The 72,089-nt window shown below is 36.8% G+C and overlaps 3 protein-coding genes and 4 pseudogenes across 7 annotated transcripts in view; 2 read left to right on the top strand and 5 right to left on the bottom strand.

Moving 5' to 3' along the window:
- Positions 1 to 620, top strand: part of LOC143567115 (RNA polymerase I-specific transcription initiation factor rrn3-like) — a 3,726-nt pseudogene extending 3,106 nt beyond the window's left edge. The window contains exons 14-15 of the transcript XR_013141349.1: positions 1 to 108; positions 191 to 620. The exon at positions 1 to 108 is cut by the window's left edge and continues 80 nt beyond it. The product of XR_013141349.1 is annotated as an RNA polymerase I-specific transcription initiation factor rrn3-like (transcript). The remainder of the gene's footprint in view (positions 109 to 190) is intronic.
- Positions 621 to 4,615: 3,995 nt separating this feature from the next.
- On the bottom strand, positions 4,616 to 8,410 carry LOC143567116 (DEAD-box ATP-dependent RNA helicase 15-like; annotated as a pseudogene). The gene is made up of 12 exons (XR_013141350.1): positions 8,328 to 8,410; positions 8,124 to 8,251; positions 7,609 to 7,709; positions 7,239 to 7,410; positions 6,932 to 7,163; positions 6,718 to 6,836; positions 6,287 to 6,343; positions 5,482 to 5,666; positions 5,248 to 5,392; positions 5,083 to 5,166; positions 4,911 to 4,974; positions 4,616 to 4,829 (listed from the first exon to the last, which is right to left on the bottom strand). The product of XR_013141350.1 is annotated as a DEAD-box ATP-dependent RNA helicase 15-like (transcript).
- Positions 8,411 to 14,816: 6,406 nt separating this feature from the next.
- Positions 14,817 to 17,387, top strand: LOC143567114 (protein BUNDLE SHEATH DEFECTIVE 2, chloroplastic-like). 2 transcript variants are annotated; one of them, XM_077053612.1, is made up of 5 exons: positions 14,817 to 14,921; positions 14,999 to 15,060; positions 15,126 to 15,195; positions 15,468 to 15,564; positions 16,231 to 17,387. In XM_077053612.1, exons 1-5 carry the CDS (start codon positions 14,855 to 14,857, stop codon positions 16,307 to 16,309), a joined length of 375 nt encoding a protein of 124 aa, XP_076909727.1. In that variant the 5' UTR covers positions 14,817 to 14,854; the 3' UTR covers positions 16,310 to 17,387. The 2 variants fall into 2 exon arrangements, with proteins under 2 accessions (XP_076909727.1, XP_076909728.1); XM_077053613.1 differs by having other exon boundaries at positions 14,860 to 14,920; positions 15,010 to 15,060.
- LOC143567113 (putative carboxylesterase 6 pseudogene) lies at positions 16,453 to 18,148 on the bottom strand (annotated as a pseudogene).
- Positions 17,687 to 18,448, bottom strand: LOC143567110 (receptor-like protein EIX2). The gene has a single exon (XM_077053610.1). The coding sequence runs from the start codon at positions 18,446 to 18,448 to the stop codon at positions 17,687 to 17,689; it is 762 nt and encodes a 253-aa protein (XP_076909725.1).
- A 462-nt stretch (positions 18,449 to 18,910) lies between these two features.
- Positions 18,911 to 20,866, bottom strand: LOC143567111 (receptor-like protein EIX2). Its single transcript, XM_077053611.1, has one exon. It carries the CDS (start codon positions 20,864 to 20,866, stop codon positions 18,911 to 18,913), a length of 1,956 nt encoding a protein of 651 aa, XP_076909726.1.
- An 889-nt stretch (positions 20,867 to 21,755) lies between these two features.
- Positions 21,756 to 39,111, bottom strand: LOC143567117 (putative ABC transporter C family member 15; annotated as a pseudogene). Its single transcript, XR_013141351.1, has 11 exons — positions 38,870 to 39,111; positions 34,439 to 36,773; positions 34,143 to 34,229; positions 33,441 to 34,073; positions 33,102 to 33,266; positions 32,724 to 33,018; positions 32,340 to 32,553; positions 31,890 to 32,196; positions 22,601 to 22,664; positions 22,291 to 22,530; positions 21,756 to 22,027 (listed from the first exon to the last, which is right to left on the bottom strand). The product of XR_013141351.1 is annotated as a putative ABC transporter C family member 15 (transcript).
- Positions 39,112 to 72,089: the final 32,978 nt, after the last annotated feature.

Raw genomic sequence — 72,089 nt, forward strand, 5'->3', positions numbered from 1 at the left:
TGTGTTTGACCATTTGTTTGACTCAGACACGTCTCGTGCGTTTGGTGGGTTTCAAAGGCTCGATGTCTTCTTTCCCTTTGATCCTTATTTGTTAAAGAAGTCTGAAAGGTTGGTTAACAAGTTTTGTTATAAATATTAAATATTTTTCGTAAACATTGATGATGATAATCTTTTCTCATTTGATGTGTAGGTTTATTCGACCGAACTTTATATACTGGTCAATGGTGAGAACTACTTATGATGAGGAGGAGGAGGAGGAGGAGGATGAAGATGATGTGAGCGGCGACGATGAAGGTGAGGGTGACGATGAGTTTGACATGAACTTGAACAAAATGTCGATTACTCCCCGGGATTCTTTCATGTATGGAGGCCAACAAGATAGGAAAATGCAGATGCCTTCTAGAATCAGGCCCTCTACTAGTCCAGAGTCCTTGTGAGGAAATGACGTTATTACCCTTGGTGGATCTGGATGAGGAAGGTGGTGATGTCAGCAACAGAGGCGGTATTGTTGATAACTAAATTTTGTTTGTTTTTTAGGTGAAACAGGTTATAAAAATTGTTTTCTTGTGAAAGAGAACCGGTTGCTTGTAATGACATATTTCGTTGTTAACTTTTGATATCTAATATTGTTGTTTTAGTGGTTGTAAACGACGTCTGGTCATGTCCGGGGGTTGGTGGTCCAGTGGCTGTAGGGTCTCTTACATACTTAAAAGGTTTTGAATTCGAGGCTTGGGAAGTAAAATAAATTTGTCTATCAAAAAAGAAAAAATTACGTCTAATCTTCAGCATCACTTAATGGAATGGGTTAATCGGTTCGTACCCGGTTCCGGTTCGTACCTAGAATAACCGGTTTCATCGGGTTTTGGCAATAAATGACCTGCAGCTTGAAACATAGCCCGGTTCCAACAGTAATATAGCCGTTTTAAGACCGTTGGAACCGGTTTTTGAGGTCCAAATACTATACAACGTGAATTCTTAATTGTTTTACTACCATACTTTAAAACACCAAAAAAAAACTTCTCGGTTTAGACTCGTTTTTTAATCCAGACTTACCTACACCATATTTTTTCACTTCCACCACCTATTATGGCAAGCACCAACAAGGCCAACAAGAAGGGAGCTTCTACATCCTTTTTTATTGACCCAGTTCGTGTTAAAGATGACCCCGAAGTTGTACGGGCCGTCTCGCATAACCGCAACAAATACGTATGGCGGAATTGTGATTTGGTTGAGTTAATCAATGGTGATCTTAAGGCTCGTTGCAAATTTTGTGACACATATTTAAAGCAAAATTCGAACTCTAACTTTAAAAAAGCACATCGAAATATTTTTTTTGCAAGGTGTTGAAAGAAATTTCCGCATCGGACCAAGTTGAATTGGGTCGAGATGATACAATCTTTCGTTACAACATGAAGGCGGTTCATAATAGAATGATGAAGCTCGTGATTCAACAAGGTTTGTCGTTTAACCACTTTGACAACCCCGATTTGACGGTCATGATTTGAAAATCTCTTCAACCGAGCTACACCCATGTAAGCCATACTACCCTTAGATGTCATTGTCTAAAATTGTGGGAATGTGCAAAAAAAAAAGATTTAATTGAGTTTTTTCAAATTTTACAAACGGGTGTGAATTTAACTAGTAATGTTTGGTCGGCACCACATGGTTTACCAGAATCCTACCTTTGTGTCACCGCTCATTGGTTCGATCCGGTTTCTTGGCAAATGATTAAGCGCAACATCGGGTTTGAAAACTTTCCATATCCACATACCACCGAAAAATTGTTTGAAATTGTAGATGAGATAATAACGACTTTTAACTTGAGAAAAAAAATATTTTCTATGTCGTTTGATAACGCAGCAAACACTACAAAGGCGGTTGAAAAATTTATCATAAAATATACACCACCTTGTGACGGGAATTTTTTTGATGGTTGCACATATTATCAATTTGGTTGTTCAAGAAGGTCTCGCCAATGAAACCATGGAATCCGGTTCGAGATGCTTTAGATATATGTTACAAGATGTTTTCAAAAGTGAGAACAGAAGATATCTTGAATACAAAAACTATTCCAAATCGGTTAAAAGAAAATATTCGGGGCCGAATTGGGACGTTCCAAGCCGTTGGAACTCAACTTGTCATATGCTCTCGTGTGCTTTTGCCCAACAAGAAACATTACAAAGTTTTCATAAAACTCTTGTTGATCGGTGCAAAGCCGATATGTTTCCTGACGGTGCTTGGGTAAATATCGGTTATTTCTTGAAGTATCTTGATATTTTCAAAACCGTAACAACTAAATTATCGGGAGTTTATTATCTTATTAGTTGTTGGGTGTTGCAAGAATTATACATCTCCTTGAATTTTAAAGAATTTGAAGACAAAAATGATCTTTTCAATAATATTGTTAAACCAATGAAGGAGAAGTTCCAAAAATATTATGAAAACATACCACCGATGTTTACTTGTGCCACCGCTTTAAACTCATATTTGAATGTTGCCGGGTTGAGGCATTGATCGAGGAAATATTTGACAACATGGGAATGCATGAGATCGACTCGATGTTGTGAGAACAAGAAGTAGGCCATGTAAGAACAAGCTTATAAATATGATGAACGTTGTTAGTGAGTCAGCGGCTAAGTGGCAAAGGGGAAACACACCAACAAGTGAACTTGTGTGTATGTGTTATATAGTAAAAAAGTTGTTCCAACGGTCCAAAAACGACTATTTAGCCATTGGAACTGGTTTCCAACAGTCAAATTCATTTTAAAATAGAAAACCCGGTGTACCCGATTTTCGGGTATAACCTGGACCTGGTTCCTACCCTACACTGTTCCACTGGGTCCTCATATTATCCTACCGGGTCGAGTCTGGTTCCTACCCGATTCTTGACTAGAACCGGTTTCAGTTTGTACCCGGTTTAAAAATATCCGGTTTCGGGTTTTCAAAATACCCCATTTGTGCAGCTCTAGAGTCATATAATCGATACTATGAGGTGATTATGTACACTTATGTTTTTATATGGTGTTTTAAATTGGTTTCAACTATACAATTTGAATGTTTGGATTAATTATGTGATACAAAGGTGTAACATAAGTATTGTAAAGTGTGGGAAAGCTGATTAAAAACTTACTTTTTAGGTAAAAGATTTATTTATTAATAAAAGGATTCAATTGTAATATAACGGTGGGTAAACTAGCAACAAGCTGCACCGCCACAGTATGGATGGACCTAAACCTTATTGAAAGATTTTACTAAGGGGGTGTTTGGTAGAGGGATTTGATTGGGGAGAAATGGAATTAGAAATATTTCTTTTGTTTGTTTTCCACTTTTCATTTCTATTTCTCTTTCTATTTCTCTAAAACTAGAGAATTCCATTTCTCTTTAAAACAAAGAGAAATCCATTTCTCAGCAGCCTCCTCATAGCATGTCACCACCTCGTCTCCGGCCACCACCCCGTCTCCGGCCACCACCTCGTCTCCAAGTCTGCAACCGCCACCTCGTCTCCAAGTCTGCAACCACCACCCCGTCTCCACCGTTCGCAGTGGTGAACACAGAGATGGTAACCGGTTGATTGTGGTCGCAGGTGGGTGACAGTGGTGGTGGAAATCGGCGGTGGTTGCAGGTGGCTTCTGATTATCATCATCATCATCATCGCCACCACAACCACCACCACAAAATCTCCAAAGAGGCAGTGATGACAGATCTGAGCCTCCTTTTTCTATATCTTATGTTCCAAAAATTTGAATCTTTTTAATTTCTTGTGTACTGTGGTTGAAGAAGGGGGTTTGGTGGCGGCAGCCGGTGGTGGTGGGCTGTGGTTGAAGAAAGGGCTGTGGTGGTGGTGCTGGTGGTGTGGGGCTGGGGGTGGTGGGGCTGGTGGTGGTGGGGCTGTGGTGGTGGGGCTGCGGTGATGAGTGGTGTCAGGTTGGGTGGAGGTGGGGTTGGGTATGGTAGAGTTCTCTGTTTATTTTCTCGTGTACCAAACAAGAGAAATGATTCTCATTCTCCATACCAATTCTCTTTCTCTACAATTCCATTTCCATTTCTATTTTCTCTCCATTTCCATTCTCTGTACCAAACACCCCCTAAGAGAAATTGAGGGGAGAAATCTAACATGCAAAATGGCTGCGAACCTCACATAAGAAAAGGTTGTGAACTCAGTTACTGTGACTGAGAAAAAAGAATTAAGAATCTCAAATTGGTTTTAAAACAAGTTACGTCGATGAAACCTCAATCTGTCTTGTTTAAAATGGATAAACAGGACCTAAACAATTTTCTACCCACGTGTTTTAGAACAAAAAACAAGATAAATTTTCCACATACATACACATACTGACACGCATATGACTTTTTGTTTCGTTACACATGTATTATTCATCGTACATTTTATTCATTGTCTTTCAGCAGGTCCCGTGACGGGTCTTACCATGTTAATCTGTTAACAGTTTATATTCATGTTTGAGAAAAAAAAAACATTATGTGTCGTGTTTAGTACCATAGTCATCGTGTCTGACATACTTTGACAGCCCTAATTTTTGTAAAAGTTACTAGATTCTTGACTTGTTTCCTAAAACTTCGTATTGCATACTGACAAACCACAAAACAAATGAACTAGTGATAAACAGGTCTAGAGTGCATACTGCAGTTAATTAAACCTTAAAACTAGAAAAAGTCAACAAAACAAGTTTATAGATGTTACAAAACTCAACAAACCATAAGTTCAAGACTGTATCATCATGATCCGGACAGACATTCATATCGTTCATTCGTTTATATTCCAGATGCCCGTCACACTTGCTAAATAGTACTTCTGTCATCCTACGAAGGCACTGCACACAAATCCAAATTTCATTTTGTTAACTTCTAAAAAAAATATTAAACAAATAACGAGTGTTGGATAAAAAACTTACTATAAGTCGAAGTGTCGATCTGCTCAGGAAGCTCTTTAATATCCACTTCAAACCTCTCCTGAACCTACAACCAAGAAAATAAAAATAAAAACATCAACATTATAAAATAACCTTTATTTTATGTATTAAGCTATCTTTAATCATTTTTAAAATCTTAAAGCTTGTTATATACCTGATTAAGAACATCTGAGTCAGCAGCTGAAGACACAAATGTGATTGCAAGACCTTTGGTTCCGAACCTTCCAGCTCTACCAACCTGTGACATTACCAAAACACCCCTCAGGTACTATATCAAAAAAAACGTTTGTAATGAATTAATATGAAAAAGAAAAAGTACACGATGGAGATAAGTGTCTGCAGAATCCGGCATGTCATAGTTTATGACAATGTTCACACGTTCAATATCAATACCCCGACCAACTAAATCTGTTGCCACCAAGATTCTCTTGTGTCCTTCCTTAAATCCCTTGTAGCGTGTCAGCCTGCAAATTATCCAATTGAATTATTATAAACAAGAATAACATAAAAGTGTAAATCTAGAGATAACTAATATTGTTTTTATAAGACAAACCTTTCTTCCTGGGACATGCCAGAATGGATGCAGATTGAAGGGAAATTACACTCCACGAGCAATTTGTTGAGCTCAGCTGCTCTGCTTACACTTTTGACAAATATCACAACTTGATTAAAATCTAGCGCGTCGAGCAGATCATTCAGCTTACGGTTCTTCTCCAGCTCGCTCAATTTGATGTAGTGCTGTCATCAAAAGAAATATAAGCGTAAAAAATTATTCAAAAATATCATTATGATCACTGCTGAAAGTAGGCTTCTAAACCAACCAAACATTCAATGAGCTGTTCCAAAACTTTCTATAACTAATATAAAATTAAACGAGCAAGCATGAACATGTGTCTCATTTGTTCATTTATGTTCGCGAACATTCATTTACGTTCAGGTTCGTCCGTTTACATTCATTAATTGTGTATTGATCTAAACTGATAGACCCATTAAAACTCAGTCTAGTTTCAAAATAAATAATATTACAATTTAGTCTAGTTATACTAACCTCTTAGGCCCAACATATTATTAATATACATCTATGGTTTGTTATATTCGTTTCAAAATATCCGTGTCAGTTATATTCGTTCATTTATGGTTTGTTTACATTTATGAACAATTCATTTTAAAAACAAACATAAACTATCATTCACACGCTCATTTTCTTAAAAAAAAAACAAACACAAAACAAACAAAAAAAGACAATGTTTGTTTAACTGTTCATGTTTGATCATTTGTTCAGTAGAAGTTAATGAACGAACATGAACATGATCCATTCCTGTTTGTTTACAAGCCTAATTGTAAGTACAAGTGCTTACCTGTACAAGTCCATGTAGGGTCAACTTGGCTTCATCATCAACATAAATTTCCATTGGCTGAAATGAACAAATATCATAGTAAAAGCATATTAGGAGTCTTCAGAAGCTAACGGATCCATTATGAAATAACATCCGCTGATTCAAGATTCTGGTCCCATCTGATTGGTCCCCTTTTGCAGACGCTTTCAAATCAGACCAACCATGTTGGTAATCCATCACAGCTATCAACTATTAATTTTAATAAAACAAAAAAGAAACCCTTCTGGAACACTTTGTAAGCTAAGAAGAAATACAAAGGGAAAGAAAGTGAACCAATTGAACCCTCTATTAACTATTTTCACACCCTCGGAACCGTCGTTTAAAATATGCAATTCCGTTATGAAAATGTTGACTTCAAAATTCAAGTAGAAGAGCTGGCCATGAAATATTACATCTTGCATAAACTTTTTGCAGACGGGGCGGATCTCCTTGCTGAGTGTAGCTGAAAACATCATAACTTGTTTATCATGAGGTGTCATTTTGAAGATTTCTTGCACGTCTCTCCTCATATCTACAATACAAAATAAAAATTATATTTACAAATTAAGAATATGTATCAGCAAAAAAATATGATTATTGATCGATCAGTAACACATGAAAGCATACCAAGTGACTCGAGCATCTTGTCACACTCATCTAGTATAAAGTGCCTCACACTCTTCAATGCAAGATCTTTGTCTCTAGCAAGTGCGAGGACCCTTCCAGGCGTCCCGACAACGATATGAGGGCACTCGTTCTTCAGAAGCTCCTTGTGAATTTTGATGTTCACGCCACCATAAAAGACCGCAACCTTGATGTCAGTCAGATAAGTGCTGAATCTTTCGAACTCATGGCAGATCTGTAAGTGAGACAAAGCAGTTAAAAACCAGTACTTTAAACAACATAAATAAACAGTTGTGGATAAGGCACGTGCCTGATAAGCTAATTCTCTTGTGTGACATAAAACAAGGGCGGTACTTGACCAGCAACAGGCTCAATTTGCTGCAGAGTTGACAAGACAAAAACAGCAGTCTTGCCCATACCAGACTTTGCTTGACAGATAACATCCATTCCAAGAATAGCTTGTGGTATGCACTCGTGTTGCACTGATGAAGAAGCAAACAAATCCTCAGTTTTAAAAAAATTTACCAAATCTGAGGACATCTCCATATGACATGGGTACTGTTATTTACCTGCAATAAAACACTAAAAGCCATAAAAAGAACGTCCAAGCCTGCTTCTGGTAAGCATATCAATTATTAACAGTAGTACTTAGAAGGACTTATTAGAATAAAGCAGCTTGCCTTCAGAGGGATGTTCAAATCCTGAATCGACAATAGCACGCAGCAGCTCTGGCTTCAAAAGAAAATCTCTGAATCCGGAACTGTGAATTCCTACATAGCCCCTGAATTAAATATAAATCCAAAAAAGGATCATTAGCCAACTGAATTTTGAATAAAAGTTTTGTTCGTGTGCATACAATTGGACAATTTGTACGTAAAAATATACAACTTTTTAAATTCCCTCTTTTATGTTGTCTTTAAAGCCCTAGCTGCTTGTTTTATGCGCGTGTCCTTATTAACTTGGAGTTTTAAAACTAATGATTTTTTAGAGTTGTAAAATTTTAAAACTGAAAACTTTATATGAAAGAAAGCCTAACCAAGCTGCTGAATTTGAAGCATAAACATATCATCATCAGTAAAATAAAGTATGAGTTGGGTTAGTAAACAGCCCCAACATAAAATAATAAATTTCTACCAGAAATCAAAAGCATGTAACAATATAGAGATTAAGCGCATAATATATAGAAAGTGCATACTTCTTAACGGCTTCACCGTTGACTTTGACAGAAGCGGAATCAGCAGCAGCCTTGTCGTCCTCCTCCTCGTAATCGAGAAGCTCTTCCTCGTAGTCGTTATCCTTAATCTCTGCTTCCCCCATTTCGATCTGAAATTATTATTATTATTATTATTAGGGTTTCAAAATACAAGAAACAGATACAATTAGATGCGGTTGTTCTGACCTTGGATCTGTCACGTTGATGAAGCTAGGGTTTAGGGATTGAAGCAAGCAAGCGTCTGTCTGCAGATAAATATATTATTATGTTGATAGATCAAGGGCGGTCCTTTTAAGATTGAAAGATGGGGTTTGTGATTGAATCCACCTACCAAATTTTCATATTAGCCCCCTTCAATTTCATATTAGACAAACACCATTGATATTTATTGTTTGATATTTTTGTCTGACATTATTTGTTTATAATATTTATTTACTTTTTAATTGTAAGAAAGTTAATAATATATTTATGGTTTGATGATAAATTGTTTCATAAATTAATGAGATGTTATAACTCGGTTTAAAAGATATATGGGTTTTGATGAGACCCAGGACTCGTTTATTTTTTTACTATAAAATTGGTTTTTAATTATAAATAATATATATCTTTTTTTTAAATAAATCAGATATTAATTTTTAGTGTACCTTTAGAGGATTTTTATGTCAAATATTTAGTGAGATTAGTTTTAAATTTAATGAGATTATAACCTGTTTAAGAAATATCTGGGTTTGATGAGACCCATACCCGTGAATTCGGTGACTCCAAAATAAGTCTCCATTTAAAAATCAAACAAATCTGATGACTTCAAAAAAAGAGGAAGGAACCACATCGTGACACGTAAGATTTTAATGATTTCGTTTATATTTATTATAGATATATTTAAGATAGATAATATACTATTTCGAAACATAATAACATCAATTCGTTTTATATGTAAAAGTTAACTTTTTTCATCAAATAATCAAATGATTAAAGAGCATGGAATTAACGGATTGAGTAAATACCTTTTCGAGTTTTTCTGTTTAACATTTACTTTTTGTATAAAAAGTTTTTAAATATTTAATAATAGTTCCTATCTTTTAAAAAAATAAATATTAATTTTGAGTGGAAGCAGTACATTGTGTTACAAAGAGTTACTCAATACATTATGTTACATATCACAACGAGTCGGGGGTCTCACCGAAAGCAGTTTCTCTATCCCTATGGGGTAGAAGTAAGGTTGTCTACATCTTACCCTCCTTAGACCCTACCATAGCTTTGCTATTGATGGGATATACTGAGTACGATGATGATGATGATGATGATGATGAGTGGGAGAAACCCACCAAAGGGGCCGCCCACTTTGGGCCTTGGGAAGTGGTCACCCATTAAATCCTTTTGCATGCAACTTTAAGATTACACTCTCTCGGATTGCTTTCTCTCTCTTCTCTCTCAAGGTGTAAGTAAACTCTTCTTCCTTCTTTAAATTTCGGCCAACATAGAGAAAACAAGAGGAGTTTTACAAGTGAAATCCTAGAATTATAAGGGTGTTTGTTGGAAGCTTGAAGGGCATACAAGCTTGAGGATCTTCTACTTTGAAGACTAGCCATTCAAGATCATTCTCTTCTTCAAGTTTCAAGATGAAAGGTAGTATCTTGAAAACTCCCTATGGTTGGTTTATATTGGTAAGTATGTATTTTCCTATATGGATCCGGGGCTTGGGTATTTGTATATAAAATCGGATTTATATTCATCTAAATAACAAGATTTAAAAATATTTTATATGTTGCGTTTTTCATATAAATATGGTTATATGACTTTGATAATCTTGTTAAAACCCAACACAAGTGCGGTACGTTTCATGACAGATTCTTTACGACCATAAGGCAAAGTCATAGTCAATTGAGGAAGATCCATAAAACCTTGCCAAGTTATTACAAAACACTGAAGAAAATCATACATCTGTAAATGAAATAAAAGAACAATATCGAATTAGGGTTTGGATATTGTAGAAAACAGGTGTTGGGTAGGAAAAAATCATGTATGTTTGTTAGTACATCCAACGATTGAGATTTTTCCATCCAATACAAAATGTTTTCTAATGTATAAACGCTTGAAAATGGGAAAAATAGTAAAAGTGTGTTGTTTTTAAAATTGGATACTGCTTAAAAAGGGGATTAACGTTCGTTGTCCACATAGTCTGACTAACCAAATTGTGTGCTTCCTGATTTTACTCCACCTAAGAATAACCCAGTTGAGGATAAAAATGAGGCAATACAAGATCATTGACGGGAATTCAACAAGTAAGTTTTTCGTGTTGCGTTCTTAATTAGGTTTAAAGAAACCCCATTTTTTTCTTAATTTGATGTTTAGTTTGGTTAATTGTTGTATTCCGGTGCCGCCAATAGCGCAATGACGGAATGATTTTGACTATTTTACAACAATATGAGAGTTTAATCGATTTTTTTATGTGAATGCTATTGGCATCCTAGTGTGTTGTCGGTGATGATTTCGTGGGTTTAATTGGCGAGGGGCTGGTGGTATTGTGTTGTCGTAGTTGTGTGATTGTGTTGAGTGTTGTGTATGGTGAGAATTGTTTAGGTGACAGAGAGTCGTTTTGGATGTGCCCTGTGTTGATTGGATAATCCGAGGGTTGGGTTGTGTTGGCTATTGGTAGGGGGTTACATGGGTGTTGACTGGGGTTGCTTGGGTGTAGGGGGCGCTGTTGTTAGGCTTCATGGGTGTTGTTTGTGGCTACTGAAGTCTCATTTGTGTAGGGGGTATGTAGTTTTTGATATTAAATAGTGTGGGTTTTAGGTGGTTGTGATTGTGTTGGTATTTACTATTTAATACAAGGTTATAACACACGTGACAAAGTTATAGTTGGAGCGAACATGTTTCTGATAATTGTTTTGGGTAGTGTTGGTGTAGTACCTGGTTAGTATTTGATATTTAGGTTGTGTGGTTTTTTGGTGGGTATGATTGTATTGGTTAGTAGAACTCCATGGGTTGGGAATGGAATCCGGTGATTGGAAGTTGGTGTGTTGTTGTGACCACGGAATATGTGGTGTCGTAACCCGTTTTGCTGTTATTTAGGTTCATGGCGGTGTTGGTAGCCTAGATTTGTGTATGGTGAGGCGTGCCGGTTTGTGAGTTGTTCGGCCTAGTTATTGGTTAGTTGTAACTAAGTAGTTTAGGTGTCGTAATAGTAATGTGCTTAGGTTGTGATGTGAAAGTGCGTTTGGTAGTCGTTGTGATGTTATTCATTGTAAGTTTATTGTTTTAATATGCTTGCTGGTAATTTAATGTTTTATGACCTATGCTTTAAAATTTATTCAGCAATCAGGAGGTAAAGTGATAAGATTGCGTTGATGACGTCTTTTAGCAACTTCAAAAACATAACTTCAAATCCAATTGACTTGACAAGGGAAGACGAAGGTACTTACTGTTTAATACAAAGTTATAACACGCGTGATAAAGTTATGGTTGGAGCAAACATGTTTCTGGGAATAGTTCTTGGCTTTGTATTTTTGTTGTTTTTTCTAGTTGCCTAGTGTCAGGAAAAAGTCAGCAACAAAAAGAGTGACGCGAGTCATAAATGTTGGATCGGAAAGCACGAGGAGGAAGCAAAGAACATGTGCATGTTTATTTTTGCATTAGTTAATACCGTTAATGTATTGTTTGGCTAACACAACCTCATAAGTTGGTTTGTTGTGTGATGTTTGAATTTGTAGTAGTGCGATGTGTGGGTGATGTTGGATCAAAAACCACGAATAAGAAGCCAAGGACAGGTGCGTGTTTGTGTGCTTACTTGAAGCAGTCTGTTTATATAGATTGAGATGAACCCTAGAAGTTGGTATTTTGTATAATTTTGTCCATTGTAGGAGCTACGCGAACCACTAATACCACTTGATAGAGAAAATTAGAGAAAATCAAAGAAGAACGTAATGGGTCAGGCTAAACGTACCCTCCTGGTTGCTTGTCATACCCCCTCCCTGGAAAAACCAACTTTCATATTACCCATTGAAATTATATAATTAACAAATTAGCACAAAAATAAGAATTTTGAATTATTTTCTTACAATGTTACGTTTTCTTTTTATGATTTTGGATTTAGGGTTTAAAGTTTAGGTTTAGGGTTTTAAGAATTTTTTATATTAAATGATTCTAATCCCTTTTAAATTATAAATTGATTCATGTTGTTGCACATGAATCATGAATGGATAACGTGATATATTAATATTCGTATTATGTTATTTTGAATTACTTAATTTTTCTTATTCAAATTGAATTTTCTATTTTAAGATATATATATATATATATATATATATATATATAGTCATTTTAAGATTTTGGGTTTTGGGTTTCGGGTTTTAGGTTTTGGGTTTCGGGTTTAGGGTGTTGGGTTTAGATTTTATGGTTTCGGGTTAAGGATTTAAGGTTTATTTTGTAAAATAATTAAGATCAACAAATAATATGAGATACAAATTATAAAAAAGAAAACAAAAGGTTAGAATAGTATTTCTTAAATACCTGAAGGGAGGGAGCATGTTTAGTAAAACTACAACAAAGGAAGGGGTACGTTTATCAGCACCCAAGGTAATTCGGCCAATCAAACATATCGCCAGAGTTCATTTATTAGGTATTTAACTGTCACAGCCCCGACCCCTATACTCGGGAGGGGAGCCGTGAATATTGATTGGTGGTATCGGTGTTTATTACATTATTTTGCAGCGAAAATTTCATAAGAATCGTAGTTAGGAAAAATGATCAGAGTTATAAAAACACCATGATTATTATTATTATAAACCGGGAAATTAATCCTTTTTGATACAAACATAAGTTTTATAGGGTTAAACCCTAATTTACAAAACACGTTTCTTTTATTCTGGTGACAAGCCACTTATTTAAGCTGGAAGCCCGCAGGCATCATTCCTTTGTCTCTAACAAGTCACCTGAAACATGTTAAAAATATTTGATCAGCAAGAAATAATTGTGAGTACATTCATTTGTAAATGACACATTTTACAGTTACAGCATTAAGATGTTTTTACATCTGCCTGCTTACAAATTACCGAAAGGTACCTGTCACTCGACCGTATCTATGACTGTGGTCATATTACTTATTGGCTAACACTTGTCCAATAAGTAACGTGTAATAGCCCAGTAGGCAAGCCTTGTATACAAAACCCCACAATACCAGTAGTAACCATCCCATAAGTCTACAGAGACTTAATCACTGTAATGCATTTAAAATACTTTTAAAAGTATATTTGAAAATATTTAGACATCTGCCATGAGTTTTATAGGTTTTGAAATTATCATGACAGTGTCGAAAAAAACAGTTGTCTCACGCAAGTGTGAGTGGTACAAAAACTCGAATGTCTCACCTTGTAAGTTTATAATTAAAGAACGCCTCTTGGTATTATGCACCTAGGATAAACACAATGTAGTATGTCTAAGTTAGTATAAAACCAATAATCATAACGATAATCACGAGAGTAGAAACTTTACACGATGGCACAATGTCATACCTTGACGGCAGAGCTTTTGGATTCGTGTATATTTCTTTCGATCGGATAGGATATCGTTATGACACTCGGGTATTATACTATAATCTTAATATATATATATGTGTGTGAAAATTTAGAGAAGAAAGAAATTTTTTGTGCGAATTTTGAATGTCCCGTTCACTTCCTATTTATAGCTGATTTTGGACCCCATCGCGGTACGCGATGGCCATACACAACGGCCGTCGCGTATCGCGAAGAATCTCGTAGCTATGTCGAGTTAGCCCAGGCCTGCTATAATCTTGAGGACGAGATTCTCGTAGCGATGGCAGGCTACGTGTCTCGTCTGCGTAACCCCCGCGTCGTGGTACACGATGGCTAACCTAAACCTGTCGCGTATCGCGATAGATAGATTTTTTTAAAAAAAATCTTAATTCTCAACAAAAATACTAAGGAGGCCCTTAAGCGGCTCGCGGGGCGATGCGAGCGTGCGAAGTGCACCACATTGCGCCCGAGCCTGTGCGCGTTCGGGTGCCTCTGCTAGGACCACTGGGTGTGATATGTCTTATAAGGACATTAACATAGAAATTTTTTTTTCTTTTAAAGAGCTCACTAGTTTGTTAATCTAGCGATGTGGGATAAGAACTTAATCTCCTATTTATACTAAGGTGGAAGCCTCTCTTTTCTTTTCCTCCACCAATATGAAATGGAATTTTCTTCTTTTATTTCCTTACTTTTTCCTTTTATTTATTTTATGGTTTGTTATATTAACCACATTGATAACTAACAGTTTGTTAGTTGACAAGTATCTAACTATTACATAATTAGTCACTGCCATCCAATGATTGCATTGTTGAAGTCCCTCCTCTATGACAATTGTACATTTAAGTCCCAGAAGTGTTTTACGTTGTAACATGCTGACACCACCCGCTACTAGCCGACCAAAAGTATACTGAGCTACTATGAAACTGTTTTAAAAACGGCCCATTTCAATCAGAGTCAGTTTTGATTAAAAAAAAACTGTTTTTAACCCGCCGGTAAGTGATAGTTTTTGAAACCCGTCTATATGGACATGAACTAATTTCACCTCCGAAAGCCATCCAAGTATAATAATAATAATATCTCCTTGTGTTTGCAGCCATACACTCTCACACCTAAAATAAAGTCCAAAACCAAAACCAAAACCAAAACCAAAACCAAAACCATCGTCAACTGTCTCTCATAATGCGGATGGCTTTATCTCCTCCATGCCTATGTCTTATATCCATACCTGTGGACAGGTACAACCCAGGTAATTACTATTATTATTTTCTCTACATTCTTTCTTTTCTGTTTAATCTTCATCATGGGTTGGGTTTTCATTCATAGGTGTGTTTATTGGCATTCAACCCAATCGCAGAACACTCAAATTTGACATTTTGAAACCTAAGGTCAACTCTTTTTATCTGTCTTACTTTTTTAATTAAGTAGTCAAATGGTTATTTTCTTGATTTAGGCTACAGGAGATGACAAGGAATCAAAGCCTAAAAAAAGGAGTGTCATATGTACAGATTGTGATGGCAATGGTAAGTTTGTTGAAATGCGCGACTTTCATTCACTTTTACTTTTTGTTGTAAAATGTAACAATGAGTATTGATATACAAACTTTTTTTGGTTTAACGGGTATTGCTTTGCTTGTGACAATCCACAAAATTTGCCTTGTGTTTGTGGCATCCATGAAAATTGGTTGTGATGTTTGGGTTCATATGGATGACACAATTTTCAACTTCGTGTCGAATTTTGCAGGTTTGACCCACGAACACATTTCATTTAAGATTTGGTTTGGTTTGGTTTTCAGGTACGATTCAATGTTCACAATGCAAAGGCAGTGGTGTTAACTCTGAAGATTTCTTTAATGGAAAATTTAAGATTGGGGATTCGTGTTGGCTTTGCGGGTACTAATTCCATCCTCATTTCAGTTTCGTTCTAGTCTTCTTCTAAAGGATTCATTTCATATACCCTTACAAACTTGAAAATTTTCAATAGTTGTTTAAACCCTACTTTTACGTGTAATTTAATCGACATCGACATCGATGATAAGAAAGCGAACCAAACCTTCGCCTCTCCTCTTTTGTTCTCTCGACATATGACAATCGAACGATTCTGTATGTTCAAAGTAGATAATCGAACTCAAATCAAATTATTGAACCAAGTATAATCGTTTAATAATCGAACGATGAACAATCTAATATTTTTTGAGAAACGTACCATTGTTTATGGGTAAAAATAAAAATATAAACTTTAAATGTACTTTTAAGTATTTGCTCCACAGATCCTATATCTATCTATATGGAAGAAAAACCAAGTTTAAAAATGGGTAAACAAAGAAGTTTGAACTACTTTGAAAGTATACTTTTAGTTTTTGCTTGGGTACATATGATACTTTCCAACTTGTTTTTGCAGTATATATGAAATTGACCCTTTTTTAAAAAGTAAGTTATGGTCCAGTCTGGTCCACTTGATCATAGAACCAAACCATTTTTTCAGTTACAGATTATTTTTTTAAAACATGAAAAAAGTAGTTGTTTTAGGTCTGATCCTGTGCTATGTGTTTTTTGCAGGGGAAGGCAAGAAATGCTATGTGGAACTTGCAATGGAGCCGGCTTTGTAGGTGGTTTCTTGAGCGGTTTTGACAATTAGATTCATCATTAGGTATCTATGTAAAAAGTTCAATCATAAGTCATATAACTTGATTATGTAAATAAGTTACATCTTTCACTTTATATATTTATTCTTCGAACAGAAAAAGATTCGATCCATGTCCTTTTTTGTAATGAGTCAACTCAAACGCGGTGTATGAACTCTTTCATTTGCTTCTGTAACAACCGAGTCGACTCAGAATCAGGGTGAAACACATGAAAAACATGTTTTTCATTCTTTGTCTCGATAAGTTCCACTTCCTTTACACCTTTTTTCTTCAAAAACTCGGCATACGCCACTCCCCTTTCTTTCAAGAAATCCAACTCCGCCACGAAAACAAGCACATTTGGAAACCGGATCCATTCGGACTTAGACACATCCATCCGGTCGAGGTTGCAGCCATCATAGTCTCGGTTCGAGCCCTCGGGGATGCTCAGCCTCCAAAACATATCATTTGACTTCACCTCATCAGTTGACCCTTGACTCATCTCTAACTCAGTCCGCTTCTCGCTACCAAAGTAAGGGTGAATCGGTATTACTCCAATTATTCTAACCGGACATTCATTATCGCGAATTGCTCTAATGGCTACATGGTGAGCTATGTTACCTCCGGCACTATCCCCCGAGAGAAGAACCCGGGAAAGATCTGCATTTTGGAGCCATGAGTCTGTCAGTTTTTGTTGGCTTAACCAAATAAGAGAAGCGTAGCAGTCTTCGTATGCGATTGGGAGCCTATTTTCCGGGGCTAGGCGGTAATCAACAGATAGGACGATGGTTTCGGTAGTGGCAGAAAGGTCTCCCAGGAAATGGTGGTAGCCTAGCCATGTGGTAGAGCCAATGCAAAAACCGCCACCGTGGAAATACACCAAGACCGGTAACTTCGTGGCGGTGGCAGTAGCAGTGGACGGGATGAAAATTCGGGCAGTTATCGCCTTTAACGGGTCTATGGTCACATCTTTGCACATGTAACCGTTGTACATGTTGAGGGAGGCTGGGGCCGTTAAGGGTGTGAACCGCTCTACAGAACCATCGCGGAGAACTTTGATGAACTCCGGTGATTCGTTTACGGTCGTGTCCATGGTGGTGCTGGTGACTGGTGAGTGTGGAACGTTTGGTTTAAATATAGTGTAATTTCAATAGGTAGGTTGATCATGCTAATTGAGTTCTTTTGTAATTTAGTATATTTATTTATTGGAATAAAGAACTGATATAATTTAAAACTTAAAACATGAAAGATGTATCTTTTTTCTTCCTTAAATTAATTGCGGGTTTATTTCAGCTTCTTTAGTACAATAATTTCTTGTATATTTATACTTGGTGTACTGTACCACTATTTGTATGATACAAGTGCATCAAGACAAGAAAACATTCCAACAACTAAGTAGGTGTTCGCCTCCGGAGCCGAGACAAAGTTAACTCAACTTGCAGAAGAACCTGGTCTTTCACAATGTTAAAGAATTCAAAGTATGCATGTCTCCATGAATCTATGAGGATCAGCGAGCCACAAAAAACCCAAAACCCGAACACAAAACCAACCACAATGCTAAGATAGAATCCTATACTTATCAACTTTTCCTCATCATCTTCTTCTTCTGCAACATCTTCTTGTCTTCCTGCTCGTGGCTTGTCACCAGGGCATATGCTCGGTAACGGAACCCCACAAAGTGCAGGATTCCCTGTATATGATGACACGTTAAAGCTCTGTAACTGTGTGCTCTTCGGGATTCTTCCTGACAAGTTGTTGAAAGATAAATCTAACACCCCGAGATTGCTCAACTGTGAAAGGCTTGATGGGATTGCACCAACTAGATTGTTTCTCGATAGATCAAGAAAATCCAACCGTGTTAAGAGACCAATGTCTTCAGGAATCCGTCCGGTTAAGCTGTTTTCTGAAAGATTCAAGGCAACGAGAGCCAGCAGACTCGTGATTTGATCTGGGATTTCACCGGTTAGGCTATTGCTAGAAAGATCAAGGCTAATGACTAGACCCAATGTCTTTTGGTACTCTGATTGCCTTCCTTTCCATTGTAGTAATGCTTTAAACACATATTGGGCTCGAGAAGTTAGCCGGGTTCGTTCCAATCCTACTGCATTGAACTCAATACTCGCGTCCGGGGTCCCTTTCTCCCTCATCGTCATTTCCGAGAAGTTGTTGAAACACTTTAATATGTTTCCTGAGATACTATTAACCGAGAGGTCCAAAATTTGAATCTTGTTGAGTTTACATAAGCTTGTAGGAATGGTCCCATGAAAACGGTTCGATGGTACGCTTAGAACAAGCAACCTCGACAAGCTTTCACCAATCCATTCGGGTATCGTACCTAAAAAAATTCAAAGGAAATGAAAACCTGTATTGCAGGTGAATATTATTTTCTATGAACTGATAAATGAAATCTAGATCTTTTTCTATTAAGAGATTACAATGATAAAGTCAACAAACTGCTAATGGTAATGATAAAATAACAAGAACTTCTCAGAAAGATAAATGATAAATTAAATAATAATAATAACTGTAATGTACCAGAAAGTTGGTTTTCTCCAAGATCGAGTAGCTGCAACTCGATGCAGTTTCTTAAGGACATCGGAATCACTCCTGTCAAGTTATTGCCACGCTCTCATCATACGAACAAATTGTAGTGCTCCCATCAAATCAGGAAGTGTCCCAGTAAATTTGTTGTTTTCCAGATTAAGTATGAATAAACTATCAAAGTTATTCCAGCAGTTCGGAAGCTTCCCCGACAGTCTGTTATTGGAAAGATCGAGCCGGTTTAAAGTAGTCAGGTTACACAAGGAAGAAATCGGCCCAGAGAACATATTATCATTTAGAATTAATGCAATCATATCCAGAGGAAACATTGGTAAATTACCCGAGAACTTATTCGAGCTCATATCAATCAAAGTTTGTTCACCAGCCATCAAATCGAGAGCCGTGCCATGTATCTGGTTCGAGGAGAGATTTAAGTAACGAAGACCCGGACTCAGTGATTCCCAAAACCAACTCGGGACTGCATCATTGATTCCAGCATCAGAGATATCAAGCAGTGAGAAATTCGTTTGAGTTTTCAGCCATCCTGGGAACGAAGTCCCGAGTTTACAAGATGACAATGAGATTACATCAAGTTGAAAAGATGGAGACCAGCTGTGACCAAATTCTAAAGCTAGTGAGTTATATGACAGATCAAGGTATACTAAGCCAGAAAGATTGGTAACATGCTGTTCAGAGATTGTACCGTTAAAGAAGTTAGAAGACGCACCCAAAGACTCAAGGTTCGAAAGAGGCCCCAATCTTTCACCTAGACTTCCTTGTAAAAGGTTTCTTTCAAAATATAATTCCTGCAAAGAAACAAAAACCGAAAGATCAGGTACCTGTCCGTTAATACGGTTATCCGCCAAATCAAGAATCAAAAGATTGGAAACTTGCTTGAATTTTCCCGGGAAAGATCCATTTAACTGATTCAGTTTAAGGTATAATTCTCTCAAAGCTCTAAATGATGTAAAATCAGGTAAAGAACCAGTTAGTCGATTCGCGTATAGATCGAGAATTTGTAACGATTTCACGGGGAGGTTGTTAAAAAGACCGGGAAGATCTTGTTCCAGATTGTTTGCAGATAAATGAAGCACGCGCAAGCCAGCTAAGTTCCTAAACGAGCTAGGAACACCACCATCAAGGCCATTGTTGGTCAAGTCTAGGTCTTTGAGGTTTGTAATTGTACCAAAAGCTTCAGGGATTGTACCGAGTAACTCGTTGTCGAAGAGGTTGATGTCGGTAAGAGTCCCACTGAAGTTGAATAACCAAGGGTAGATCATAGATGATGGAAGATAGTTATTATTAATATCAAGAACCGAAAAAGATTTGGATAAGTTGGTCAGGGGATCAAGAAACGATTTGGCAGTATTGTTTGGAAGGAAACAGTTTACAAGATGCAGCTCTACAAGCGAAGGCAGTTTGATCGCGGTATTAAGTAAGCCGGGTGACTCGCTAAGATCTATATAACTAAGATCTAGGTACTTGAGTGATGAAAGCCGAGTGAGCCAGTCACTGTTCTTGATGACAAATGATGTGGATGCAAGATCAAGTGTTTGCAAATTTGAAAGATTTCCCAGTTGATATGGGAATTTGGGTGATGTTAATTCAATATTAGATAGTTTGAGGTGCTGCAAGTTTTTAAATAACCCGATGAATTCGGGAATCCGGGTGAAACTGTTTCCACTGAGGTCTAAAGATGTTAATGAGGTTAAAGAAATCAACGAAGAGTCGATTTTGCCATTGAAACCAAGTTTTTGGTCAAGTTCTACATACCAGATGCCAGAAAGATCGAGCGACACGACTCGGCCAGTGGCATTGTCGCAACCTACGCGTCTCCATTGGCAGCAATCGCGTGCATTAGAGGTATTCTTCCATGAGTTGAGAAGGGAGTAGTCATCAATGAGCCCGGTTTGGAATTGCAAGAGTGCAATTCGGTCATGCTCAACGCACCTTGCCGTTTCGCCGCACACAAGGGTCTTGATGCATATGAAAGTTACAAGTAAACAAAGAATCCTTGTAAAAAAATCCATTAGACTTGCATTTGGCTTATTATCAGATGTATATGTTAGAGCTCCCAAATGCTATTCAGTTACATATAGTTAGTTATTATTATTTGGAAATTTAGTCAACTCTAAAGGTATGGGCTATATTATCTTCTTATATATAAAATATGAAGTAATCAAAAATAATGACAAGATATGTTTGACCAGTTATATTCTGATTTCATATATATATATTGGTCAACTTTCGGATTTAATGACAGGAACAAATGCAGTTGTGGCTTTTATGATGTGGGAACGAAAACAGAAGGTGTTGGACAAATTTACAAACTTCAATTTGTGGGTTGAGGTTTCAAATGGGCTGGGTGTTAATGATTTGTTTGGGTATTCGAATACACTGAGAACCTTGCGGCGATTGTGATGTTATTGGACCCAATAGGCCGATATATATTGTCACTTTGGTTTTATTACTGGACTCTGGCATCTACTAGTAATGCCTATATATATACCTGTAACCGGTTAACATAACACCCTCAATTGGTGCATTGTTTGATTCACACTGCCTCACATTGTATATACAGGGTAGTCATAGGCATAAGCACTACTCTTGTTCTTATTCTCATTCAACATCAATTCATTTCGTGTGGATTACTTCTGAATTACCAACTTCTAGCTGACTAGCTATTCTAAATCACTCATTTTCAATGTGTGCTTGGTTTTCTATTTGTATAACACAAGTCATAATGTGACAAATGCAAACAAAAAAAGTAGGGCCTGGGCCTCTTCTTGTAAAACAAAAAAGTTGATGTAAAAAGTCAGACATTCGATCTGCATATATGCATGTGAGATGGTAAAATAAGGAGCTAGGATATATCATGATGAATGGTTGACATGATAAGCTTCTACGACTTTATATTATTTATTCATTAAATCAAGTTAACACAAATATGTTCTCATTTAAATACGTGATAAATGAAACGCAAATAGAAACATATGATCTTCATTCACAACACAACTAGATATGTTAGCTTCCGGCTCCAAATAATCCTCTTAGTTTGCTGTATAACTGCTTTTAGCTTGTTCACTGTTTGTTTAAATTTGATCTCATGGAGTACTCCTTTATGAGTCTTGAGAAGAACGAGTTTTCGCTTTCCAATAGCCTTCCGGGTGTGTCGTACTCCGCAATTTTTCCTGTTTAACGATCACATTTAGGTAGGTCGATCGGTGTATTTATTCATTTCCATACGTTAGAGATAAATCTAAGACCTTCCAAACTAAATAAAAGAGAGAAAAACAAAGAAATCCATATCTAAATGTTACCCTGTTTAGAAATATTTATTGGGGATTCGTACTTTTGAATTATTTGTTGAAAATCCAGATATGCTCATGCTACTTAAGTTTAAAATTCAAAACCTTACGACAAATGAAAAGTGTATGAGATCATATATACTTACCATCACTAAGCACCAAGACAAGATCACTATCTATAACTGTGTGGATTCTGTTCGCTATTGTAACGATAGTTCTTTCACTTAACTCTTGAGCTATAATCTTTTGTAAAATTCCGTCTGTTGCGGAATCAATTGACGCAGTTGCTTCATCAAGAACAAGAATGCTGCTTTTTTTAAGTAATGCTCTACCAAGACAAAACAATTGCCTCTGTCCAACACTCCAGTTTTCTCCCCCCTCGACCACTGCAGATAACGTCTTAATTAGTGTTTTCTCTAACTATCAATACATGATCCGAAAGCGTAAAAATCTCACCCAAATATTCTAGTTTCTCGTCCTTCTCACGAACTATATCTCCAAGTTGACACTTGTCCAGAGCCTGAAATAATATGTTTTTACTTGAAGTCATATGAATAACTCAATAAGATAAAAGTTTACCATTTTCATGGAAGGTATGTCAAAGGTACATGATATGTTTTGACCATCATACTCTTATGTACCATCATGTTAATGTAGGAGTGTGGCACTAAATTAATATAGTTTTACTCAAGCTAGATTATGGTGAGGTGGAGTTAGCAAGAAGCGCAAGAAGGTGAACAAAGTCATGGTAAAAGGGAATTGCTTTCAGAAATGCGACCAGTGTTTTCTAATTACCAACCTGTCTCCAGATATAACGAGGCCAACGCATAGTTTTTGCATAGGTTGTAGAGATATATAGTTGATGTGCACATGGCTCAAAAGGTGAATATAATGTGTTTTAAGTTTTGGGGTTGCACGCTTATTCAAAGTTATAAAACTGCATGTCTTTTAAAAGCGATTAAATCAGGTTATGACCGGGAGGCCGACACTTACTATGAACATATAGCTAAGTTCAAAAGATATTCTTCCAAGAGTTGGGAGTAAAATAATAACATGCAATGGTGTCATATGGTGGAAGATGAGTATTATTTTTTAATGATCTACTACTACTTATATAATTAGGTACAATTAAAAGAGAACAAAGCGAAAATACGACTAACAACATAGGCTTACAATGGAACTAATTCTTAAAGACTCATACTTATATCTTGATCCACTAATGACTCAACTTAACCTTCCAACCGTTCACTCCAACGACTAGTTATTTGAATTAATTGTTAACATCAAGTCTAAGCTAGGATGCAAGAATGTTGAACATGTGTTTGATGATCCTTCAAAACTAAATCAACTACCCTCACCTAAATTCACAAAACTGTTGGGTTTCAACGGTGGTTCGGAACGAAAACGGTCAAGTTATTTTAATCCGTTTTAGTTAATTATTTTCGTTTCAATAAATATTAATCAATGTTAATATATATGTTTAAACGAACTATAAAACGCAGCGGAATAAAAACGATTTAAACGAACCATAAACGGAAACCCGAACCCGGATCCGATTACAACAATACGAGCACGAATAAACAATAATAAACAACCATAGTTTATAGTTTGTCGATATACCTCGGTTATCGAAACCGGGAAGACACCGAAGGTAAACGAAACAAGCTAGACGATGACACAACAATAACCAATAACTCCGGCGGGGCGACAGCTAGTGACGGAGACGACGGAGATGGCTGTTCCGGTGATAATCTGCTGCGGCGGCTCAGATATTCCAGAAACACAGCGCCAACAGCTGCTGAGTATAAACAGGTGGCCGGAAAAGCGTTTGGACGGCTGAGATGGTTATCCAGTGGCCGGAAAACAACCGCCGGAAAAAACGGGTTTGTCGGAGAACTGCCGCAGATGGATAGACGGAGGCAGGGAGCAACACTAGAGATTAATAATGGACTGTAGTGGTGGTGTGCAACTTCTAATAGCTGGAGAAGATGAACAGGATGAAGTTCCGGTGGCCGGAAGTGGTCGCCGGAAAACCGACTGCCGGATTTCGGCGCCGGAATTAGAGGTGGCAACTAGGGTTTGTTGTTATTAAGGTGTTCCCATAAATAATATCAAGTTATACTATATATAGAAATATATTTAGGGTTTAATCAAGTTAAACCAATTGGGCTTGAGCCCAATTAACAAAACAAAGCCTTTAACCACTATCCGGTCCATCTAATTAATTGTGTCAGGCCCAATTAACATTTAAATGGGTTTATGCTTTCGCTATTCGGGTCGGTCCGCGTTGACTTGACCCGAACCGACCATTAAATCCAACAGTCTCCCACTTGGACGGATTTGGGTCAAGTATCACAATGCTAACAGCCAAAGGCGTTCTAGCTACACATAGCTATCCCAACCAAATATGACATTTTTAAATTCATAACCAAAGTATCTTGGAATACCTTACTGCAAGATAATGAATTTATAGTAATCGTTGTCATCTATCCTTTCTGTATAAGACATCAATTGAACAATGAGACATGGATCAAATCAATCTCATACAGTGTTCAATTATTGTAGTTCTCGATATAGAGTCAAAGTGGTCCAATCAAACACACAGTAAGTTTGGGTGAGGCCTCACACTTTACCAGTTTGAATCAACGAGGGCGCCAATATGTCTAACTGTTACATTTTAATGTAAGAGTACAGAATCCCATCTTGACTACATACAACTCCCACTGAACTCCAGAACATTCCCAAACAATGCCTTTATGGCTGGCAGTTACGCAACAGCGGTTGACATAATCAAAGAATATTCCTCGGTAAACGAAAGTTCTAATATGTATCTCAGGTCTAAGGATACTAAATGAGCATACTATTATCAAAACATCTTATGATCAAGATCCATGAAGATGATTTGATGCGTGTTACATCTAACGTCATTCATAATGAGGTCTGTGAGTTTGGAAGTCAACTGCTTGAGTCCAAAGTCAGAATAGTCTTAATTCAGAATCGTTCCCACGAGTCTGACCGACTATGGATAATTTATAATACAATATTCACGGATTAAACGTATTAAAATGAACACAGTTGTATTATTCAACGTTTGCATTTAACCATTAAATCAAAAGTGAACAGAGAAGTACAACTGGTTAAACGTTCATACATCCAAATACTAAATCAAAATAAATCACTAGCAAGTCTAAGCCCGATAGCATCTCTATGCTGATCATGCTTGTCCTGAGTCATCGGCTTAGTGAACGGGTCAGCTAGATTTTGATCTGTGTCTACTTTGCTTATCACGATGTCACCTCGTTCCAATATTTCCCGAATAAGATGGAACTTCCTTAGAATATGCTTGGTTCTGTGATGAGACCTTGGCTCTTTGGCTTGAGCAATAGCACCTGTGTTATCACAGAATATCTCGATTGGTTTGTAAATACTCGGAACCACATCGAGATCGGTGATGAACTTCTTCATCCAAGCAGCCTCTTTAGTAGCATCTGATGCAGCTATATATTCGGATTCGGTGGTAGAATCCGCCACTACACTCTGCTTGGAGCTCTTCCAATAAATAGCTCCTCCATTGAGAGTGAAAACGAAACCCGACTGTGAGCGAGAATCATCTTGGTCAGTCTGGAAGCTAGCATCAGTGTAACACTTTACAGTGAGCTCCTCTTCCACTCCCCCAAACACCAAGAACATGTCTTTGGTCCTATTCAAGTACCTTAGAATGTTCTTCACAGCAGTCCAATGGGCAATGCCAGGACTCTGTTGAAAACGACTGGTCATGCTCAAGGCATACGAGACGTCAGGTCTAGTACACAACATAGCATACATGATAGAGCCAACCGCAGAAGCATATGGAATTGCTTGCATACGTTTAGATTCAATGTCCGTTGCCGGAGATTGCGATTTGCTCAACACGGTTCCCTTAGTCATCAGAACTGCTCCTTTCTTGGAGTTTTCCATTGAGAAGCGTGCCATTACTTTGTCTATGTAAGTACTTTGACTTAGCCCTAGAATCCGCTTAGATCTATCTCTATAGATCTTTATTCCCAGAATATATGCGGCTTTTCCAAGATCTTTCATTGCAAAACAAGATTCCAACCATTGCTTAACTTCCTTAAGCATAGGAATGTTGTTTCCAATGATCAGTATGTCATCCACATACAAGATGAGGAATGATATAGTGCTCCCACTAGCCTTTCTGTAAACACAAGGTTCATCTTCATTTTTGACAAAACCAAACTCTTTGATTTTCTCGTCAAAGTGAAGATTCCAGCTTCGAGATGCCTGCTTAAGCCCATAAATGGACTTGTTCAATTTGCAAACCCTATTAGGATATTTTGGATCGACAAAACCTTCAGGCTGAACCATATAGACATCTTCAGAAAGATGTCCATTAAGGAAAGCGGTTTTGACATCCATTTGCCATATCTCATAGTCATAGTATGCAGCAATGGCAAGCAATATCCTAATAGATTTGGTCATAGCAACGGGCGAAAAAGTTTCATCATAATCAACACCTTGAGTTTGAGTGAAACCTTTCGCGACTAGCCGTGCCTTGTAGGTTTGCACATTTCCATGCATGTCGGTTTTCTTCTTGAAAATCCATTTGCTCCCTACTACCCGACTAGTTGGGGGTAGCTCAACCAAGTTCCAAACTTGGTTATCATGCATGGATTGCATCTCGGCGTTCATGGCATCTTGCCATTTCTTGGATTCCGGATCCAAGATAGCAGATTTGTAGTTAGTAGGCTCGTCGCCAGACTCGGCTACTAATAAGACTTCGGGACCATCTAGATGACATAAGTATCTAGAATTTGGTACGGGAGTCCTACTACTTCTGCGAACGCTTGTGTTCACATCTGATGTGTCAGCAACAATAACTTGTTGATCAGACGCTCCAACTTCTTCAGCGGTTGTTTGTGATTCTTGAATCTCTTCAAGATTGACAATGTTATCTCCAGTTCCTTGATTAAGAAATTCTTCTTCAATTAAGTGGCCTTTCCTCCTGACAGAAATCGTAATTGTATCAGGATGAAAGAAGTAATAACCGCTTTTGTAATAGTATCCGACGAAAATAACTTTTTCGCCGCGAGGATCAAGTTTGTTATCAGACTCACTTGTGATATAAGCATCACATCCCCATACTCTAAGATAAGACAATTTGGGCTTCTTTCCCTTATGCCATATCTTATATGGAGTTTTGTCTGTCTTCTTAGTTTGAGCTAGATTGACAATGCGGGTGGCGGTCATAAGGGCGTAACCCCAAAAGGAGTGAGGCAAGTTGGTTCTACACATCATCGATCGAACCATGTTTAGCAAAGTTTGATTTCTCCTCTCGCTCACGCCATTAAGTTGGGGTGTGCCAGGTGGAGTGAGCTGTGAAACAATTCCATGCTCTTTTAGATGAGTGATGAACTCTGTGCTGAGATACTCTCCACCTCGATCTGATCGAAGTATCTTAATGGTTTTATCAAGTTGTTTTTCCACTTAGCTTTGAAACTCTTTGAACTTTTCAAAAGTTTCGTGCTTGTGTTTCATAAGATACACATAAGCGTATCGACTATAATCTTCGATAAAAAAAACGAAGTATCTTTCATGGTTTCTAGTCATGGTTCTGAAAGGTCCACATACATCAGTATGTATGAGTCCTAACGGATCACTTGCTCGTTCACTTTTATTAGTGAAGGAGTCTTTGGCGAGTTTGCCAGCTAAGAAAGACTCACAATTGTCAAAAGAGTCCGGTTTTGTGGATTCAAGAATCCCTTTGGATTGGAGTCTTTTAACTCTTGCCTTGCTTATGTGGCCAAGTCGGCAATGCCATAGAAAAGTATCATTGATTCTAGTATTGATACGGTTTGAAAGATGATACACGTTATTATCAGGTTGAACATCAATCTCATAAATACCATTTCGAGGTTTAGCCTTAAAATAAAAGATATCATTTAAGTAAGCAGAAATAGCCATGCCATTAAGAACATACTTAAATCCTTGTTCAAACAACAACGAAACTGAAATGATGTTTCTGGTCAAGCCAGGAGCATACAAACAATTATTTAAAGGAAAAACTAGGCCAGATGGACAAGTAAAATGAAATACTCCAGTTGTCAGAACTGGTACTCTCTTCCCATCTCCAACGATGAGTTCCATGCTGCCTTTATTTAGTTTCCTCCACTTCTCAGGCTCCTGCAAGACATTAACGATGTGGTAACCACATCCGGTATCAAATACCCATGTGTTGCTAGAGACAGTGAAAAGTTCAATAACGTATATGGAAATACCTCGAGAAGAGCCTTCACTATTGGCTCTCTTCTTCTTGATCTCAGCTAGGTATTCAGGGCAGTTACGCATCTAGTGCCCCATCTGGTTGCATTTGTAGCACTGGCGCTCCTCAAAGGGTGGCGGTGGTGGCTTTGCAACCTTCTTGTTAGTGTTGGTGGCAACCTTGGTAGCAACAATAACTTTCTTCTTGCCTTTTCCCTTAAAACCCCGACTCTTTGGTTTTGGCTTCTTGACACCAGCAGATCGAATCATCAGAACTTGATTGGTCCTAGAAGGAATGTTCATCTCAGCCGTCTTGAGCATGTTATGAAGCTCCGACACTGTCTTCACCCAATCATTCATGTTGAAATTCATTACGAACTGGTCGTATGAGTTCGGGAGAGAGCTGAGAATGAAATCAGATGCCATCTCATCGGGCATGGGATAATCAAGTTTCTTGAGCTGATCGATGTGCCCCTTCATCTTAAGAACATGCGCACTGACGAGAGACCCTTCTGCCATCTTGCAACTGATGAGTTGTTTCATGGTGTCGAAACGTTCTTGACGGGCTTGTTTCTGGAACATGCCCTTGAGTTGCTCAAGCATCTCATAGGCACCAAAGTCTTCCAAGCCTTTAGCAAGCTTAGAAGTCATGGTGGCTAGCATAATACAGGAGACCTCAGCCGAGTCATCCTTATGCTTGTCAAGAACTTTTCGTGCAGCGGCTGTGTTGTTTTCAGGCTCGGTTGGAACAGGTCCATCGAGAACATACAGGCGCTTTGCCATGGTGAGAACAAGTCTCAAGTTGCGGTGCCATTCGATGAAGTTGGTACCGTTCAGTTTATCCTTCTCAAGGATAGTCTTAAGGGTGTAGGGTGAGATTTCGTTTGACATCTGATTAATTAAGCAAAAGTAAATTTAATTAGTATTTTCGACATTGTAGTCCCATTATTAATGACCCAATAACATTAATTAATTAGGAGTATGAGAATCTAGCTTCCAGTTATTAAAGGCAGCTGCACACAACATTAATAAGTGGTTAGGCAGACTGACAACGATTGCCAATTGTGAATAGAGCACAATTCTCGGTTATGAGACCTAGAGAGACAACGATTGTCTGTACAGATACGTTTAGCCTCATCTTTGCCCACTTTAAGTCTCCAGACAGCTTTAGCATGTAACAGGAGAGTAAAGTAATAGTTGAACTAGTACCGTGACGTGTGGAAGGGCCGGATGTGTCAACGAAGTGCTTTCACCTTGATGGGATAGGCTAGAAAACAAGTGCGGTGCTGTAGCTCCAAACACTCGAAATTTCGCAGTATGCCTCAAGTGTGACTTGTAGTAGGATTGGCATAAACTATTGGTTTTAAAATTTTGATTAATTTTAAAATTACCAAATAGAGTAAAAGTTAAATTTTACTGTATTTATTATCGGGACAAATAGATGAACCCTTTCATCTCTCAGGACACTTAGTTTTAGATAACTTATTAAAAACTAAGTTTGTCGCGATATGACTAACCAATTTTAAGTTAATAGAAATCTATTAAGTTATTAGTTTTGGAAATCAAAACGCTTTTAATTTGCAAACATAATCGGTTAATAAAATGTTTATTTTCAAATTTATGTGGTATTAGGTCGGTGATATTATAATCCTATTATAAACAATCCAAGCAACCACAATAGCAAATAATATGTAAATCCTTATGGCCAAAAGGTGATCGGTCTCGCTAAAGCCAATTAGGGAGACCGATCGGCTCAAGGGGTTCACAACACAAACAACCACAAGGATGGACTTCTTCTTGCATCCCGTCATCTTGTCCGAACTCCCACTAACTCCAAGAAGTCCATGAGCTCGTCCTCGGTTATCTTCGCGTCTTCTTAATTACAAATTTATAAACTAACAATAATTTGTCCTATTACAAATTTGAACCATCTTTATGGCCAAAAGAAAACCGAAAAATAAATAATAACCTTTTACAACTTTTGAACCAACCATATGGCCAAAACAAGCTCAAACATCAAACACAACCACACAAACATAGGTCGGGGCCGGATTTACATATTCAAAATAAATAAAATTTCGGGTCGTTTTGACTTGGTCAAATAAAATAAACAAAATTTTGACCAAATCAAAATCACCCGAAAATAAATCTAGATCAAAACTTTAAACGATTTAAAGTTTAAGATGTAGATCCGGTTTTAAATGAACCGGGATCGACTCGTACGTTGTAACCGCGACTCTGATACCACGTACTGTTGGGTTTCAACGGTGGTTCGGAACGAAAACGGTCAAGTTATTTTAACCCGTTTTAGTTAATTATTTTCGTTTCAATAAATATTAATCTATATTAATATATATGTTTAAACGAACTATAAAACGCAGCGGAATAAAAACGATTTAAACGAACCATAAACGGAAACCCGAACCCGGATCCGATTACAACAATACGAGCACGAATAAACAATAATAAACAACCATAGTTTATAGTTTGTCGATATACCTCGGTTATCGAAACCGGGAAGACACCAAAGGTAAACGAAACAAGCTAGACGATGACACAACAATAACCAATAACTCCGGCGGCGGCGACAGCTAGTGACGGCGATGGCGGAGATGGCTGTTCCGGTGATAATCTGTTGCGGCGGCTCAGATATTCTAGAAACACAGCTCCAACAGCTGCTGAGTATAAACAGGTGGCCGGAAAAGCGTTTGGACGGCTGAGATGGTTATCCGGTGGCCGGAAAACAACCGCCGGAAAAAACGGGTTCGTCGGAGAACAGCCGCAGATAGATAGACAGAGGCAGGGAGCAGCACTAGAGATTAATAATGGACTGTAGTGGTGGTGTGCAACTTCTAATAGCCGGAGAAGATGAACGGGATGAAGTTCCGGAGGCCGGAAGTGGTCGCCGGAAAACCGACTGCCGGATTTCGGCGCCGAAATTAGAGGTGGCAGCTAGGGTTTGTTGTTATTAAGGTGTTCCCATAAATAATATCAAGTTATACTATATATATGAACATATTTAGGGTTTAATCAAGTTAAACCAATTGGGCTTGAGCCCAATTAACAAAACAAAGCCTTTAACCACTATCCGGTCCATCTAATTGATTGTGTCGGGCCCAATTAACATTTAAATGGGTTTATGCTTTCATTACCTTCGGTGTAACTCATACCGGGTCGTATTCGGGTTGGTCCGCGTTGACTTGACCCGAACCGACCATTAAATCCAACAAAAACATTATAAGGAGCTCTTGTTATCATTCACGTTCAGACGAAAAATTTGAAGCACAACTAGGTACGCTAATTTTAACGTTTGCAGTCGAGTATGATTCTGATTCAGGTTAAGATATGGATGGACTAGAAAGGAGTTTAAGAGCACTTGCCTCTTTTCAAGTTCTTTTTTTTTTTTCGTCTTTACAAAGGGCTATTGGTTTTTATGTTCAAGTTATTAACAAATTGTAACTCAATCAATAAATAAAGAATATATTACCTCTCAGATTTCTGCATCGGGATATTGGTTTAGAGGGTCGAGATTTCCTCTAACCGTTCCTTCAAACATGGCTGGATCTTGAGGAATGATGCTGAGTCTTGATCTTAAATCATGCAGGCCTATTTTGCATATATCTACACCGTCTATTGTGATAAATCCTTGTGTAGGTTCTACAACTCTAAATATGGCTTGTATGAGTGTAGACTTTCCACTTCCGGTTCTACCAACAACTCCAACTTTCTTTTTTCCTGGAAATGTGCAGGTAATATTTTTCAGGACAGATGGTAGATGATCTGCATATCGAATCCGCAACCAAAAAACTTCATCAGAAAGAATGCGTGCAAGCGTGTTAACCCAACCCAATCTGACCAGAAGTGTCCCGTTCGACCCACCCTAGACCTCTAGATTTTATTTTTGCTTGTTTTATTTTTCTTGATTTTTAAGTTAACCTGCAAATTTGTAAAGGAAATGGTTCCATTTTCTTGCCATTCTTTAGGTGGCCGAGAGTTTTCAATCACCAAAGGCGCCTCACTAGTAAGTTTCGAGTACTGCAACACTCTTTCCACCGAAATCATTTTGCTTTCTGCATTGCATATATTCCATATAACTGAAGCTTGTTGGACATTCAAATTTATTCCATAAGTTACTGCCAGTCCTGCAATGCCTGAAAAAACAAATACGAAAACACATCACAATTAACGTTTATCATTATTAATCTAGAATAGATCATTCTTAATCCCATTCTGTGAAGTGTATTAATTCTTTCAAAAATATGTTATTACAAATATAATATAATACACATTCTTAATCTGGTTTTAGAATTTGTGAACTCACTTGGATCAATGATTCCGTCAGGAAGAGTTACAAGTAGAACCAATGAAAATGCAAACACAAAATTTGACAACTGATTCAGCCTAAAACAAAGCCACTCGATTGCTGCCACATTATGAAACCATGGTCTAGAGTGATTGTCAATCAGACAAAGATTTCTCTCAATAAACCGGTTTTGTTGTCTGAAAGCACGGATTGTTGCCGCACCCGTGAGCGATTCTGCAAAGTGGTGAAGAATAGGAGATCTTTCTACACCTGCTAACCGTGCCAATTCTCTTGCAGTTGGTAAGTAATATCTCTGAGAAAATGAGAAAAAAATGGTGGATAAAAAGGTCTTTATGATCATCAAACCAATGCTCAATCTTGAATAAAAGTTCTTACTTGGTACCATATGCAGACGCCTGTTACCGGAATAAGGATGGCAAATACTTCCCATGCTACCTGTGACATGACTGCCATTGTACCAAGAAGCTGAATCATTGAAAATGCACACCATCCTATTCGGTTTGCCATCTCTAAATCTATCACACTTTGATCTGTGGACGCCTGCGCATTTACATTTTATTTTGTTAAAAATACAATATGGTATTGACTTCTAAAGAAAATCAGATTTCTGTCTGGACTTGGTTTCTAATTAAAAGATGACCGTTTAAGTGTTGAATGAAATATGACTGTTCGAAAAGGTATAAAATTAATTTCTAGCTTGTAGTCAGTACTCACCCGGTTCAAGATTCTTCAGGTTGGGGTCGAGTCAAAGAAGGCCATGGGTGCACGGAAAACACTATTAAGCATGTTATTGAAGAGTTTCTCTGAAGTTAGAAGGCCCGCTATCGCAACAAGTGAGGCTCTAAGCAATATGCAAAATGCACTACCAACTGCCAAAAGTGTATAAACAAGTAAAATAAACCCCATTCCGTTCACCATTTCAGTTGAATCGGTTGGACAGGCCAATGCCATCCAGTAGTTACTAGCAATTTGTAAAAGTTGGAATGAAGATTGAGCCAGGAGTATGAAGGGGACCAGAACACCGCCTTTAGCTAAAGTCACGTATGCCCAGTAAACTTCTTTTCCTATGCTCCCTTTTTCTCTTTCTTCTTCATGAATCAATTTCCCTTCCTTTTTTGGCATGTCTACACATAGATTGTGATCTGAATCCTGCCTGGTTTGTGCGAGTTCTGTGATCAAAGTTGATTCTTCGTCTCCAGCTTGTTCGGCTTCCCTACTTAAACTCTCCACTGCTTGTACCGATTCTAGAGCTTGGTTATGAGCTCCAACCAAAACTTCAAATCCTATGTTTTGACTCAAAAGTTCTTTAAAAGTTCCGGATTGAGCAATACGTCCATTTTGCATTACCTATTTTGAGTTTATCGTTAGATAGTTCAGAAATCAGAACGATGTTTGAAAATTATCTTTTCAGCTTACCAGAATGAGATACGCAGCCGGAAGAAACTCAACCTGGTGTGTAACGTACAACACCGTCTTCTCCTTGAGCATCCCGAGCAGACATTTCTGCATAAGCCTTGTAACTTAGATGTAATTTTTAATTTTTGTTTAAACAAGATGAAAATATATAAAGGACAGGTTTTGAATCTAGAAGGTATGCTTCAGTATTAATTACTATAAGCCAAATCGACAGTTATGTGCATTAAATTTATGTCTAACAGTAGAACTTATCTGGTTCAAATTCAAAAATTAGAAGACTGAAGGAATATACAAACCTGAAAGAGTTCAGTTCCTGTGTGAGCATCCACAGCACTGAATGGATCATCAAGCAGATATATGTCAGCATCATCATACACTGCACGCGCGATCTGAATCCTCTGTTTTTGGCCTCCACTCATGTTTATCCCTCTTTCCCCAATTTCTGTCAAGTCTCCAGTGGAAAAAAGCTCAAAATCTTTACTCAACGCACATGCTTTGATTGTATTCTCATACCTTGTTTTATCATAAGCATTCCCAAACAATATATTCTCTCTAATGTTCCCCGTCAAGATCCACGCAGACTGGGGAACGTAAGCCTTCGAACCACTTATCTTCACCGTTCCAGCTAACTTAGGCATCTCACCAAGTATACACGACAGCAAACTAGATTTTCCAGACCCAACGGTTCCGCAAATGGCTACCTTCATTCCTCTTTTAACTTGAAGCTGAATTTGATCAAGATTTGGATTTCTTGAATCCGGGGTCCCAGCTGAATCTTCCGTTTTCAACCTTCACATCAAATTCTGTAAGATTTCTTGAAACATACTCGACGGTATCAGATTGAATCTCTTCTTCTTGGAGGTAAGAAGCCACACGATCTGCGGACACCTTCCCTTGTGCAATTACATTGAGTAAATCCGGGAGATTAAATATAGGGTCTTGTAACATTCTAAATGTAGCTAAAGCTGAAAGAACCCTTCCAGCTGTGAGTGGGATACCCATCAGAACACACCCTCCAAAAGTCAGCACCGATATGAAACTTGGTGCACCCCAGAAAATAAAAGCCCCAACCGCGTTGAGTTTAAGTGATTTCCATAGCCAATCGTACTCCACTTTCCTGAAACCTTGGAGTTTCTTGAGATAATGCGTGTCCCTTGCTTGAAGTTTCAGTGTCTTGATGTTCCTTAAAACTTCTGAAGTCGACTTCATTCGTGCATCCTTGGCCTCCATTATCTTCGATTGATACCATTTCTGAGCTCTTGTCAAAGGTATATTCCCGGACATTAGTATGATCATAGCTGCGAGCCCAACAAACGAACCCATTCCAAGATTTATGTAAAGAATAAACATTGCTGATGAGATTTGAATAGGTAACATAAAACATGTGTTAATGTACCACATGAAATCTGTTATCCGTTGGATGTCAACACTCATAATGTTGATTATCTCTCCACTCGTGTGTGCTTGGCATGAACGGCTAGATAACACGAGCCCTTTTTTGTATATGTGAGATATCAAAGCAGCCCAGAGTCTGAGCCCGAGTTGGCGAGCACCAAAGATCATTGTCGTTGCGTGTCTCGACAACTTTAGCACTCAAGAACCCGGCTGCAATAAGATACCCACCAGTTAAACTTCTGGTTTTCTTTTCGTTCAGAAAACTCACTAAATCATTTATAAGTAATGGCCCAACATATGCTGCTGCAGAACTTGTAATGGCGAAAAGGGCATTGATTGCTATTTTCTTTCTTGTGAAAATATAAATTGCTTTGTAGATAGAAAGGTGTTCTGTCCCAACTTGCTTCAAGCATTCATCAAAGAATTCTGATGTAAAAAGACCGGAATCAATTGTGGCAATGTCCGGTACCTCATCTTGGTCTAGTGGTTTTCTATTTCCAACAACGAACAACGGGTTAAGCCAAGAAAATGTCACGAGTTGAAAAAAGGACGCTTTTCCATAAGGGCACTCTCTTTTTGATTCCAAATGTTGTTTCGGGTTTGGGTCTCTATCTAGAAATGGTTCGGTGAGGGGAGTCGGATCACCCAAAGCAATGCCAGTTCTTCCTCTTAACGCAAGAAACAACAAGAAAGTTGAGGCTAGAATTTCGATAAAGTGTATATATTCCGGTTGTCCGGGTTGATAATGATGAGAAAACAGAAAATATACATCTAGAGTAAAAAGAGAAGCCGTTAACAAGAAAGTGCAGAGCCACCAGGTTCTTAGAATCCATGGGAAATCAACAATTTTGTGTTTTAGAATCATGTATAGTGCAATCAAGGTCATAACCCAAGATACAATTTGCATGATTTCTGAGGATAATATCGGAAACTCTAGTTTGCAATGGTCTTGGTTTCTAATTTTCAGTGTTAGAGGAATCATAATATGTGTGCCGAGTAAAAGAATGGAGCAAGCTAGGCTTAGTTTGTAAGAGAGGCCTATGTTCAAGTTGCTTGGGTAAGTTTCTCGGCTCTTGATCTTTGTTTCGTGATTGGACCATGACTTGATGAGCCTCACAATAAAACTGATTAACAAGACCGCAAAGAACCCAAGTTGGAGTATAATGCTGGCACTCTCCCACAAGCAGCGTGAGCTTGGCTGCAGCCATGGCTCCCAATAATCAAACAGCTTCAAACCTGTTATTCACCATTACAACATTTGACTATTTAGACCAAAAGCAATAATTTTATATTTCAACAAGGAAAACATTTTTTGGTAACTCTATCTTATTACATACAATACAAATAAATAATCTTGTTTTAATATCAGATTGCTAATATATATTACGTGCCAATGTTCTGACCTTTAGCCTTTCTCAAGTACATTTGACTGTTGTAGTAATGCACCAAATGTTGGATATTTGAGAACTTAGAGTAGAGGTACTTATTTATTTACCGAAACATCTAGTTGATTTACTCTTAAAATGGAACTCCAAATGAATGTTCAACAATATTTTACACGACCTAAAATCTGTATGATAATATCATGTTGGTGAACAAAACAGCTTTAGTTGATCGTGCACTCGATAATGTTTATGAATTATCTGTATGAAGTTTTTGAGCACAGTTGCAAATTTCACAAGAGGTACTACTTTGATTTCAAAATAAATAATTAAACGTTAAAAACTATGTTATAACATGTATGTCCCTCGGAACCGATAATCCAAATCACCACTGGACAAGTCACCAACCGTATTCGAACTCGTCGGAACCCATATCAACCGTCGACGCAATACCCGTGAACCTGCCTTTCAACTCTGTCTCCAGTCCATGCACAATGACCACTTTCCTTGATACCCGCAAGCGCTACCCAAAAAAGTGGTGGCAGTGTCACAGCTCTGCTCTGGTGTAGCTAGACAAGTGTACCTAAAGTTCCCCTGCCCATTCTTATCATAGTGCTCTTAAAAAATGATTAAAATAATATAAAATTAAATAAAAATAAATAAACTATAAACTATCTTCCACCATACAATATACAAGATCCACAACACCTAAGCAAATTAAAATGAAACACGCGTCCCCTATACTCTTGTCGAATCTTGTACTTAATATTTTCTTTTCTAAGAATATAGTATGTTCCATTCAACAATTGATTTCCTTTTGGTGTACATCTCGATATGGTCATTTAATATATACAATTATTTTATCAGATCAAGTGCAGTGGAATGTGGTGGGACACCACTCCCTGTCATATCACCACCAATTGGTGACTAAACCGTTACACGACTCAAAGTAGAAGATGCTAAAATTTGATGGTACCAACTACTAATAGAAACAATCAAAATACCTCACTTTCATTTTTATAGAAGAAGAATAGTTTTAATAATAATTGTAGTTTTAGGAAAACCATTATGCGGCGATTAGTGAACGCCCTTATACTTATGTGACAGCGACATGGCACTTAGTGAACGCTCTCCCCTACAATTACAATAACGGTACTTAGTCGTCTTAGATACCTTATTGCACCCTTCATAAGGCTTGAAGACTTGTGAGAAATTTAAGTTGTGAACGAGATAAGGATACGAAGAACCTAGAGTTCTACTCTAGATCAATGTTATACAAGTTCTATATCGTTTGTGCTTACAAGAAAACCAATCATTTCACTGTTGCAGTTTATGCTTTATATGATGCATAGCGAAAACAAGAGGAAAAAAACAAGGAGTTTAAAGTAAAATATTGATATAAAGCTAAATATTTCAATTATATGAGGTGTCGTTACATAACGGTTTTATATTTGGCAACGTTTTGTCAAATTTTGTTATTTACAAGCTTGAAACTAAATACTAAAATTAACCACATAAACAAACGTGTAAATTTTACACGTTTAAACAAAGAAAAGGAAAGAATCGAAAGAGGCTAAAATTCGAAAAAATCTTGAGTGACGAAATCGGAACTCAAATTGAGGGAGTTTATGTTCTAACATATGAGCTAAACCGTCTACGGACCTCATAATTAACTTCACTTGTAGCACCATTTATGCTCGTTTGAAGTTTGGGTCAGTTATGTCATCTTCCCTCGCTTCGGTTAATACAAGTAGTTTGATAACTTTTAGTGAAGTTCCTTACCATTATTCATTTCACGTGTCTTTGGGATGATACATATATACTTTATACAAAGTATTTATCATCCCACAACTTGTTAGATACAAGAATGAATATATGAGACGATGGTAAGGATCTAAAGCCTTTAGAAGAAAAAGAAACAAGAATCCTAGAAGATGAAAAGGAACCAACCTGTTATGATTCTGGAGATGAGCATGTTAATTGCCTGAAAGAATCTGAATCGTCGATTGGTTCTTCGCCAGCTCAACACTAATTTCCAATCATTATAGAGGTAATTCTGACTGCATAACGTTTGTTAGTGATCCTATATATACAAATAAGGATATACGTATCACTAGGCATTTTAAATATATTGTCTAAGTTACTACTTTTTAAGAGAAGTGAGGCCTGGAAAGAAAAAAAGAAAAACTTTATTAAAATCTTTTTAAACGAAAAGCAAAGCTTTTTTTCTTCATTTTTAAGTTTCATCAAAGTGCTTTGTAAAATACACGTACACTTTGTTTTGTCTTGAATAAAGTCATGACAAAATTTGAGTGCGGGTCATTTTCTCGAATAGACATTGCATGTCACGTCACGCTGGAGGAAATGTTTTTTTCTCATAAAATATCAGAAAGAGAATAAACTACGTTTGAGAATGAGATGGCCCCCTACATATATATAGGGAAAAATAGAACGACAAGTTTGTCTTTCTCATTGTTCCTGCCTGCAGGTTTTATTAATTACTTCATATTACATCTAATTTATTCTTAAGTCTTGCTTGATTAACTGAAGCTACATTTAGACTAAAGTATAGTTTCAATTCATTAGTATCAACATTGTAGACTTGTACGGAGTAATATATAAAAATATTTATTTCAGGTTATTATTAGAGAATGTGTTCCAAGTGTGAGCAGGATTGAGGACGCGAAACGTTTAATTTTTGGTAATAATTAAAAACGGTTTTTTACACCGTCATCCCTGTTGTAGTTGTTTTTACGAGAAGTTGTAAACATGATGCGTGTTATTTTACTAAAAATATGTTTATGAGGTAAATGCTAAGACCATGAGTGGTTATAACTCTTCACCCCAGGCGTTATGTGGCACGTCACGCCCAGTCAGAGTTATGGTTTTTTTACCAAAACAGGGTGTAGTATAACTCTCCACCCCCAGGCGTTATGCGTCACGTGGCGCCCAGTCATTTAAATAATAAATCATTTAAATAAATAAACTTAAAATTAAAAATTACATTAAACTTCCAAATAAAAAAAATACAAATAAAATAAAATAAAAAAATACATCAAATTAAAAAAAAATACAAAAATAATACAAATAAAACTACATGTTATATTTTTCTAAAATTTTCGTTTGTCGAGCGGCTTTTAGAGATTGGACTCTCGGGTCGGCTTCGGTTAGCTCACTTGATAAAATCTCGATGTCTTTGTCCATTTCATTTCTTCTAAGAAGTTCGACGACGTCCAAGTTTACTTTAAGTCGTTCGGTTCCAAGTTCGTGTAAATGTCGGAGTCGAGAGTTCATTTCTTTGAATTGACTATCCATTTCGGGATTCGACGACGAAGCGACCCCTTTCCCCTTTCCCTTGCCCTTGGTTCTTCTGCCCCCCGGCCGAGGCATCTCGGTAGTATTACGACATCATTATCGCTTAAGTTGAAGTTTCGAGCGTCGGAACGGAGCGTGTCTGGATAAGTCGAAGACGATGTTTTTGGCTTTTTTTACGCGGACCACCTTTGGCTTCGGCATCCAAAACCTGGCCCCATTTTGGGTGAAACCTCAACAGTTCTTTCCAAATGCCAAAGTAGTTGAAGCCCCCCCGACCTTATGTTGATACTCTGTCAACGCGTTTTTCATGACTTCCGCGTCCGAGACACTGCTACTCCTATTCGATTCATCCGAGAGAAAAACCGTATGGAAAGCCAAGCATTTGGTGTTTATGTCGCCCCATTTCGACAGTAACGAATCTATTTCTCGACGTGAGTCCCCGCCAAGGTCGTGGAACAACTCTTTAATTTTGTGCCAAAATACCCCCATTTTTTGATAGTTCGTTAAAAAAAAATAAAAACATTACAAGTTCAATGTTTGTTATAAGAAATTTAAAAAAATATATATGTATTTTAAAAACTTACCGCATTTGGCATCTTCCGATATCGCGCACCAAGGACGAGTACATAGTACGCACTCGTCAATACTCCACGCTATCACCGTCTTTTTAACCCGAGGTTCGCCGGCGGACTTCTTTGGGTGTTTTCTCGGACGTTCGCGTTGGCTCGAACCACCTATGGTCTCCGGAACGGGTTGTGTCTCCGGCACGAACTCAACCTCGGGTTGGGTCTCCGGGACGGGTTGGGAACCCGAACCGGCAAAAATGTTTGCCGTTGGGTTTTGGAAACCGGGGCACCGCATTTGGCATAGAGTTTTGTAAAAATGCAATGTACGCGACCATTTGCGGGTCAATCATATGCGGGACGGGTACGGTTGGCGTCAGGGCGGTAGATTGGTTTGGTGGTGGATTTTGGTTGCCTTGACGGACATATTGACCGAAACCGATAATATTTTGGTTGTTATTCGGAAACATGATGGTATAAATATTTGTGTAAAAATAATTGGTATAGAAGTGGAAGGAATAAAAGAATGTGTTAAAAGAAATGAGTTTAGTTTGTTTTTATAGTATAAATTTAATTAATATATATTTTTTTTAAAATCCCAACGGATACATGGCCAATGGATACATGTCCAACGGTTATTTTTTTTTTGATTTGTGTGCCATTAACCGCGTTTTAGTTATAACGTTCCAAAAAAAAAGACAAAACGCAGGGGGGGCGGTGTACCCCCGTGTTATACCATACAACGCTTGGATAACGTCCCAATTACGGACGATCTAATAATATTCATGTTCTTATTGTACAATGCTTTCTTTAGAAATTAATGACATGCATAAGAAAGTAATTTGCGTAAAACAATTAAATTAATGTAACTAACTTTAAACACAAAAAAGAATGGTTTAAGAAAATGAAGAATATGTTATGTTTCATTACCTGATTAATTTGTTACTTCACGTTACAGTTTTTAATCAAAATAGGGTGGAATGAATAAATATTTACCAAAATGAAGAGTTTGAAACTTATTTACTAAAATATGTGATTTTGTGTAGATTTATTTTTTTCACTCATAATTTTATTAGGTAAAAATCATGATATTAAAAAAAAAGTTATTTAAATAGAAAAAAGAATAAATTGAAATATAATTACTTTTTTTCTTTCCGATTTCATCAACAAAATTTTAAAATAGGTCTGTACAAAATGTAAAAAAAAAAAAATATGTTTACAACTAAAATACAATATATAAATTAATACTAGTAGAACCACTACATAGCCAAATAATGAAATTAGTATATATTATTTAAAAAACTCATTTAGTAGATTAAATTTATTTTTCTTGTTAACTTAAAATTTATGTAATCATTATATGTAAAAATTGCTTCCGTTTATAAAATTTTAAAAAAAGGTTGAATGCGCAGTTGTGTTTAATTTTTTTCTTCTTAACATTCCGGTATAATTTTTGTTAAGAACAAATTTGTATACAAGTGCCAGTCCCGTACTGGCATTGTTACAAAAACGATTACGACCGAACAACATCAGTATTGTTTTCAGTTTTATCGGGATAGGTACATGCATTCGTTCTTAAGGTTTTTGCAATCATGTATATTTTCTCTCTCGACATTCTAGCATAGAGTTTACTAAAACGAAATTGTTCAACAAAATTTGTTGGATATAGTAAGTTTTCCGAGTGTCGGTGTCGTACTAGTACATGTGGTAAACCGAACATATTCTGACTAAGCACGTCGATATTAAATCTAATTCTATTTTTGAACACCCTTATTATTAAAAATAAAAATTATTGCAAAATTATTATAAACCAATAAATAAAAAGAACAAAGAATAAAAAAAACTCTAAAAATAATTATATTATATATATATATACAATTAGCAACTCAAGGTTGCATAGATAGCTGTAACTTAGGCATAAATGATTGTACATACTTTTAGGTTTTTTTTAGAATTTAAGCTCAACACTTTTGAATCTTCAACTTTGGTCGTTATACTTTTTATTTTTTTAAAATTATTCGTTTCACATTTTTGACAAAATTGCGCGAGTTAAAACGCCACAACGTGGGTGTGTGGTTTAACGTTTTTACACATATGTTTCCCGTTTAACGGCTTTGCCGCAACCCGCGGGTCCTAGATTAGTTTAATTATTGTTTTAAGTATTTCGTGTGCTTGGTGAACCGTTTTTACGTCTACTTTTTGTTCGATTTTAATTTAACTTAGTTTTTGTTTTCTTTGTTTAGCTATTTATTTCTTTTTATACGAACCTTTCCAGTGGTGTTGGTGCTCAATGGTGGTGGTGTCACTGGTGATACTTGGCACGATTTACGCCCCAATCGCAACACAAGGGTTTTTATAATGGTTCACGAAAGTTACTCGCTGCGGAAGAGGAGATGTTGAGTGAAGGCGGTGGTGGTGAAGATGGTAATTTCATGTTTTCAAGTGAAATAAATGTGTAAATAACGGTTTTACATCTGTCGCCGCAACGCGCGGGTGTCAATTCTAGTATATATACAAATAGCAACTTATGTATGCATCATAAGTTGTATTTTGTGTATTTAAAGTTGTACTCACTTTTTGTTTTTGTTTTTCCTTTTTATTTTCTTTAACGTTTTTACTTTTTAACCCAAAACTTTTACACCTTTTACGATATAACCTCAACATTTTTGTTACTTTCAACTTTATTTCTCTATACTTTTTGCAAATTTTTTATTTTGTGTTTCGATCTATATTTTTCTAGTTAACACGTCGCAATGTGCGTGTGTGCTTCAACATTTCTACGCATTTTCACTGTTTAGCGGCCCCGTCACAACGCGTGGGTTCTTGATTGACTTAGTTATTGTTTTCTGTCTTTTATTTTTAACTTGCATTGTTCAACGTTTTACGTCTACTTTTCGTTCGGTTTTATATTTTCATCTTTTGTTTTTCTTTTATAAGAGTTTATATTTAGTGGTCGCTGGTGGTGGTGTTGCATTTTTATGCCCCCGCGGCAACGCTGGGAGCTTTATACTAGTTATAATATAAAACTGTAGTTTTAAATCAATTTTGTAAAATAAAAACGAAAGTTAGAAAACAGTTTAAAAATATTTTTTTTTTTATTTCGATTAATACAGGATGAAATATAAAAATATAAATTTATTATTTTTAGTTCTTTTCTTATTATCCTTATCAAAGAGAAATTTGTAATAGAAATCACTTTTATTCAATAAGATTATGAGTGGAAAAAGACAAATTCACATATAATCACCTATTTTAGGAAATAAGTTTCTAACTCCCCATTATGGTAAATACTTATTTCTTCCACCCCATTTTAGGAAAAAACCCTACGTTATTTACATTATTGTTATTGTAACATTTGTCATTTTTGGATTAACTTGTAATTGTATTTTATCAAAAACCCCACCCGTTTTGATCTTTCGGATCCGTCGTTATTAATGAAATATTGGGTTTTATGTTCGTTTATGTTTCACAAATGTCGGGTTAAGAAAACATCTTTTTCGGTACGTTAAAATGTAAAGCCCCGTTCCCGGTGCACTACTTTAGCGTTGGATTTACTTATTAACACAGTTCTAAATATCAGAGTTAAATTAAACTTTCGCGGAATAAATAAACTTCAAACATTCGTTACAATCATTCGATACTTGTCTTAAAACTTAACATAAATAGTTTATTTAAAACATCATGACAACAATACTTATTTGGATGGGAGTCCCTTCAATCCTGCCATATGTCCTTCTCAAGCCAACTGCTTCAATCTATTCACCTGCGTGCATACAAAAAGTCAGCTACGCTGAGTGAGTTCTAGTTAATACAGGTAACATGCAATACATCCACATACTTACATACATACGCATCCGAAGACACGTATACATATTTAGCTTTTTTACCTTTCTTCATACTTTCATACTTTCATATATACATACATTTCGTCATATAACCTTCGCAGATATTATTAGGGTCTGTTCCCTTCATTCGCAGATATTATTAGGGTCTGTTCCCTACATTCGCAGATATTATTAGGGTCTGTTCCCTTCATTCGCAGATATTATTAGGGTTTGTTCCCTACATTCGTAGATATTATTAGGGTTTATTCCCTGCCTTTGCTCAACCATAAGTTCATACTAACATTCATATTATTTCGTACATACCCTGCTTTATCATTCATTCATACATAATTATATATCCTGACACTTACCTCCTTTGGCGATACGTGCAATATTCGAATATCGTTCACGTACCGACAAGCTTTCATCCATATTCGCATTACAATATATACCACATATATCATTCATGCATACACTCGCCACTCAAGGTAAGTGTATTAACTAATCACATTGAGTATCCACATAGCCCCGAAAACATAACAAGGAAATGGGGCTAGAAACTCACCTGAACTCGGTTACGTTCACCGTTAATGATTATTCATTTCTTTAACTGTGCGCGACTAACTGTATAACAATTACACGTATCAATTAACTATCACTACCCTTATCACGTTTCTAGTCTAATTATAACCCTCAACGAACGGGGGTAGCGCCCCTAGCAGCGGGGTTCTAGGAGTGGCAACCCCTAGCAGGGTCCAAGGGGCAGAGCCCTTGGCTGGGGTCGAGCTGTCTTAACACATTTTTCATTAGAATTCTAATTTATTATTTGATTTGCTAACTCAAAAAGTTCGAGGGCTTCTTTGTAACTAATCCATTTTATTATAAGTCTAGGGACCATTCTGTCATTATTTCAAACTTTAGTTCGTTATCCAGTTCTTTAACGAATTAACTCCTTCGTTATCTCTTAGCGAACTGGCTTTTTATAACGAACTGGCTTCTGTAGCGAACTGGCTTTTTATAACGAACTGGGGGTTCATTCGTCAGTTCTCCGTTAATGAATTACTTAACGTATGGCTTAACGAACTACTTCTAATTCGTTATCTCTTCTTAACGAATGGGCATAACGAATTGCTTTTTAATTCGTTATGTTTCCGCTAACGAACTAGGGTTAGGTCAGAGAATGTCATAAAATTCTCTGACATTCGTTAACCTCGTACACCTTTTCCAGCACTGTCATCGCCAGAAAACCGGGACCTCGCCGGAAAAGTGAGATCTCAGTTATTTTCCATCGTTTTTCACCGTTTTTCGTCTCGTTCGATCCAGATCTGAGCTAGGGTGACCCCTAAGCTCATCTTTTGATCGGTTTATACCCGATTCAACCCGGATCTCGTGACTTTAATGGTTTAAGGGTGTCGGCTTGTCGTTTCGCGACTAAATATAGCGAGTTTGGTCCGTAAAACATCATACTATCATTACCTCGGGTTGGTATCGATTCTTCTTCTTGGTTTCGGTTTAGAGAAAAAGAGAAAGAGAGAAAGAGCTTAAGTGTGTGTTTTGGGTGGTGTATGGAATGGATGAGAATGAATTAATTAATGGTAATTATGGTATTTATATCATGGATCATGGGTTTAAGCCCATGGTCTTTTCCTCCTTTTCTTATTAACCAAAGTCCATTACCCATATTACTTAACCCAACACAAGCCCGACTCTTAATAACTCATCGTTTTATTTTATTAACTGAAACGAGAAAACGGGATGTTTCATAAAACACCTATTTATGAAAAAAAAACGACATAAAACGACTTTCAGTGACTAATATTGCCAAATAACCAAAGCTGTAACCAAACATCCCTCCCCCAAGGGGCGCCGCGCCGCGCCACCCCTTTCTCCATCTAGGCCGCGCGACACCTAGCCAGATCTGCAGACCAGCTCGTTTATTCTTGTTATTTTGTGCATTGTTTGACCTTTTAAACATACCCATTTGCGTGCAAACTTCAAAAGCAACCTTATTACCAACCCTTTACTCTTTCCCTATTTAAACAAGGCCAACACACTCATTTTTGGTTGCTCTTTCTTCTCCTAACTCTCTCTCAATCTAAGATCCAAGTGTTCATCTTCAACCTCTTGTTAGTTTGATTACTAAAGATCAAACTAATGCAAACATTGTTCTAACTAATTTTTGTTACTTCAAGCTTGATGTTGCAACATATATATAATGTTCACCCCTTGTTTCCTTCGGCTTTCACTTCTCCGGTCACGGTCGATTGAAGTGTTGTGCTACAAGGCAAGGCTACATGGAGGACTATTATAGTCCTTGATATATACTTTAACTTATGCTTTAAATTTATGCAAATTTACTATTGTTGTTTAGTTTATAATTACTTTTAGCTTCCAAATCATTTTTAATAGTTCAATGGTATTGGGTATGTGGCCACCATTTTCGGTTTCATCCTGAGTCAAGAGCCGAACCAAAACCGAACTATTGTTTAATACTTTATTTTAACATATTGTATGAAAGATTTGAGTATTATTATTTTTAAGTTTATTTTAATTAGTTCTATGGTATTGGATATGTGGCCACCATTTTCGGTTTCACTCCGAGTCAAGAGCCGAACCAAAACCGAACTCTTGTTTCGTACTTTATTGTTAATAAATTGTATGAAATATTTGAGTATTATTATTTTTAAGTTTATTTGAATGAGTTCTATGGTATTGGATATGTGGCCACCATTTTCGGTTTCACTACGAGTCAAGAGCCGAACCAAAACCGAACTCTTGTTTAAATACTTTATATTTAAATAATTTATTAATATGTTACACGTATGAATTGTGTATTATAATTTCTAAGTTCATTTTAATAAGTTCTATGGTATTGGGTATGTGGCAACCATCCTCGGTTTTATTCCGAGTCAAGGACCAAACCTTGACCGAACTAAACCGAGTTCACTCGCTTAAGACACACTAGTGTGTTTTGAGCCACCGAATATCATATTTTCTCTAAAACTATTTTATAAACTAATTTTACTTTGTTTTCTCAAAACACTTGGCATGTTGGATCTAACTTGATCTTATAATAAGTTTGGACCGACAAAACCAAACACTCGCTTAACGGACGTCGAGGTTCTTCTTAATAGAACTACACACTTGGTCAAGCTTCTTTTGATTTCATTCATTTATCTCATAACATTTTGGAATCTCGGCTTCGAGTTTGATCAATTTTCAAGACTCGAACCGACGAATCCGAACACTCGTAAAGTCTCGTTTTGGTATCTATTTAACTTTGCAATATTGCAATTATACCCAAATATTTACTTAACAAAGGTTAAGTAAAAAACTAATAAATAGAATACCAAGACCCGACTTCGAGTAAACGTACTTTTCAAAAATCATTACTTTAATACCTTATGTGTTTGCATTTTAACCTTCAAACTTTAATTATATATTTTACTTGTCAAGTTATTTTACTTTAAAGCTTTTGAAACCATCCACTAACTCAAGACCCTTTTTCATCTAGGTCTTGCCCGTTGAACTTACCTTTCCCCCGTTTTATTGCAAACTATCCTTCGAGTTACATATTTCACGTGAGTACATTTCATCCCCCGTTTTCACTTTTATACTTTGGGGTTAACATGCATACTTATCCAAAACAAGAACGATTTATAATACTCTATCTTCAAACCACAAACTCTACGGTGTATGATACTTAGAATACTTGCTCTATTGTGTTGTGACATTCCCCATTTTCGGGTCAAGTTGTATTTGTTTTTATTATGAAAACTGACCCGTTTTGTATCCTGAACCTTTCAGTAATATAAAAATGATGAGTTTTATGTTACATATTTGTTTTATGGTTGTCGGATCTCAAAAATATCTTTTACAACCCTTAAAATGCCCCTAAAACGCTAAAAACGAAATTCAGGGACTAAAACTGCCAAAGTTGATAATTAGATTTTTCCCTCCGCGACCTTAGCGCCGCACTAAGGTCAAGGGCAGAGACCTTAGCGCCACGCTAAGGGGCCCTGCAGTCACAAGTTCGTTTTTTGTTGTTTTGTTGCATTGTTTGACTTGTTTAACCAATTAGAATACATGCAAGCTTGGAAATAAAACATAGAAATAAACCTTGACCATTCCCCTATATAAACAAGCTTATCTTCTTCATTTCAACCTTGTTCATCCATTTCTTTTCTCTCCCAAACAAAGAACACAACTTCATTTCTTCAAGGTTTCTTAATCGTCAAACAAGAACCATTCTTTAATTTTGTTTTGTTACTTAGTAATTGAAGCTTGTGTTACAACATATATATAATATGCACCCCTTGTTTACCTTCGGCTTTCACCTTCCCCGGCCATGGTCGGTTGAGGTGATACGCTACAAGGCAAGGCTACATGAAGGACTAATTATAGTCCTTGATTATACTATATTTCATTTAATGCTTATTAGTCTTTTTTAAAGTATAAGTAGTTTAGTTTCTAATTCTTGTTAAATGAGTTCCATGGTATTGGGTATGAAGTCACTAGCCTCGGTTTTATCCCCAGTTGAGAACCGAACCAAAACCGAACTCTTGTTTACTAGTTTTGTTTTAAATAGTTAAATAAACATGTTTATGTAAGATTTGAATATCATAACTTCTAAAATCGTTTTTAGTTCTATGGTATTTGGGTATGTGGCAACCATCCTCGGTATCATTCCGAGTCATGGACCGAACCAAAACCAAACTAAACCGAGTTCACTCGCTTAAGACACACAAGTGTGTTTTGGGCCACCGAAACTCATATTTTCTTCAAGAAGTTATTTAAAACTAATTATAAATTATTTTCTCAATATACTTGGTGTGTCGGAATTCAACTTGATCTTATAACAAGTTTGGACCGGTGAAACCAAATATTCGCTTAACGACGTTAAGGTTCTTCACAATAGAACTATATACTTGGTTAAGTCTTTTGATTTTTATTGAGTTATCTCATAACATTTATCACTTTGAAAAGTTGACTTTGAGTTTGGTTAATTATCAAGACTCGAATCGATAAATCCGAACACTCGATTAAAACCTCATTTTGGTATTTATATAACAAAGGGTCTTGAAATAGTGCATTATAACCCACATAATTACTTGACATAGGTTGAGTAATATTTATGAGTGGAATACCAAGACCCGGTTTCGGGTAAACTTATTTTTCAAGAAACATGTCTTTAATTTCTCAAATATTTTACATTTTAAACCGTAAACTTCATTTATTTACTTTACTTGTCATATATTTTACCTTAAACCCTTTCAAGACTACCTACTAACTTAAGACCCGTTTTAATCTAGGTCTTTCTCGTTAAACCGATCTCCAATTATTCACGAATCAATCTTTCAAGTTACTTAGTTAACGTGAGTACATTTCATCCCCCGTTTTCCGTTTTATACTTTAGGGGTAACATGCATACTTATTCAAAACAAGAATGATTTAATATACTCGATCCTCAAACCACAAACTTTAGGGTGTATGATACTTAGAATACTTGCTCTATTGTGTGTTATATGTTTCATATGCTTTATGTGCACGAGTGTTTATTTTTATGTTGTTGTTGAGCCTTAATAAGTATGATCATACGCTCCCCTAACTACTTTAGCCTTGTGCTAGTAGAATAGGGCCTCATTATCCAAGTATGTCGGTTGTTACCGATTAGAAATGATCCTCATTTACATATGTTATATATACGACGATTGATGCTTTTATTTATAGTCTCATATACGTTTGTGGATTTCGCTCATATTAGATATATACTCAAAACTATGAAATTTCTCACCAACATACGTGTTGACAAATATTATGCATTGTTACAGGTTTGATTATTACTTGAATTGGAGTTTGAAGACGCCATTCTATTTGATACCGCTAGGTTATTAGAAGTGACAGAACCAAGCCCCGATGCGGAAGCGCGAATAATCGGTAATAAACGAGCTCGGTTCATGGATCAAATCATAACACGTATTCACTCTTGAAGGATAATAATGGATGGATGTGGAGAGTTCGATTTGATTAACAATCAATAATATGATGAACAATTGTAATCAAAACACAAAAGATAGATGTAGAAGTATGATTTCATTAACCGAATGATTCTCATCAAGAACACTCATACATACATTCATACATACATAATCATAATAGAACGGCCACCCGGGGAGAGCTCTTCTCGGGGGCAAACTCTCAACACAATGAAAAATCTCACAATACATACACGACAAAAACAAATGACCTAAATCATCTATTTATACTAGTTTTGTGCCTTGGTCTTCACTCCACCAGCACTTGGATTAGACCAAAGGAATAAAATAATATTTCACCCAACAAATGCTTCAATTACTCGTTATAATATCTTGTTGTCTTTCTTTAATTTCTCAGTATAAACGAGTAACGATTCGATGCGTCGGTCTAAAATATAATTCCCAACAATCTCCCCCTTAGAACGATGCCATCGAATCATTTTCACGATCACCTCATAACCCGATGCCTTTCATAGAAATTCTCCCCCTCACAATAAGCATCTCCCACTTTCCATTTCAAATCATCTTCTCTTTATCTCTTTCGGATGTAGTTGCATAGGCATAAGATCTAGGATTCACACTTCAATGATCAACAACGAGTTAATCCAAAACCGCAAAAGGAAATAAACTCAAAATCTTCCTTAAAATGAGTCTTTCACTTAATTCGACCAAAAATTGCAATGAAATTCCATATAATTTTTCTCCCCCAATTTCGTTTCAATGTCAAAAATGAATGTGTCTTTAAATCAATTGCGGGTGAACATCGTCAATTCAAACAATCTTGATCATCCCTATCAAGAATTATTGATAAATATTCAAAATAAACGCATTAAAAGATACCTTTTTTGGTTGAAAGTTGACATTTGACATGGTCAACTCTTGAAATGATCCGGATAAATCAACCATCTTGTTCTTGTAAGCACCTTGTTGAAGTTGTGAAATTTTCATGATTTTTGCCCAATTTTTGCTCAAAAATCTTCAAAAAATGACCAAAATACCCCTCGTTGACCCGACACAATCAACGGCTGAGTTGACCAGAAAATTCACATCCAAACGTTCACTCATACTTGGGCAAACATTTTTCATTAAGAACACATGGTCAAAAAGTCAACGGATAAGCGAGTATACATTCCTTTCTTCATTTTGGCCCGTTTGACTTTGAAAGTCAACTGCATCAATATCCAAAAATTTCTTCTAAAAATTTAAAATATTTCACAAACACAAACTTTCTGTTCACTAGCACACAGTGTGCTTGAGAGTAAAAAGATGCAGTGATTTCATGAAGGTTTTCATTACTAGCACAAAGCATGCTAGTGAGTAAAAGTGTGCTCGAGCCTCCATACTTAGAAGATTTTTCATCAAAACTCATGATATGCTCGTGCACACAAGATGTGCTCGAGATAATTTGTGCTCGAGATGAATATTGATATTCTCAATAAAATACGATGTGCTCGAGGCTTAAAACATCACATGCTCGACAAACACTTATGTACTCGAAACAAAAATTAAGTGCTTGTGGTCAAAGTTATGTGCTCGAAGCCTTAAGAACTTATCTTTTTGTGCTTGATCTTGAATCACTTAACATTTTGAGCATGTAATCCTTGTATCTTCGGTTTTAGAACATGTACCAGCAATAAAAAGACTGAAATACCCTTGAAAATAATCATCCCGTTAACAACACCTTTAACAACATTAAATCAGCAAATTTCAGTGCAATTTTTGGCCCTTTTCAGCAGTAAAAATAGCACGTTCAGCTCGTATATCAGCAAAAACAGCAACGAATTAGCACATTTCAGCAGCTAATAAGCAATTTCAATGTGTTTCAGCAACGAATCAGCAGTTTCAGCGTGTTTTTGGCCCGTTTCAGCACGTTTTAGCAGCAAAATCAGCATGTTTAATTAGATTTCAGTTCATTTCAGCAGTTTTTCAGCTAATTCAGCTCGTTTAAAAGCAGTTCAGCAACTTTCAGTTCGTTACAACAACTTTTAGCACATTTCAGTAACAAAACAGTGTATTTCAGCTCGTTTAAACACGTTTCAGCAATTTTCAGCACTTAAAGAGTGCGTTTCAGCATGTTTTGGCCATGTTTGGGATTCCTTATGTACACCTCCTTTTGACTTATATAAGGAGTTTTTTATAAGTTACTCCTCGTTAACTTATCAAAACTTCTTTTTCCTTCTTTAAAACCTTAAAAAAGTCATATTATTCAAACACCCTTTTAACTTGCAAAAGTTAATAAGTTATAAGGAGGTAAAAATAAGGAATCCCAAACACCCCCTTTGACAGCAGTTCAACGAAACAGCAAATCAACAACAAAAATCAGCAAATCAGCAACAAAAATCAGCATTTCGGCATTAAAATCAGCAATTTCGGCATTAAAATCAGCATTTCAGCACAAAAATCAGCAGCATCAGCAGCTCGTTAACAGCAGTTTTTAATCAGCAAACAGCCAACTCGTTAACATCACGCATATCAAGAACAAACAGGCCAAAATACCTATGATTTCAACTGAAAAATTACCAAACAACCCCTGTTGAATAGTGCAGCAGCAAACGCCATTTGCTATTCGTTGACGGCTGCAACATTCAGCCCCAATATGTCCATGAATTACATGCCGCAACTACTCGAGACTTCCAAATAAACATCAGAATAAGCAACAACATACACCATATGTTCGGAACCAGCTGCAACCTACTGTAATAACATCAAAATCATCTTATGAACCAGAATCAGTCACCAATTTACCCTAAACACGTGATTTCATTTTTCCCCCAATTTTGACCTAAAATCTAAGATCCGAAATTGAACACTTGATACATGAAATTAATCATAGAAATCAGTCCATATCATCACGAAATCATCATTCTAACACCAACCTATCATCAATTTCATCAAACAATCGGATCTAGAATATCAAATATAAGTGGGTTCGACCTAAAACGAACTGAAAACTGTAGATCTGGACGAAACCGAATACATAAACATGAAATTGATGTTGAATCTCTGAACTAATCATCGACCCAAACATCAATCCATATCTATAATCTTTCAATCATTAAAGTTCATCCAAATCCATGCAAAATCCCACAAAAACTTCAACAAACTTCAAGTTTAAAGTCCATGGCAGAATCAAGAGCGAATTGAATCAAATTCAGCGGTTAGTCTAAACGATTCGGTAACCCGCTCTGATACCAATTGACATAACCGAGCCCCGGTGCGGTAGCGTAATCGAAACACAAAAGATAGATGTAGAAGTATGATTTCATTAACCGAATGATTCTCATCAAGAACACTCATACATACATTCATACATACATAAAAATAATAGAACGGCCACCTGGGGAGAGCTCTTCCCCGGGGGAAAATGTTAGTACACGGTTTTGCGTCTCGATTCTTTGTAATAATCGTTTTGTATGTATCGTTTATTTTAATGTAAGAATTATTATTATATAAGCTAGTTCGTTAAGAAGTCTCTAGTTCGTTAAGGATGTTTAACGAACTAGAAGTTAAGCTAAGGCCCCTCGTAGTTCGTTAAGGATGTTTAACGAATCAGGGGGCAGTTCGTTAAGGTTTATTCATTACTGTAATGTAATGAAGCAGATGTTTAGTTCGTTAAGGAATGTGTAACGAACTAGATCCGTCTTCTATATATAGTGGTGTTTCTCCACTATTTAATTGAAGTTTTGATTTAAGATATCGAACCTCTTCCAGTTTATCTTCTCGATCAATTCTTCACTTAATTAATCTATATCACAACTAATATATACACTTATTACACCTAATATATAATATATAATCTATAAGAGTAATCATGAACTCGATCCGTGTTCATCGTGTTTTGGATCTTAGATCTGAGATCGATATACGTGTTTACAAGTGGTATCAGAGATTTCAGGGATTCGATTGCTCTTGATTTATGTGTTAATTCGTTAATTAAGAACTGATAAGTATAAGTTTGGTATTATTTAGTTTTAGATTTGAATTTGATCAAATTCAGTGTGAATTTGGTGGAATATGGATTGAGTTTTGTTGGATTGTGATTTGATAAGGTAATGAGAAGGTTTTGGTGGACTGGAATTGTGATTTGGTTTGGATTTGAATCTGGTTGTGACCGAGACAGGGTAGAAGTTTTTGGTTAAATTGGATTTGGATTTGTGTGAATTGATGTGTGCTATGTTGCGATTTGAGTTCGCAATAAGTTTCCGAGCAATTTGATAGGCTATACGTATGATTTGGTGTAGTATCGAGTTTGTACTACGGATTTGAGTTTGGTATATGTGTTCTTCGTTTTTCCAGAAATCTGGAAATTATGGATGAAGATTTGAAGATCTTCATCTATTGTTGAAGATTCGTTAAATCTTCACCTAAGTCGTTATAGTATTTCATTAACTTTAATCCAATTCATTACTCAGTTCGTTAGTAATCTGATTCGTGTTTTTTAATTCGTCAGACACGTGGTCTTATTCGTTAACTTCATTTCTAACAAAATTTTGCCACGTGGCAAAAGTTGTTAAGAGTTTGTTATAAACCGTTATAACAACCTGATTCGTTATAGTTGATTCGCTATCAACTGTAGCTAATTCGTTAATTTTAATAAGAGAATTCGTTAACTGATTCGTTAAGTTGATTTTGTGATTCGTTAAAATTGACTTAGTGATTCGTTAACTTGGTTCGCTACTTTGAACTTGGATTCGTTAACCTAATTCGTCAAACTGATTCATCAATTTGAACTGATTCGTTGAATCAGTTCATGTGACACTGTTCCAGATTCGTTATTCAAACAATCTTCAATTCATGATTATTAATTCGTTAAACACTGTTCATAATTCGTTAACAATACTGTTCACAGTTCGTTTAAGATATTTTCAAATTCAACCCTTGAAGTTTGATTGTCTTGTTAATTATCAAGATGGCTGGTTTTTACGTGTTAGCTTCTCAAAATGTACTCATGCAGCAAATGTTACAATTGGATATTGAAATTGGATCCCATTCGAAGTGTCCTCAATTGATGAAATTTAGTGACTTAACTAAATGGGAACCTCGATTCCGTGCTCATCTGGGTTCTGTTCACCCTGATTGTTCTAATTTTTTGGGTGAAGTGTATACAGTTCCCATGATTGGAGATGAAACAATTGGATTCACACCTAAAGCCATCTCACAATACTCTCAAGAAAAAAAGAAGGTTTTGGAAATTGAAACGAAAGCATACTCAACCCTTACAATGGCTTTACCGGAAAATATATTTCATCAATTCGGTAGTATAAAGATTTGTGCTTCGTTGTTTCAACATATTCGTATGCGGAGTATGGGTAACACTGCAGAAAGAAAGAAAGAAGGTGATGTTAAAGTTTCAATTTAGAAATTTTAACTTACTTAAAGGTGAGACTGTAGAAGAGATGACAACACGGTTTAACCATCTGATAGCTGAAATGGAAAAAATGAAGATGGAACCTTCTGAAAGTGATAAGATAGATACCATCAAGAGTGCTTTACCGATTTCTTACTCAACTTTCTTAATGGTGTTGAAAGAAAATAATTATTTTAGTAACGAAGATTTGACTGCGACTTAGTTCATGCAAAAGATCGAAGCTCGTGAATATGATCTTAGGTGTCAAAAGTCTTCCAAGTATAACTAAGATCCAGCCTTTTATGGTGGGAGTATGCCTTTGAGTTTAACAATTTCTCCAATCACCGCATTTCTTACACAAAATGCAAGTGATAATGCTACAACTGTCTATAGTGATCCACGTGCATGTTTCTACACTGCTGGAACTTCTGGGTCACCTGGTGCCTGGTTCTTCTGGAGGGTCTGGAAATTCAACTACTGCAAATCAATTCTCATCACAACCGAATGTGAACATGAAGGAGGCTAAACAAAACTTTGCTTTCTTGTCTGCCTTCATGACTTCTTATGAGAATCTGGTTGGTAGTAAAATTGCTACTAGTGATTTAACTGACGAAGATAATGACCAAATCGATCATGATGATTTGGAACTCATTGATTTTAAATGGAATATGGCAATGATCGTCAGAAAGGTGAAAAGGTTCATGCAAAGAACTGGTAAAGATCTTCCATCTCTAAACAAGAAGCTTGGATTCGATAAATTGAAAGTTAAGTGTTACAACTGTCAAGAGTTTGGACATTTTGCCAAAGAGTGTGATAAGCCAAAGGAGTATACTGGTCCTAGAAAACAAGATCAAAGTTCATCTGGGAAGAATGGAAATGATGCTGTTAAGTCTTCTGGAGTTAAACCATCTTCTTCTGGTGCACAAGCTATGCTGTCCAACATGGATGGAACTGATTGGTCACAAAGATTGCTGTGCAATGACAATCAAGCTAATCTGGCTATGTTTGGGTCAAATGATAATCTTCAAGATGCAAGTGGGAGTGAGCTATCTTCTGACAATGATACTGAGTCTGATTCTGACGACCCATGTGAAAAGCTTCCAACTACTTTTGCTTCATGGCCAAAATCAATGAGGTTAGTTCTTCTGTTTCTTGTGTTGAATGTGAGAAAAACAAGCCTAAGTTAGAATCTTTGAAAAACCAAAATGATTGTTTAGTAAAAGAAATTGTTTCACTTAAGGATACTTATAGACAATATTTAAATTCTCAAATGAGATCTAGGGAGAAAATTGAAGCATTTTCGACAAGCAATCATTATCTCAAAGCTGAGTTGTCTGTCAAAATGAACGATAAAAAATTTCAAGAAATCTTGAAACATCGTTCTAAGATAACCAAGCTTGAGAATGAAGTTCTTGAGTTGAAAAATAAGTTGGGAAAATTTAGAAATTCATCCTTTTTTCTAAATGAAATAATCGAAGTATCTGGTAAGAAAATATATTCTAAAAAGGGTATAGGTTTTGTTGAGATACCACTACCATTTCAAAATAATTATAGAGCAAATCCTATTGCTAGAAATGAAGAAGAAGTGTTTGTGAAAGAACCCTTTGTTTCTGATAAACCTAAACCAGTAAAATCTGAAAATGTTAAAGCCCAAACACCAACTCAAAAACATCATGTTGAAAGCAATAAAGTGTTTGTAGAAAATGTTGAGAAGGTGATCATTGAGGATGTGTTTGAACCCGAAGTGATACACAAAAACCAGAACATTCCAATTTCTAATCACATTTTATGTGAACCTCATGAATTTGAGGAGTCCGTGTATGGTTCACACATAGCTCAAGTGAGAAAAGAAGAGCAAGTTAAGGTTAAACCGGTGAAGGCTAAGAAATCAGAAAAACCTAAAATTTCTGATGAGGATTTGATGCATTTTATCAATCCTACTGTTTCCAAGCCATCAACTGGCCGTGTGTTTAAATTAAAAGGAATAGACACAATGTTCACTGAGAAAGACATTCCGATTAGCATTATCAAACCAGAATTGATCGAAAGTGTCTTTCACAATGAAACCTCCAAGATACAAGATCTTGAATGTCAGTATGCTTGTGCCAAAACATCAAACACATCTGACCCATTGATTAAAGCTAAACAAGTATTAAAAAATGCTAAGAAAGTTCATTTTGTAAAATCTACTGGAACTGACACTTTGCAAAGTTTTTCAAACTGCTCTAATCTTAATTTCTATTTGGAAAAGAAATCGGCGTCGTCTGATGATTTGGCCAAGAGTTTTACTAAGACTGTGAGCCATCAACCTTCTGTGGCATCTGTTTTTGCTAAATCTAAAAATGATAGTGTGGACATGCGAAGTTGTTTTCTTTGTGGTCTACAAGGTCATGTTGTGAGAAACTGCGGACAGAAGAAATCTCAGAATCTTCATCCGTTTGTCAAGGACCAATCGAAACCGGTTCCTATGATAAAAGAGATTTTGAAGCGACCTTTGTCATGTGATGATGATACTCACATCATGTTTTCAAATGTGAATCCACGTAAGGTAATTCATGTGAATGAAACTTATGGTCAAGTTAAACCGAAGTTTGTTCCAATCGAGCCAATATGCAAGAACGCGAACTCAAATGTCGTTCAAGTAGCCTATCTGAGACAAAAGTCTAAAAGGCCTGTAACTTATTCTCAAGTTGCTGAACAACAATTGAATTCAGCTAAATTTAATGTTTCTCATGGAAATCAAAAGGTGCCCAAGACTGAGGCGTGGGCTGCCTTTTTTGAACTAATCATTTTTCTTTGTGTGTAGGGTACATCCAAGACCATTTCTGGTGAAAACTGGATTATCGATAGCGGATGTTCTCGTCATATTACTGGAAATATCAACCTCTTACAAAATGTGAGAAATATTCAAGAAGGTTATGTGGCTTTTGCTGGGAATTTTGGGTGTATGATAACACAGGAAGGTGAAGTTTCGAATGGGCATATTACCTTTGAAAAAGTCAATTACTGTGATAAGGTTGACCATAACTTATTTAATGTGTCGCAAATCTGTGACAAGAAGTACACAACAGTATTTGCTGATAAAGAGTGTCTGATTTTGAAACCGGGATACGTCATTCCCGAGGACATGGTTGTCATGCGATCACCTTGATCAAATGATATTTATGTCTTAAATATGAGTTCTAAGGTATCAACATCTATCGAAATATGTTTTGTCTCAAAAGTAACTGAGAAGGACTTTATTCTATGGCATCGTAAAATGGGTCACATTCATGTTCGAAAGATGAATTATTTAATGGCGAATGACTTGGTTGAAGGTGTTTCTTTGAAGAACTTTAATTTATCTGATCACTGTGTTACTTGCAAGAAAGGCAAAATGAAGAAAAAGTCACATCCGTCTAAGTTATTTAATTCCATTGATACATACCTTTAGAAAGACTTCATATGGATCTTTTCGGTCCAGTGAATCGTGCTAGTATCTCTGGAGATTGGTATTGTCTTGTTGTTACCGATGATTATTCAAGATACTTATGGGTCTTATTTATGAGTTCGAAAGATCAAACAACTGTTCTTGTTCAAAATTTAATCACTAAGATCGAATCACTATACACGCAAAAAGTGAGGAGAATTCAAAGTGATGATGGTACTGAATTTAAAAATATTGTATTGGATTTCTTTTGTGTTAAAAAAAGAATTCATCGAGAATACAGTGCCCCATATGTACCACAACAAAACGGTGTTGCTGAAAGGAAATATAGAACTTTGATTGAAGCAGCTAGAACTATGCTCCAACTGTAGCTCCAACTGAAGATCCTCGTGATGATCCTCCAGCTTCTTTTGATAATGCTTCTACTTCCTCTTATGATAATCAAGTTGTTGATCAAGTTATTGAAATTTATAGTGATGATTCATATCGTGAGCTTGGAGCAAATTACACTAACTTATTCGAAAATGTTGTTGTTCCTGAGAATCCCACTCTTAGGATTCATAATTATCATCCAAAGGAAAACATCATTGGGGAACTTGATGTGGACGTTCAAACACGTCATCAAGTTGCTTCTTCGAGTAAGAATAATGTATTGTGTGCTTATACAGATTTACATTCTTCTGGAATTGTAAATGTTGTCAAATTCACTTATTTTCTATCCCAAATTGAGCCAACAACGACTCGTATGGCACTTCAAGATCCTTCTTGGGTAGAAACAATGGAAGAGGAATTGCAACAATTTGCACGTTTGGGTGTATGGGATCTTATCGACAAACCCGCTAGAGTTAAGAAGCCTATTCCAACTAAGTGGGTATTTAAATGTTAAAAGGACGATCGTGGGGTGATCGTGAGAAACAAGGCACGGCTAGTGGTGCAAGGTTTCCATCAGCAAGAGGGTATAGACTACACTGAGGTATATGCTCCGATTGCAAGATTGGAGGCTATACGAATTATTCTGGCTTATGCGGCTTTCAAGAATATTAATGTCTATCAAATGGATGTTAAAAGTGCTTTTCTCAATGGTAAACTACACGAGGAAGTGTTCGTATTACAGCCTCCTGGCTTTGAAGATCCTGATTATCCTGACCAAGTTTATCGTTTAAGCAAGGCCCTGTATGGTATACATCAAGCCCCGAGAGCTTGGTATGACACGCTTGCCGACCATCTGACTGATAACGGCTTCAAGCGAAGGACTGTTGACTGCACTTTATTTTATAAAACATTGGTGATGATCTTCTCCTCGTTCAGATTTATGTCGGCGACATTATCTTTGGGTCAACAAACGACGCATTATGTAAAGAATTTGAGAAGTCAATGCAAACTAAGTTCGAAATGAGTTCGATGGGAGAGAGGAACTTCTTTTTAGGGTTGCAGGTTCACCATTTTGCGAAAGGAATCTTCATTCATCAAACTAAGTACGTGAACGGTGTCTTAAGCCGATTCAAGATTACTGCCAGAAAAATCCCTTCAACTCCTCTCACTGTGGGTCACAATTTATCACTGGATGAATTGGAGGATACCGTCGATCCTACCCTCTATTGAACTATGATTGGTTCTCCAATGTATCTTACTTCTTCTCGACCTGACATAATGTTTACAGTTTGTTTATGTGCTAGGTACCATGCAAGTCCCCGAGTGACTCACCTGACAGCGGTCAAGCGTATTCTTCAATATCTGAGGGGCAATCCAGACATCGGTTATGGTACCCCAAGGAGGATAACTTTGCACTTACCGCTTTTTCTGACTCAGACTATGGAGGATGCAAGATTAACTTTAAATCGACTACTGCAGGGTGTTAATTCTTAGGAAGCCGACTTGTTTCCTGGCAGTGTAAGAAGCAGATAACGGTCTCTACTTCAACCGCCGAAGAAGAATATGTTGCAGCCTCGACTTGCTGTTCCCAGGTTTTGTGGATCAAACAATATCTGCGTGATTACGGTTTGAAGTTTCTAAATACTCCCATCTGAATTGATAACTCTTTTGCCATTAGCATCACCAAAAATCCTATACAACACTAAAAAACGAAACATATTGAAATTCGATATCATTTCATACGGGATTGTTTTGAAAAGAAGTTAATAGACTTTGAGAAAGTACATACCGATTTTCAAAAAGCCGATCTATTTACCAAAGCATTTGACAAAACACGTTTTAATTTTCTGCTTGGTTTAAATGGATTAAAAACCCTTGCTGATATCCTGAAACAAGGATGATTATCTTTATTTTCGGTTTATTTTGGTTTTTAATTTTTTTTGGGGGTGAAAAATTGAAAAAGTCAAAAAGATTGTGCTTTTCGTTTGTATAGATAAAATCCAAAAACATTAAAAATTTAAAAAAAAGGCAAAAATATGTTCTTCTTGTTTAAAATTTTTTGAAAATTCAAAAACATAGAAAATTTGAGAAAAACCAAAAATACTGTGCCTTTTAGTTCTGAAAATTTGAAAAGACAAAAATATTGTGAATTTTTCAGTTTGTACAGAAAAATCCGAAGTCCAAAAAGATTGTGAAGTTTCATTTTTATAAGCAAATTGAAAAAGACAAAAAGATTGTGTTTTATGTATGTAAAGAGAAAAACCAAAAAGATTTTTGCGTACATTTGCTGAAAATTATGTCAATAACCTACATTTGAAGGACATATACTTTATATGTTTGGTCCTGATAGTTACTTGTAAACGTTCGGGATAGCCATTTACCTGATAATGAAAAGTTTTTGGGGCGATTGTTATGCGTTTTACTTTATTTTTCGCTGAAAACTATGCCGGTTATTTAAGTTTGTGGAACATGCTTGCATGTATTGATCCTGTTATCTACTTGTAGATTGATAGGATAGCCATTAATCTATAGATTGAAAGTGACTGGGGCGATTGAATTTATTTTTATGCTTCTCAAAATTTTGAGTTGTTGAAGCAAAAAGAGAAAATGATAGTACATTGATTGTTTGACCCCAAATCCAGCAAGAAATAAGTTTAAAAGACTAAGTGCTTAATCATTGGTGCATTGATAGGTCTTAAAGAAGCTATTAGAGTAATGTATGTGATATAAACATAAATAAATGCAAAATTGAAAGAGGTGTTAGTTTCTAAAAAAAATCTCGGTGAGGATGGTAGAAATGTAATAACCTGTCATACTCAAGCCTTATATCTGTCTGATCACCAAAAATAAAATAAAGCAAATAACAAGCGTCAGGGTTATGGACACTGTGAGTCTTTATGCTGCTTAATCATCTGGGTATTCATATGCATGAATATTTCACTCACTTTTAGAGCAAACCCAAATTCATTAAAGTTGATCACTGCTGACTTCGTACAATTTAAACTACTGACTTGATCAAAATTCGCTGTTAGTCATACATTTGTTCCTCCCTTGCGTGAGTCTCAATACTAATAAGAAACGGACCCAGGGGATACTGTGTATGTAAACCGACAGATGGAATACTCACTCACAGTAAAGGAAACTTGATGCAATGCTCAAAGGTTCTAAAAACTTCAAAATTTTGATCGACACTATAATGGTTTAAGTCAAGTTGGGGTGATATGACAAAAATCAAATTAAGCTTGAACCGAGATTAGAGGCTGATAGTTTCTGATATTCTGTGCTCTAATTGAACCATTATTCATATCACAAAAACACTTGAAAGTTTGTTATAAGATTTAAGTGGACAACAATATCAATGACCGACTTATCACCAGTCACAATACCGCTGAAATATAAAACTGTGATGGAAGGGCAATTTGGTCAATATGATTCTCTGCTCAAACTCAACAAAAATCCAAAAATATGTACTGCTTTTGAAAAACCATACAAAAACACAAAACTATTTTTGTACTATGTTTTATTTTCGGATATTTCTCTTGTAAATTTTTATATCATAAGTTCAAAATGCCAAAAAGATTTTGCTTTTTTGTTTACATACTATTTATTATTTAATTCTTTTTTAATCTAAGTGTTTTTGAAACGTTAAACACGTTATGGTAATTGATCATCGGGATACGGGATCTCGTTAAGTTATGTGATCATCAAAATACGGGATTTCGTTTGATCTACTTATTTAAACAATTGGTATCATTAATTTTTTAATTTTTATTTAATTAGTTTACTTATTTAATTATTTAATTTAAAATTACATAAGTGTATTTCGTTAGTCATGTATAACAAATCAAAGTCATTTAGAACGAATTGGATTCCAATTCGTTAACTTAATTCGCTTTCGTCACTCTGAAACGAATGACTTCTGATTTTTTTAACATAACTTAACGAATTAGACATGAATTATAGCAAATTCGTTATTTGTTTCGTCTTAAACTTGAATTACCTTTAATTCCTTTTAATTCGTTATACCACGTGTGATTTTTAGATAACGAATCACCTGATTCGTTATTTCAAAATTCAAACGAATAAGATGATTCGTTGCATTGGAGATTGTGCTGTGTCAGAGTATTTAGGGATTTGTGAACCTCTTCGTCTCCATTATTCACTTTCTTCTTCCCATTCCTACTGTTACTCTGGCCAAATTTTTCCAAAACTTTCGATCATTGTTATTTTGTGTTTTGATTATATATTATTCCTAAGGTAAATACGATTATAACGTGATGATTTTCGTCATATTTGATGACTGTTTGAAGGGTTAATTGTTTGATTTTGTTATCGGGTTTTATGTGTGTAATAAACCTTTAATTTAACCGATTTATACCACGATTTGGTACGTAAGTTTAATACACACACATTCCCGATGTGTTTCCGATATCCTTGTGATCTTTCGTTCGGCTATACATCGTTGATTATGGTTGTATTGATTTCAGAATTGCAATTTTGAGTTTTCATGTTCTTGGTAATTTTGTCCTTGCCCAGATTAATTAAATAAAAGAATAGGCCCAATAAGGTTTTCTAAAGGAACCAAACCCCCACCCCTCACATAACCATCCTCATATGTATAATGTATGAGGCCCTAACCCCCCAAAACCCACACTCTCGCTCATCCAGACGAGGCTTAACCTAAGTGCCTCTATCACTTTTGCACTCATGCCACGCTAAGATCTCGAAATGCACTAATTGTACAAGTTATATCGGAGAATATCAACCATTTCACCAATCCTTGCTTTCTAAACTTTCAAGTGTAACGAACGTGTTATGCAAGTTATTACACCGAAAGCATGCTAACCTTGATTAGAAAACTACATAATCTCCATTTAAAAACAACTAGGCACATGTTAATTAGGGAATTGTGATCATGAAAAGGGACCAAAACTTTACCCCGCCATCTTACCACTTTCCGATTCTTTTAAACACATATTTTTTAAAATTTTTCTATTTTTCTGATTTTTTAATTTTTTCTGATTTTTTTTAACGAAATTTTTCAAAACAAACAAAATTTTCCTCTCCCCACACTTGGGATACATTGTCCCTAGTGTACGGTTTTTGAGAGACAAAATAAACGAACTACTTCAAAAACACAACCCTTTAATACTTAATCAAAAGTATTTTGTCCACCACCCATCCACCCAAACAAAAAATAAAAACACAAAAGATAACTTATACAATAATCTACAAAATGATGTTCATATGGTAACACGAGATTCCATCAGAAGTGGGGTGGTCGGGCAGGCCCGAAGATGGACGTCATCACAACGTTGAACTCACCATATCCAAATGCATTTTGATCATCACCACCTTGTTCACCTCCTTGTTGTTGCGAGGTGCCTTGACTTGAACCTTGATTGGGATCCACCCACATAGAATGCTGCAATGGTGGGGTAGGGTATGACACACTACCATCATACGGTGGCAAAGTGGTGTAATCCACATATGGCGGGTCGGCCACAACTGGCTGTCCCGCATGCCACGCGTCACGCATCCGTCGCCGACGATCATCAAGGTATCAGTTGTTCATGTCATTCTTAAAGGCATATGCATGGGTGTGGTTCCACTGCTGTTGTCGATCATAATTATGCTTTAATGCCCTTTCCATACTCGCACCCATGAAGGTTTGTTGATAAAAAATGGTTTGGGAATATTCGGGCTAATTCCCAAACGTGGGCGGTCTTTGTCTTTCTACCACCTCTTGTATCGTTCCTTGATAAGCCCAATTCGAATCATACGGCCTTTGTGCATAGTCAAATGCACTTCCCACATAACCCGATTGCATTCCCGGTTGCCTTCCATCCCCACTCGATCCTGCTTAATCCACATTCATACGAGTTACATTTGGATCATCATGATACGCCTCATCACCACTCACCTCATCTTCACTTTCCGGGTCATCCGCTTCACCCGCATTTAATGGTCTTGCATCTTCCTTCAAGACTCTCCATCTCCTTCCGTAACTCTTCAACTTGTGGTACCATTCGGATTGTGAATATACCCAACCGGACCCCAAATGTGAAATGTCAAATGGCTTGAAATGTTACCCACTCGAATAGCACCATATTTCTTTAACAATGCCGTTATTAATCGACAATGCGGTATGATCTTCCAGTCAACACTATTTCGGCTTATCCATACGTTACTCATTACCAAAAATCGATATGAAATAAGCGGTGAGCTATGTAGAAACGTGTATAATATTGGAACTTCGGGATATCATACCTCGATCCTAACACCCCGACGCGGGATGACGTTATTGATGCTTATCGTTAACATCAATTTTTCTTCCATCTTCAAATTTTCCCGGTTAATTATCCCGGCGTATGTCCCGGGCAAAAACAGATCATCCAACATTGTGTTCCACATCGGGTGCTTCTCGGGTGCCAAATACAAATCATCCCAGCTTGGAAACATATACCGGTTATGCGGTCTACTATCAAATTTAACCACCCTCTTCAAACTATCAAACGACATTTCCACTTGAACCCATTCACAGTACCAATTAACTTGTCATTTGATGGATGGTTACCTGTAACCCGTCGTAGGGTAGCCATCTACTCTTGTATTTCTGTATCGAACAGGCTACTTGACTCCTTTTTATAGCATTTCAGAGCTGCTTCCCAACCCAACTCTCTGAATTTAGCGGTAACCCCAAATGGACCAAAATCCTCTTCTCTAACTTCTTTTTCGCAAATAAACGCATCAGTTCGCTTCCTCAACGCGTTCATTTGATCATGGAAGAGCTCCGCTTGACATTCTTGAGGATGATCTACCAAAGACCCTGACCTCCAAATTGGCTTTTCCCCCATTTGATCTTCTTCCTCTTCACTTTCCGGGTCCTCTGCTTGAAGAACTAGCCTTCTTCTTTTCGGTTGGTCAGCCGGGTTGCTTGAAGACCCAACCGGTTCTTTTCCTTTTCAACCCATTCTGAACACAACAACAACAACAAAAGAGCAAGTTAATCACTTTTCAACCTTGAACATCCCCACACTTGCTTAACATTATGATTGAAGATGCGATTTAGACACATTATTCAATTTTTCAAACAATTTCAAAAAATTTTAACATTATGTCCACTATATGACCAACAATATGCCTATAATTATATTTTAAATCATACTAATCATCTTCAACCATAACCCATTCAAACTCACAATTCATATTATTCAACCATTCAAGAAAGTGTGGGTATAGAAACAATTATGAACAACTTACAATTCCATTGCAATAAACCATCAATAATGGCAATAAATTACATACCTTGTTGTTGTAGAATATGAAGATGAAGTAAGCTTCAAAATACCCAAAAATATTCGGAGTTGATTGTCCAAAATCGACCACCAAAATGAGAGATTCTCACAAATACAATGGCATAATTGAAACCCTCGTGAAATTCTAGCCAATTTAGACCAAAAAATCAATTGATTTGGTTAAGAAATAAGAAAGTTAAGGTAGATTGAAAAGTTAGGGTTTTGAAGGTTTGGAGATGAAGAAGATGATGTTGGTGAAATATGTGGTGACAGAGATGTGTGGTATATGTTAAATGTGAAAGTAATTTTTTTTTATAAACCTGCTGCGCAGCTCCAGGCTCCACCGTAGGCTACGGTTGACACCGTAGCTTACGGTGGCCTTGGTTCAAAATTTCCTACCGTACAACAGTTTCTGGCTAGCGTGGGTTTTTTTTCAACTCCACCGTAGCCTTTAGTGGGTACCGTAGGTTATGGTGGCCCTTTAGGTGTTTTCAATTTTTCAAATTTATTTATTTATATTTTTTTTACAAAAACCAACAATAATTAAAACTTACAAAAACCAAAAAATTACAAAATTACCCTACCCCCTTTGAAAAATCCGAGTTGTCCCCATCATGGTAAAGAAATTTGTTAAAATTTCCCGCATTTGAGTCGAACTTGCTTAAAGACGAGAACGGTAATTTTTAAAACCAAATTTAACAAAAACTAAATTAAACTAAACTAAAATATATAACATACCTTGGCCTCTTAATTTGTTTCCTCATCCGGTGAGCGTAACAAGTAACTCACCCGGTCCACATCGAGCTTATTGATGTCCTTTCCTTCCAAGTAAGGTTTAAGTCTTTGACCGTTCGCCATTTGTTTTGTTTGCTCTTGAACATCTTCTATCTCCACATCACCAAATTGGCCCACTCTTGTGATGATATATGAGCCCATCCACTTGCTCTTTAACTTATCCGAAAATAACTTTAACCTTGAATTATACAACCACACCTTTTGACCCACTTCAAAAGTTCATTTTCTCAACTTTGCATCATGGACTTTCTTTAGTTTGTCTTTTTATGCGGAAGCACATTCATACGCTTCATCCCGGATTTCCTCGATCTCATTCAATTTCAACTTTCTCAATTCACCCGCTTCCTTATAATCCGCATTCACATTCTTGATCGCCCAAAACGCCCTATGTGCCAACTCCATTGGTAAATGACATCCTTTCCCATAAACTAACCGATAAGGAGTTGTGCCAATAGGAGTTTTGTAAGCGGTCTGATACACCCACAATGCATCATTTAACTTAGAAGACCAATCCTTCCTATCGACCCGCACCGTCTTCATCAAGATTTGTTGGTGCATAATGTCAGTAGTTCAGTATCTAGTGTTTTGTATGTGTCTGTAATCGTGTTAGATTGTTTGTCTTGGTTTTGAATATTGTTTTACACAAGTTCGCCTGGGATGTAGGCGAACTTGGAGACAAGCGAAGTTATGACAACTTCGCCTAGTGTGTTAGGCGAAGTTGTCGAGGCCTATATATACCTCTACTTCGGCTTTGGTTTAATAAGTTTTTCCGAACGTGTGTTGGTGATTATTGATACCACATGTTGAAATGTTGCAATACAAACGTGTTTATTAGTATTGTGACGTGTGTTTGTGTATCGGTTCAACGTATTATATATCTTACGCTCGTATCGTATTACGTGGGGATTCCGCACCCTCATGTTACGAGATACTCCTGTGTAGATCCGGCTGGGAACCTACAATTGGTATTAGAGCGTTTGCTCGTGATTGTGTGGTTCGGGATTATCACACGGGTGTAAAGATCATTCCGTTCGACTATTCGCGGAACGAGTTTACATTGAAATACCTAGTTTTTGTGTCTTATCCATCTCCCACCATCAAATAAACCCCAAAACACCTTCGCATACCTCGCAAGACCTCCAATTAAAACCTGCAAAAACTAGTGTTCATCAGGCGAAGTTGCAGTCACCTTACGTAGGGTTTAAGCGAACTTATAAGGTTTAAGCGAAGTTATAGTGAAGGCGAAGTTGAGAACAAGCGAAGTTAGGAAGCAGCGAAGTTAAAGTACAAGCGAAGTTGAGTACAAGCGAAGTTAGGAAGCAGCGAAGTTAAAGTCCAAGCGAAGTTGAATACAAGCGAAGTTAGCCACAAGCGAAGTTATCATAACTTCGCTATCTGAGAACTGTTTACAAAAAAAAATATATACTTTCTTTGTATTTCGAGTCATGTTTCTTTCAACTATGACTTCAATAAACATTACAGAACTGGTAAAAATGGAGGTTGAAGCCGGTTCAGCAACTAAAGCTCCAAAAATGCTTAAGGGTACTGATTTCGTTGCATGGAAAGATTGGTTTGAACAATATGTGAAGTATCAAAATGCTAAAATGTGGGTTTGCATTCAAGACGGATACATTCCACCAACATCCTTGTTTGAAGGTCGTGAACAAATTAAGAAGTACAGTAAGATGGAAGAGGAGGAAAAGAAAATGTATGAGGCAGAGAGTAAAGCTCATGCAGCAATAACAATGGCTCTTCCACAAGAGATTCTTCATACCTTCAAGAAGTACAAAACTGCTAGAGAGCTATGGGAAGCACTAGAAAATAGATATGAAGGTAATGTGGGGATACGTGCTTCCAAGACAAAGCTGCTAAAAACCCAATTCTCTGTATTCAAGTATTTGAAAAATGAATCATTTGACGATATCATCACAAGATATTATCACTTGATGACCGAACTTAGTAATTACTCCATTGAATACAAGGAAGAAGAGATAGTAGAGAAACTTCTTGATGCTCTTCCACCGAAATGGGAAATGTACACGGTTCTGATGAGAGAGGATGAAGACTTTGCCAAGATTGATTTGGAAACAGCGGTCAATAAATTACGAAATTTTGAGCTTAACATGGTTCGGAATAAGACACCAACTGATCAGGTTCAGGATCCGGGAATGTATGGTGCGAAAGTAACTCCAAGCTCAAGTTCAAAATCAGAATCCTCTGCCTACTACTCAAAGGGAGAATCAAACTCAAACTCAACTCGTGATGGTCATGTAATTCTCAATATGGATGGCAACGTATGTTTCGTAGCTGGAGGTAGTATTCCTTCAAAACCTCAAGCCACAACTGGAAATTTCTCGTCAAATGTTCCAAGCTACAACTACTCACAGATGACCATGAGTGTTAAATCAGCTGAACAACAGTTTGCTCAATATGCATCCTTCATTGCATCTTATGAGAACTACATCAAAGGTAAAATAGTCGACCCTGCAACTTTGGATGAAGACTATGATCAGATCGATGCTGATGATTTGGAAGAGATGGACCTGCAGTGGCAAATGGCTATGATAGTAAGAAGGGTAAAGAGATTCATGAAGAAAACGGGTAGAAAGTTCGTTAGAGAAAGACCAGGGTTTGATAAATCAAAGGTTCGATGTTACAACTGTCAACAAAATGGTCACTTTGCTAAGGAATGTACAAATGAGAGAGTCGAACGAAGTCAGAACAGGCCTGCACAACAGAATGGGGGAGGTAGTGACAATAGGGCTATGGTATCTAGACAGAATGGTGGATACAATTGGAATATACAAGTTGAGGAAGTGTTCGAACAGGCTAATTTGGTAAACATCGAAACTGGAGGAAGTGAGAGGGAGATGGGAGAAAATCAAGCATATATGGCAGAAGTGAACGATCAGCTCTCTGAGGTAAGTTCTGAACTTCATTGTGTACAATGTGAAAATCTGTCTTGACAATTGAAAACAATAACTGATCAGTTTGTTAGTTTGGACACACAATTTAAAACGTTAAAAGAAGATCATCACTATACTAAAACTAGAGAAAACAGTTACTCGGTAAAAATAAAAGCTAGTGAAAAGGATATCAGAAGTCTTAAAGCCAGTCTAGCTGAAAAAATACAAGTAATTGATCTTAGTTATGAGGTGTTAGAAGAAAAAACCAAACTAATTGCTGAAAAAGATAAACAGATAGCTGCTTACCAGGTAAAAGTGGTGGAACTAAACAGAAAAATTGAACAATTTTGAAATTCTTCAGCAATGCTAGATCACATGATAAGTGTTCAACGTTCCCCAGTTAACAAAGGGGGAATTGGATTTTCTGAAGTTCCACCACCGTATAACAATATCTATACTTATAATCCTAGTAATCAGCAATCTGCGAATGTTGAGATTAGTCAGACAGTTCCAATCAAAATTTCTACAAAAGAAACTATAGTTAATAAGAGCGAGACGAGTAAGTCAAGTTCTAACGTTGCGATCTCTGTCCCTAGCTCTGTCTCATCAAATTCGGACAAGTCATCCGAATTGGGTGAGATAAAAGAAGAAGTTGTGTTACTAAAACGTGGGGAGGAATATAAGCCCGATGAAAAGAATTCTTCCCTAAATCCATTCGTCCCACCATATGTTAGACAAACGGGTAGTAATGCAACCTCGACATCGGCAGCAACTGTTGAGACGAAAGTTCAAAACAGAAGTTGTTTCAGATGTAATCAAGTAGGACACCTTATTGCTGATTGTCCTCTAAAACAGAGAAAATTTAGAGGTATGAGGCCTCCGAAAACTGAGAATAAAATGAATATTAATTATGATACTGGTAAGAATGTGAACACACCAAATTTCAGACATTGGACTAATCCAAGATTTCAAAGAAATCGGTCTCATTTTTTCCCAGTTAACTACCAAACCAACAATTATAATTCAGTTAATTCACTAAGGTTTGGATGGCCTCATAGCCAATCCTCTAGAAGGTTTCCTTTCAGAACTTACAGAAATCATCCTCAAACTGACTTTGGGCAACCAAAGTACTGGATGCCGGTCAACAGATTTAATCAACCAAAGACCAGTAGGTCTTGGGTCCCCAGATTTTAATCTATTTCTTTAATTGTGCAGGAACAGTCAAACAGGGCTGTAAACAATATGTGGGTTGTTGACAGTGGCTGTTCCCGGCACATGACTGGTAACA

This window comes from Bidens hawaiensis, unplaced genomic scaffold, assembly GCF_021521415.1.
Source record: "Bidens hawaiensis isolate Kalapana, Puna unplaced genomic scaffold, B.hawaiensis_p1.1 tig00023220_1, whole genome shotgun sequence".
NCBI lineage: Eukaryota > Viridiplantae > Streptophyta > Magnoliopsida > Asterales > Asteraceae > Bidens > Bidens hawaiensis.

What these genes read in the sequence shown, in the direction of transcription:
- LOC143567114 (XM_077053612.1), top strand. Translation starts at nt 14,855, where the DNA reads ATGCGGATGGCTTTATCTCCTCCATGCCTATGTCTTATATCCATACCT. An exon ending in TGTGGACAGGTACAACCCAG is followed by an intron (nt 14,922 to 14,998) that starts GTAATTACTATT and finishes TTTCATTCATAG; the next exon opens with GTGTGTTTATTGGCATTCAA. An exon ending in GATTCGTGTTGGCTTTGCGG is followed by an intron (nt 15,565 to 16,230) that starts GTACTAATTCCA and finishes TGTTTTTTGCAG; the next exon opens with GGGAAGGCAAGAAATGCTAT.
- LOC143567110 (XM_077053610.1), bottom strand. Translation starts at nt 18,448, where the DNA reads ATGACGATGAGGGAGAAAGGGACCCCGGACGCGAGTATTGAGTTCAAT.
- LOC143567111 (XM_077053611.1), bottom strand. Translation starts at nt 20,866, where the DNA reads ATGGATTTTTTTACAAGGATTCTTTGTTTACTTGTAACTTTCATATGC.